The following is a 69,125-nucleotide window of genomic DNA, read 5'->3' as shown; positions in this document are numbered from 1 at the left end:
TTTGGGAGGAAGACCCCGAGTCTTCCTCACAGTGTACTTTTCACCTTTGGTCAGGAATCTGCTGAATTGGCATGTTTCTTAATTGCGAGAGCTGGTTGTTGCCAATTCTTCCGTTTATAATGAATTCCAATGTCCAGTTTTGAGATTTATAGTCCTTACGTTTGTTTCTCTGTCCGTCTGCCGCTTCCTTATCATGAGTTTCAGTGTCTTGTTTCGAGATATACAGTCCATGTCTGGGGATTCTCCTTGCCTCCCCAATGCCTCCCCAATACCTCCTTAATCAATCCCCCCTTTTCTTTTCCCATGCAAATTCTTTTGCATCAGATACTTTCATTATTTACAGTAACACAACAAAGCAGGCATCTAAACAACATGCACACAAATATTCCTAATACTACTAATGCGATTAGAGCAATGAACACTTGTTTCAACCATTGAAAATTGGGCAACCAGGAGGTTAACTTATTCCATATTTCACTAAAACTCCACAAAAGATCATCTTTACTGATATCATGTAGGACCCTTGTCTGCTTCCATATTTCTTCCAGGTCGGTAGAGATCCTTCCACTCTGATCTACATACACACAACAACTTGTGTTTATTACTGTACAGACTCCCCCTTGAGCGGCCAGTAACAAGTCTAGGGCCATCCGATTTTGTAATACTACCTGTGATAAACTAGATATCTCTTCTTGTTGAGCCTTTATAGCATCCAGAGTTTTGTTTTCTAACTTCTCTATAATTGCAGAAATATTAACTATTGCCTTTTCCAATTCACTCACTCCTAACCATGGGATAAACCATCAAACAAAACTATGAAAAGCGGTGTGTCTCTCTATCAATGGATTGTTAATTTTTTGTCTGATTCTCCACATATGATTTCTCAAGTAGGCTCGAGGCACTACATCGTGTACTGCCATATTGGGGACTACCGCTCCTAGAGTGCAAGTTCCCTTCCAATTCTCGGGCAAGACCTTACAGGCTGTATCATTGCATAGCCAATACCACCCTTTTCCTTCTGGTACTGGCCAGCTGGTTGAATTTGCCCAACTGCTAGTTGTACTAATATCAATTTTTCGATTACAAGATGTCTGATTCCCCACATAAGTAGTACCTGTATTTATACAATCCTGTTTTCCCATACCCTTAGGCGGGTTACACCTTTGTACACATACATAGTAAGATTCCAACGGCACGAAGCTACTAACTTCTAGTTCCAAAACTTCTTCATATTTTCGACCCCAAGATGTGTTTTCCCACAAATTAGTCCAAGATAAGTTTGCAGGCAACGGAATCCCGATTAACGATACACCCTTATTCCCATGCTGTGGCAGATGGGTGCATACCCAACAGTTTGTCTTATTAGTTACTTGAGAAATTGTTTGTATTAAGGTCAGGTGTAAGTTCTCATCCCAAGTTGCCCACCCCGAATCCGAGAACCGCACCCCTGCAATCATTAGGATCTGGAAAACCGTAATTTTGTTGGTCCAATTGGAGTGGTGGTCTATATCCTCGCCGGGACCTTCTTCACCCTTGAATTGTGGATCCAAGCTGCTTGCTTCTTAATCTTAATGGCGGTGTGTGTTGTCAGTAATACTTGGTATGGTCCCATCCACTTTCCTTCCATTTTTCCTGTAGGGGTTGTCCTGAAAAAGTCTTTATATATATATATAATTCCCGAGCTTAAAGGGGTGGATTGGTTGATCCAACCCTCTAGCCCTGGTCCCTAAAACAAATTTATGTACTTTATTTAATTGTTTCTGAAGTTCAGTTATATAAGCATATAAATATTCTGATCCTAACTGCGTTAGGTCCTCTCCACTAAATAGAAATTGCTATGGCCTTCCATATAAGATTTTGAAGGGACTCAAATTCCCTTTTATTCTAGGTTTAACTCTAATTCCAAGTAATGCTAAAGGGAGGGATTGAGGCCATGACAAATTAGCTTCTTATCCAATTTTAGCTATTTATTGTTTAATTAAATGGTTCATTTTTTCTACCTGTCCACTTGCCTGTGGTCTATAAGGAGTATGCAGTTGCCAATCTATCTTTAGAATCTTACTTATCTGTTCTACCACTTGTGCACAAAAATGTGAAACTCTATCAGAAGACATTGCTACTAGAACCCCAAAGCATGGTATTATTTCATTTAACAAGACTTTAACCACTTCTCTTGCTTTGTTTGTTCGACAGGGAAAGGCTTCAGGCCTTCCTGAAAACGTGTCAGTCAGAACCAGTAATAATGATACCCCCCTTTTCTAGGGAGTTCTGAAAAATCAATTTGCCACTGTTGCCCCGAATAATTTCCTTTACCGATTATTCCAAATTTTATTCTATTATTGGTATTGGGGTTATTGTGTAAGCAAATGCTACATTGTTGAGTTACTTGTTTTATCATATCGTCCCACTAATGTCTGACTCAGGCTCTTATGCAGTGTGCCAGCTCCCCAATGCGTTTTATTGTGTTCTGTAAGAACTATGGGCCATGTCAAACTAGAGGGTATTACTATGTGGTTATCTTTTAAATATACTCATCCATCTGGTTTCATTTTACCTTTCAAATCTTCAATTAATTTTAAGTCTTCTTTTGTATAATTTGGATATAGTTTGGATTTTACCGTCTGGTATCAAAGACAATGCCTTCACCTCAGTTATTTCAGCTGCCTGCTTAGCCTCTGCCAATCGATTTCCAATTTCAAAATCGGTGTTCCCCTTTTGGTGTCCCTGACAATGCATGATAGCTACCTTTTCTGGTTGTTTTACAGCCTCTAACAATTTTAAAATTTCTTCAGCATACTTTGTGTTTTCACTGAGCGGTCAGCAATCCATGTTCTTTCCAAATTGCTCCATGAGCATGTACCACGCCGAATGTATATTTAGAATCTGTCCAAATATTTACCCTTTTTCCCGCTGCCAGTTCCAATGCTCTCGTGAGAGCAACTATCTCTGCCTTTTGAGCTGATGTTCCAGGGGGTAAAGGCTTAGACTCGATTACCTGCTGAGTAGTTGTTATAGCATATCCAGCTTTACGTTGTCTTTGCATAACAAAACTGCTCCCATCCGTGAACCAAGTTTCTTCCGCATCTTCCATGGGCTCCTCCTTAAGGTCTGGTCAGCTGGAATACACAGTCTCTATAGTTTCTAAACAATCGTGAATCACAGGCTGTGCCGGAGCATCACTAAGAAAAGAGGCTAGATTCACAATATTAGTTATCACAATTTCCACGTTGTCCTGTTCTACCAATATTGCTTGATATTTCAAAATCATCAATTCTTGTTTAAGTTGTTTAAAGACTTTTTGTGCTTCTCCAGTCCAGACTAACTTTGACTGGTTAATCTTTATCAATTCACATAGAGGCTTTACCAATAGTCCATAATTATAAATCCAAAGGCGACACCAACCTGTCATTCATAAAAATGTTTGTAGCTCCTTTACCATTTGAGGTTCTGGAGTCTGGCAAATGACTTCCTTATGTTCAGTTCCTAGTTCTCGTTGTCCTTCCGAAATTTCAAATCCCAGATAGGTCACACTTTGTTGAGCCAGCTGGACTTTCTGTCAAGAGACTTGATATCCATTTAAACCCAGAAAATTAAGACGACTTATAGTCCATTGAATACAACTCCCTTTAGTCTCAGTAGCTATTAAGAGATCATCTACATATTGTAACAAAGCACCTTCAGTGTCCGGAGGCATCCATGTTTCGAGTTCCCTTGCTAATTGGTTTCCAAAAATAGTGGGGCTATTCTTGAATCCTTGAGGTAGTAATGTCCACGTAAGCTGCGTCCTTCTGCCTGAATCGGGACTTTCCCATTCAAAGGCAAATAGGTTTTGGCTTTCTGTGGCTAAGCCTAGGCAGAAGAAGGCGTCTTTTAAATCCAGTACGGTAAACCAGACTTGACTATTCTTTAATTTAGTCAGCAAAGTATAAGGGTTTGCCACTACTGGATGTATATCCTCAGTGATTTTATTTATGGCCCTCAAATCCTGAACTAGCCTATAGCTTTTTCATCTGCCTTTTTAATTGGCGATATGGGTGTATTGTATTCTGATTCGCATTCAATCAATAATCCATACTGTAAAAATTTATTAATTATCTCTTTAATTCCTTTCCTATCTTCTATCCTCAAAGGATATTACTTAACCTTAACGGGTTTCTGTCCTGGCTTTAATTTAATAATTATTAAGGTCACATTTTTAGCTCTTCCAGGGACTTCGGTAGCCCAAACTCCTGGACATACTTGATCTGTGATCTCTAAAGGTATTTCACTTTTAGGGTCAGTTTGTATTAGTGCCAAACTTAACACATTTGTTAGTTGTTCTTCTCCTATTCTTAATTCCATTTTCCCTTTTTCGAAGACAATTTCTGCTCCTGCTTGCTCTAATAAATCTCTACCTAAGAGTGCCCATGAGGAGCTAGGCATATATAAAAATCTGTGTATGCCCCATTGTTTCCCTAACTTGTACTTCAAAGGTTCACAAAAATAAGCCTTTTCGGTTACACCTTGTCCTGGTTTCAGTTAGAACAGAGTTAATTTTCTTCCTAGTAGCTGGTAGAATGCTATGTTTTGGCTTAGGATGAGAAGAGTGCTGATAACACCCTGATGTTTTAATTGTTGCAGAGCAGTGCTTATACCAAGCCAAGGACATCTCAGCTTCTTGTTCTGTCCTGCCAGTGGGCAGGCTGGGGGTGCAGTAAGAGCTGAGAGGGGACAGACCCAGGACAGGTGACCCAAACTAGCCAAAGGGGTATTCCATGCCATCTGACGTCATGCTAAACAATATATAGGGGTGGCTAGCCGGGGGCCGGACTGCTCGGGGTTAGGCTGGGCATCGGTCAGCGGGTGGTGAGCAATTGCATTGTGCATCACTTGTTTGTACACATTATTAGTAGTAGTACTATTATCATCATCATCATCATCATATTATTATTATTATTATTATTATTATTTTGTCTTATTAAACTGTCTTTATCTCAACTCACAGGCTTCACTTTCCATTTCTCTCCCCCGTCCCAGAGAGGGAGGGGGAGGGTGAGCGAACAGCTGCGTGGTGTTTAGCTGCCGGCCAGGTTAAACCACGACACATCTTTTACCCTAACATAATAATTCTGTGAAGGCATTAATGCTTGATTTAGAACTGAATACGTTGCCCCATATCAATAAGAAATTTCACTTCCATTCCTCCCCTAGCTTCATTATAACCAGCGGAGGTACTAGGGTAGATTCCCCAGGTCCCTGTTATTCCTGTTGAAATCAGGGGTCTATTATCCTAGGAAAAGGCTAGTCAATTTGTCCTCCGAAGCCAGGTCCAAACCGTTTTGTTTTATTTATTTATTTATTTATTTATTTATTTATTTATTTATTTATTTATTTTCATTACATTTCAGAGTTGGTCCAAAAATTCCATAGGGGTTTCTTTTAGACCTTGTTGGAAGCATATTCTCAATTCCCATTTCATCCAGATTTTAGTATTTACTTAACCGTTCATAATTTTCAGGATGATTCGGGTCTTAGTGGGGGTCGGTCAGGGGAATGCAATTGTCCACAGTTCCCTGAGCGGTCCCATCGGCAATCTGAGCTCGCACATGAACTCAGGTTGTTTTAAGAGTTAACTGGTTTTCTGTTTCTGTGACAACTCTCTCGGACCCATCATGGTCCCTTTGCCCTAAAGGGCTAACACCCATGATTTTAAGATCTCTGCCTCGGGCAGAGGCAGAACTATTATCATTCCTACATCCTCTTTCCCTGCTCATTCAACTTCAAACACCTTTAACACTTTCAACAACCCTTTTAACACTTCCTTTATCTTTCTCCAGCCTGTACTTCTCTAATGCCATCATCAAAGGCTCAGTCAGGGGCCAACTTAATTCTGTACCTTTTCCCACCAAGATGCTGAAACATCAGTATACAACATTTCATCCTGTTCTGCTTCTCAAAAAACAACATTAACTGTAGCAAAATATTATAGTTTAAAGTTCCATTTAGGGGCCACTTTTCTCCACATTCCAGCTTATAAAGCGGCCACCACTGATTACGATATTTTATCAATGTTTTCCTGTTCACACTTCCACCGGCAGATCCTCCAATATCCTTCCAGTGACTTAAAACACATCCTAACACACTTTTCTTTAAAATTTCACTGCTTGTTTGCCCCCCCATTTTCCAGTTTACACTTTCAGAATACACATGTTACTTACAAAAGCATATCACAAAACGTATCACTCACAAAAATACAGGCACGCAATATCTTTCAGTAGCAATGTCACAAAATTACTATTACCAGCAATATTGCCAAAATCACAATAACAATAGTCAGAGTCAAATTCCACATGCGATAAGTCAGAAAACCAAACTGTGTAACACCGTAACGATATCTCTCTTATAACAATGCCACGAACCTACTATTACCACCAGAAAAATAGCCAAAATCACAGTAACAATAACCAAAGTTAAATACCATACTCCATGAGTCAGAAAACCGAAATAGACAACACAATTCCAGATGGACCTTAAAGCGAGCTCTTTCCTTAAGGTCCCCAAATATACTTATGGTGCTTACCACAAAGTATATACCAAACACTGCCTCGCAGAAGATCACCTTCTGACTTACAGACAGTTCCAGATACAGATGGACCCCAAGGTCCCCAGATATACTTGTGGTACTAACCACAAAGTATATACCAAATACTGTCCTGCAGAAGTCACCTTCCGACTTACTGGACAGTCCCAGATGACCGGTCTACCAGAAAACCAAACCAGAATAAAGAATATACTCACTTACAATGATGGGGTCCTTGTCTGCCTCCGCAGTGATCCGGTGAGTCGAGGAGTCCCTCCGGGAAATCCCGGGGGTACCCTAGGGAGTCCTGTCCCCAGCGGGTCCTGCGGTCCGGCAGAGAGGTTGTCCCATCTGGGGTGCCAGATTGATTCAAAGATCGAAGCCGAAATTCCTTTAAGTGGTATATTCTTTATTGCAGCGCTGGATGCACGGGGGATCTCTCCACCTATCGTGCATACCTAAAGCGGAAAGCAGTCTTGAATTTATACAATCAATCTATCAATATTCTACAAGCACCTATACATATGCATTACCTATCCCCGCCTTCCCTCGCTTCTCATGCTAATTAGCCTTTTGGCACCTTGCGCCTGCGTAGAGCCTTCCAAGAATTGTGGGCAGGGGTCTTTGGGACGTGGGCAGGGGTCTTTGGGAGGAAGACCCCGAGTCTTCCTCACAGTGTACTTTTCACCTTTGGTCAGGAATCTGCTGAATTGGCATGTTTCTTAATTGCGAGAGCTGGTTGTTGCCAATTCTTCCGTTTATAATGAATTCCAATGTCCAGTTTTGAGATTTATAGTCCTTACGTTTGTTTCTCTGTCCGTCTGCCGCTTCCTTATCATGAGTTTCAGTGTCTTGTTTCGAGATATACAGTCCATGTCTGGGGATTCTCCTTGCCTCCCCAATGCCTCCCCAATACCTCCTTAATCATTTAGGGCCTGGCAAACCCAATCTTCAAAGGACCCAAACACGGGCCAGTAAAGGTGGTCTCCTCAAATCTGTTTACCACCCCAAACTTCAACACAATAATGTATCACTTTTACTTTATTCCTTTCCCGCCTAAAAGGGGAATCCTCCCAATTTTTAATCATTAATCCCGGGGTAACCTAACATCTGTCGTTACCCCGCCCATGGGACCAGAAGGCTTACTCTTCTTCTGTCCCATCTTCTGGAGCGCCTTCACACACACACACAAAAATCGCTTCCCCCTTTTCATGGCCCAGTCCCTCGCGGGATGTGGGAACCGCACTACCGAGGGGTCCACACTCGCTTTGTCCGCAATTGGACGTCTCACAACGACACGCTCCAGGATACCCAACCCCAACCGAACGGATCACCGGCCTATACTTACTCACTCCTGAGTCTTCGTTCGGTCTTCGTGCACAAAGATTACTAGGGGTTGCCGGCTTTATTTGCTTGCTGCCGAATTTAGGGTTCGTCGGTGAAGAGTTTGAATGAAAGTAATCCTAGCGAAGGCCGCTGAAATCAGTGGGGCGCCCCCTCCGAAGGTCTTTCAATCAGATTGCCTTCATCTGAGTCACGGCACCAAATTTGTTATAAGTTGCCCCCTTAATTAATTTTCAGAGAGCATTGCATTAATAATAGAAAGGAATTTATTGAGTAAGCAACAGCAAGCAAAACAGCGCTGGGCGGCCAGGGAGTCTCGGCTCCGCCAACGGCACGCACCTCACCCCCGCCAGGGTCCCTTTTTATATCTTGGTAATTCCGGGATTACGCAGCACATCCTGGTACATTCTGCGACTGCGCGCACTGTTGCTAGGGGGTCGTCTCTGTCCCTCTGGTGGTCGTGAAGATGAAGGTCGTAGTCTTCCTCAGCGTTGTGGTTCAACTTCTTTTTTTATTTGGTCATGTTGGCCCAGCGTGAGACAGGAAGGCAGGATGTTGATACACTAGGTTAGCAACTTACCAGGAGATGGTTCCATGAGCTTTGCAGCAGTGTCTTTGAACAAAAGAGGCAACTGAGATGCAGAAGGAGAGAAGGGGAGGGGCTTCTCTTTTTTGTTACATTAAGCAAAAGAATTTTCATAGTGTCTAGCCAAGTATTATACATCTTACTTGCAACAGCTTTTGCAACTCCTGCTCCTCAAACGGAACTCCTTGTTTTATAATACAAAAGGCAATGAACAAACATTTATTGTGTATTACATGTGTAGGCGTATTAGGAAACTTCATGCATGTGTAACCCTTTGCTGCATATAACGAAGGCAAGTTGCCGTGTTGGGGTGCGCATGCCTTTGGGAGCTATCCCAGCGCCGAAATAAACCATGTATGTATTTTATATCTCATTTGCTTTGAGCTGTAGAGTTCTTCCATGGATCACACAAGCAGAGAGCTAGGAGCAGGGCTGAGCATGATGGAGAGGCCGAGCCCTGCAGCTGCTGCTTGCAGACCGTCTCATGCTCAGGAGCACCGGGATCAGATGGGAGCACCTCACGAAGGTCCCACACCAGCACACACAGCCTGGTCAGAGAGGTGACAGATGCAGAAGGGGTTCTGAGAGCAAGCCCATTCCCCCGTATCCCAATCATGGGGAGAGGAGAGCCGCACGAAGGGAGACACAGCGCTGGGCTGGGGTATGAGCCCCCCGTCAAGCTCTTTCTCACCTGCACCTTGCCATAAGTCTTTGCAAAGATTTTGCAAGTATTTGAGTCTTTTCAAAATGAGGGGGGTGTAGCTGCTTCTCCCTCAGGCTGTGATGGCTTCTCCCATTCTCTTGCTTGTCAGAGGCATCCTGGGGTGACCTGCCCCACAGAGTACCCGTGGGATGAGCTGTAAGTGATGAGAACAGCCCCAAAGGCCTCCAGACGTGGCCCCTGTACTGTGTCTGGCTGGGATAGAGTTAATGTTCTTAATAGCAGCTTGTAAGGTGCTGTGTTTTAGAGCTGTGACCAAAACAATGCTGGTAGTGCCCTGAAGTTGTTAGCTTTTGCTGACCAGTGTTTGCACAGCGTGGAGGCCTTCTCTATTTCTGTTACACCTATTTTTACAGCTGTTTACACTCTATTTTTCTATTACACCCGCCCCTCAAGTGAATGGCCTTGGGGTGAGCCAGAGGTTGGGAGGAGACATAACCAGGCAGAGCAACCAAACTAACCAACAAGACGTTCCATGCCATAAAACATCAGGCTCAGCAATAAAAAGGTAAAAGAGGGGGTTCAGAGAGTTGTGACACATCCTTTCCAGGATTGGTCCCATCACTGGGATTGGCCATTTTAGAGTAGAATGGAATAGAATTGCTAGGTCGGAAGGGATCTTCAAAGATCATCCAGTCCAACAACTTAACCGCTCCAGAGTTAACTAAAAGTTAAAGCTTATTATTGAGGGCATCATCCAAATGCCTCTCGAACACTGACAGGCATGGGGAGCTGTCACCTCACCAGGAAGCCTGTACCAAGGTTTGCCACCCTCATGGTAAGGCAATTTTTCCTCATGTACAGTCTGAACCTCCCCTCGTGCATCTTTGTGCCATTCCCACACATCCTTTCATCATTTACCAGGGAGAAGAGATCGACACCCACCTCTGCGTTTCTCCTCCTCAGGAGGTTGTAGAAAGCAATGAGGTGGCCTCTTGGCCTTCTCTTCTCCAGCCTCGACAACCCAGGTGCCCTCAGCCTCTCCTCACAGGACAAAGCTTTCACCAGCTTTGTTGCCCTCCTCTGGATGCTTTCAAGGACGTTCACATCCCTTTTATATTGTGGAGCCCAGAAGTGCACACAACACTCAAGGTGAGGCTGCACACATAGTAAATACAGCAAGATAATTAGTTATTAACTAATTAATTAATTAAATGCAGCAAGATAATTAACAGCTGGCTTTACTGGGTTGAATGCACTCCAGAGCTACGTAAGGGGCAAGGAAGGGGGGTGCTGGGGACAGTGGCGTGGCCTGACAAGGGAGGTCCTGGGGTCTGGGGGCCCTCCCGTGCTGAGTTTTCGCCTCCTTCCCAGCCACACAGTTTGGGCAGGTCCTTGTGCACCTGGACCCTCTTCTCACACAGCAGGATTTAGCTGGTGTTCTCAAGGACAACACCGTGCTGCTGGCAGAGGCGAGTCTCAGCAGCATGTGCTGGGGTGGGAGGGGTCCCCATCCTGTCCCCCCTGCTCACTCCCTTCCCCACTGACCCCCCTGCAGGTCCAGAAGACGATGAAGGAAAACCTGGCCATTGCAGGGGACAACCTTGCTGACATAGAAGCCCGCATCAAGCGGCTGCAAAAGTGAGAGCACCCTGGAGCACCTCCCTGAGCATCTGCATCCCCCCCCAGCGTCATGGTCCCCTGGGAATCTCTCCCTCTGCCTGCAAGTAGCTGTCCCTGTTTGTGTGTACCTGGCCGTGCTCCCCTGCACAGAACGGGGCTGTGGAGGGGCCCTTCCCCGCCCTCCATTAGCACCCAGGGGTGGGTCACTGCCCACTGCCCCCCATACCTGTGGTCACGCTGAGGTCTGTTTGATGCCCTCTGCTAGCCCCACACACTGGTAAGCTGCCAAGCAGACATTCAGCAGGCGTATTTGGCTTTGCTCCATCACTGTTTTCAGCAACAAATATATTGCTGCTTCTCTCTTACAAGGGAAGTGCATGATTCCTTTTGCAACACAGGGAGAAGCACAGATTTCTGAGCTGGGATTCTTCTTCTTGTTTCATATTGCTCACTGTGGGGTGCATCAAACACCCAGCAGGCCACCAACTGCTCGGCAGCATCATGCAGTCAGCACCGGCCATGCAGAATGTCTGCCCTGCCCTTCCCCGCTAATAAAAGACTGCGGATTATTGGTAGGGTTATTGATAAAGGGCTGTGGTTTATTGGTAGGGTTAGAAGAGAAAGGGTCGTGGTGGATGGCTTCCAAGGGCAGATGCCAGCCCTGGAGGAAGGACCCAGTGGAGGATGTCCCTCTTCAGCAGGACCAGGATGAGGAAGGCGAGCTGCAGGCCGGCAAAGGACACCAGAAATCTCCTGCAGAACAGAAGAAGGTTCAGACAGAGCCAGCGATAAATTTGTCCCAGCTCTTCCCAGCCATCCTCTTTAAGCGCTGCCATGGGACCCTGTGCCGTGCTGGGAGCAACAGATACTGCTCAGGAGTGGGGTGAGGAACCTGCCTATCCCTCTTGGCTCTGTGGTACTTTGAGGGCCAGGGGAGGCTGAAATCCACACCCCGCCTGCTTCCCCAACCCAGGAAACAAAGAAATGCTGAAGCAGTTCATCCTGGAGAAGTCAAAAGCTGCCTAACGCCTTGGGAGCCACGACCTCCGAGAGCAACTCACCGCAGCCAAGTAGTGATTCTGTGCCTCCTTGATGCCAACTGTTCATCCTACAGGACAAGGCAAAGCAGGGCCACGTGTTGGGGCACGCAAAACAGGGAAGGCATTGGGGGCGCTCAGACCCCCTCCCTCGTTCCCACTGAGGTGAATGGCCCCATGTCCTCTGGGGCCGAGTCCAGACCGCCCCCCCCCAGCCCCACAGCAGGGGTATCTCTCCTACCAGCTGCGCAGCCACGATCTCCTGCGTCGAAGTCTTGGGCAGCTTGGCCGCCTGCATCCTCTTCCCCCTGTTACAGACACCACAGAGTTTCTGGGCTGCGAGAAGAGACCTCGGCCAGCATTAGGACTTCCCCCTTGACTGAGGTGGCCAGGAGGGGCTCAGGGTGCTGCCCAGCCTCTGCTGGAGCAGGGACGAGGCATCTCATCGTCCCAGCACCGCATAAACCTACACTCCCTCCCTGCATCCTCTGCCTCCTCCCTGCCCCAGGCCTTGGGGCTTGGGGGGTCTCTGACAAGAGGCTGGGAGCTGCTCACAGTCGTGCAGCATTGCTAAAAGGAGTCGAGAGTTGCTCAGAGATGCTTGGAGCTGCTTAGGAGAAGGCAAAAGGCTCCCCAGAGCAGCTGTGAGGAGCTGAAAGGAGCCCCCAAACTGTGACACAGGTGCCTGGATGCTGTGCAGATCCTCCCCGCTGTCTACCCCTGGTCGGGGTCAGGGCCCTGTCCCCACTCACGTGGCAATTTGTGTTTCAAGAACCTCCTTTCTCTCCCGGAGGTGCTTAATCTCCTCCCTCAGCGCCTGGAGAAACAAAGGACCAGGTTGTGAGTCCACCCTACACCTGCTTGGAGGGGGCTTCCTCCCCCACAAACACGTTGATCTCCCCTCCCTCCTGCCCTCAGGACCTTGTTGATCCCGGCGCTTTCAGCAACAGCCTTTTCCAGCTCTGCACGCCTCCGTTCGCACTGCAAAGCAACCGGGACACATGGCATGGAGTCACGGTGGGAAAGGGAATCCCCAGCCTATCCCCAGGGCTCTGCAAGGCCAGGCCAGAATCAGGGCGGCAAGCGCTAAGGCGTTCTGGGGATCGCAGCACTCCCCAGCAGCTCTGCCGTGCCCCTGTTGGATTTCTGCCGTTGGGTTACAGACCTTGAAGAACTCCTCCAGCGCCGCTTCCAAACCAGCCCTTGCCTGACGGAGCTGTGCCAACACCTCTGCCATGTTCTGGCCGCACTCCTGCGCACGCTCCAGGGACCCCTTCACACCCTCTGCCTCCATGGCTTCACCTGCACGTCACAAGCCAGCACAGCGTGAGGAGCATGGCCATGGGCTCAGACTGCAGCACCAGCAGCTCCCTATCCTTCGAGTCCTGCATCTCCGTCAGCTCTTAATTGCGGGCCTACATGTGCTCCAAGACCCCTTCATGACCCCCCCCCAGTGCCTGCACCTGCACAGCGTGCACAGGGCTGCTCGACCCGTGGGCCTCCGTGAGGCCACCTTCAGTGTCAGCATCCCACCCTGTGACGTTACCAGTGCCCACAGCCCCTGGGACCCCTTTCCTTTGCCCCCCTGCCAGCCTCAGCTGCCCCACACAGCTCTCCCTCGTGGCCCCAAGACAGCTGGGGGGGCTCCTGCCCGCCCCTCACTGCTTGCAGCCTCACACACAGCCCTGTTCACCCCCTCGCCTGCCTGCGGGCTGTACGGGCTCCGGGGAGGTCACTCTGCCCTCACCCTCTTCTCCCAGTTTGGTGGCCTCACCCTGCGTGGCAGCCCTGGTGTGGCTTGTCAGAAGCACCCCCAAAAGCCAGACACAGCAGATAACCTCAGCAAGCAGCCCTCCCTATACTCTCTGAGGCAGCCGTATCACAATGACACACCATGGTGACACAATGGTGACATAGCCACTGCTGCCCACTGGGACATGGCTGGCACTGAGACCATGGGGGACAATGGGACATGGCGGTCACAGAGATCACGGGGGACAGTGCAAGTGCTTTGCACAAGTCCATGAAGATGATGTCCGTTGCTCTTTCCCCACCCACCAAAGCTGTAACCCCATCATAGAAGGCCACCAGATTTGTCAGGCACGATCTGCCCCGAGTGAAGCCATGTTGTCTGTCACCAACCACCCCCTTATTTCCTATGGCCCTTAGCAACAGCTTCTCAGGTATGACGGCCAGCGGGTGGTGAAGGCTCTGCAGCCCCACAAAGGGAGGAAGGCCGTGGGGGGAGCTTTGTTCCCCTTTAACAGGGAGGAGGACAACTCCTCCGTTGACACTCGTGTGTGCCCCCACTCCTATATGACCTCATTTCCCCTCACCAGTTCCACTCCTATGTCCATTATGTAATACACAATAAATGTTTGTTCATTGCCTTTTGTATTATAAAATGAGGAGTTCCGTTTGAGGAGCAGGAGTTGCAAAAGCTTCCTGCTGAAGTAAGGAGATGTATAATACTTGGCTAGACACTATGAAAATTCTTTTGCTTAATGTAACAAAAAAGAGAAGCCCCTCCCCTTCTCTCCTTCTGCATCTCAGTTGCCTCTTTTGTTCAAAGACACTGCTGCAAAGCTCATGGAACCATCTCCTGGTAAGTTGCTAACCTAGTGTATCAACATCCTGCCTTCCTGTCTCACGCTGGGCCAACATGACCAAATAAAAAAAGAAGTTGAACCACAACGCTGAGGAAGACTACGGCCTTCATCTTCACGACCACCAGAGGGACAGAGACGACCCCCTAGCAACAGTGCGCGCAGTCGCAGAATATCCCAGGATGTGCTGCGTAATCCCGGAATTACCAAGATAGAAAAAGGGACCCTGGCGGGGGTGAGGTGCGCGCCGTTGGCGGAGCCGAGACTCCCTGGCCGCCCAGCGCTGTTTTGCTTGCTGTTGCTTACTCAATAAATTCCTTTCTATTATTAATGCAATGCTCTCTGAAAATTAATTAAGGGGGCAACTTATAACAAATTATACCCCCACTGTCACTCACATGTGCCCCCCAACATGCAGCCCCATGTCCTCCACCCTGAGCTGCTCCCCCCGCATCTCCCCCCACACTTTGCAGAATCACACAGTTGTAGGGGTTGGAAGGGACCTCGAGAGCTCATCGGGACCAACCCCCCTGCCAAAGCAGCTCCCTACAGCAGGCTGCCCACGTAGGCCTCCAGACGGGCCTTGAATATCTCCAGAGAAGGAGACCCCACAGCCTCCCTGGGCAGCCTGTCCCAGCGCTCCGGCACCCTCTCTGTGAAGAATTTCTTTCGCCTGTTGGTGCGGAACTGCCTGGGCTCCATTTTGTGGCCGTTGCCTCTTGTCCTGTCCCCACAGGCCTCTGAGAAGAGGTTGGCCAAATCCCTGTCTCCCACGCTTCACATATTTAAGCACATTGATGAGATCCCCCCTCAGTCTTCTCTTCCCAAGGCTGAACAGCCCCAGGTCTCTCAGCCTCTCCTCCTAGGGAAGATGCTCCAGGCCCCGTATCACCTTCGTGGGCTCCGCTGGACCCTTCCCAGGAGATCCCGGTCTCTTTTGTACCGGGGAGCCCAGAGCTGGACCCAGGACTCACGAACTGCATTCAGTCCTCAGCACGGGATACACTACAGTTCTCCCTGACTGTGTGCTCCAGGTGCCCCCAGCCCCATGTGTCCCCTTAGCTCTGTGTTGTTCCCCCCCAGCACCCCCCACATCATGCCCCCAGCACAGAACCTTCCAGAGCGGCCCTGCACACCCAGCACTGCCCTGCCTCAGCTCTTCCTTGCACCTCAGGGTGATGAAGGCTCTGCACCCCCACGAAGGGAGGAAGGCTTGTAGCTCCCGGGCCTTCCTCTTTCCCTTTTTCAAAACTGGGGCTAGATTTTCCCTCCTGCAGTCAGTGGGAACTCCTTAAACGCACTTCCACAACTTCTCAGGTATGAGGGACAGTGGCTTAGCAAGTCCACCGGTTCCCTCAGGACCCGTGGATGTACGTTGAAGACATCATCGTGTGGGGCAACCCAGGAGAGGATGCTTTTGAGATAGGTGTAGTGGGTTTACGTGGCAAGGTTTTGGTAGCAGGGGGCCATAGGGGTGGTTTCTGTCAGAAAGATCTAGAGGATGCCCCATGTTTGGGAAGGGCCCCATTGTTTTCCAGAGCTGAGCCAGTAAGTGATGTTGTTTTGCGCCTCTGTGAGAGCATATTTGTGCTCTCACAGAGCATAATTAAGCTCTCATTGCTTTCTACAACCTCCTCAGGAGGTTGTAGAAAGCAATGAGGTGGCCTCTTGGCCTTCTCTTCTCCAGCCTCGACAACCCAGGTGCCCTCAGCCTCTCCTCACAGGACAAAGCTTTCACCAGCTTTGTTGCCCTCCTCTGGATGCTTTCAAGGACGTTCACATCCCTTTTATATCGTGGAGCCCAGAAGTGCACACAACACTCAAGGTGAGGCTGCACACATAGTAAATACAGCAAGATAATTAGTTATTAATTAATTAATTAATTAAATGCAGCAAGATAATTAACAGCTGGCTTTACTGGGTTGAATGCACTCCAGAGCTACGTAAGGGGCAAGGAAGGGGGGTGCTGGGGACAGTGGCGTGGCCTGACAAGGGAGGTCCTGAGGTCTGGGGGCCCTCCTGTGCTGAGTTTTCACCCCCTTCCCAGCCACACAGTTTGGGCAGGTCCTTGTGCACCTGGACACCACACAGCAGGATTTAGCTGGTGTTCTCAAGGACAACACCGTGCTGCTGGCAGAGGCGAGTCTCAGCAGCATGTGCTGGGGTGGGAGGGGTCCCCATCCTGTCCCCCCTGCTCACTCCCTTCCCCACTGACCCCCCTGCAGGTCCAGAAGACGATGAAGGAAAACCTGGCCATTGCAGGGGACAACCTTGCTGACACAGAAGCCCGCATCAAGCGGCTGCAAAAGTGAGAGCACCCTGGAGCACCTTTTGAGAAAGGAGAGAAAATAATAAAAAATTGGATGGCTGCTTTTTTCACGTTAAACACAGTAAGGTGAAAGGATGTGCACTGGAAATGTATTTATTTAGGAATAAATTGGCAAGATGGAGGTCATCAGCTCCCTACGGATGTGGTCAGTAAAAGAGCAGCTATGCCCATGCCTGAGGCCTCGCCGACAGATTCTCGTTGTGCACCTGTGCGGGGGCTCCGTCTGCACTGGCTCCCAAGCCCTCACCTCCCTCCTCTGCACCCCTTGTGCTGAGGCTGTTGGGGCGTATTTGGGGCTAGCACATGCCATATAAGGGCACATGACATCATCCCTCCTTTATGACATCACACACCATATAAGGTCATGTGACGTCACCCCTCCTTTATAACGTCACAGCCAGACCCAGTATATAAGGCCCCGCTCGCGCCCACAGGGCCAGCAGTAGAGATTGCCTCTGCTGCTGTGCGGTGCTGGTGTTTGCCGAGGGCTCAGAGCCTGCTGTCCCTCTCAGGCCCAGGCCGTGCGATTGCTGGTAGCTTTTGCTGGCAGCGTTTGGTGACCGTTCACCAATTTGTAATTCTTTGTTCACCGATTTGCAATTCTTTCAACAATGAGCCAGGGTGGTGTTGGCCAGGGACCCATGGTGTCTGGTCACTCCTCATCCCGTCGGGGCCCAGCACGACGCCCCAGGAGCCCTGTGCAGCAGAAGGAGCACGGGCAGGAGCTGGACAAACTGCGGGCAATGCAGTGCCCTTCAGCAGGAGACCCGCTGCCTGATAAAGAAAAGATCTCTGGAAGTGACGGAAGAGGTGGGGTGGATCAAGAAAGAGAGTGGCCCAAAACAGAACACAGTACTCGAGGTGCGGCCTCACCAGAGCCGAGTACAGGGGGATGATCACGTCCCTAGCCCTGCTGGTCACAATGTTTCTTATGCAAGCCAGGATGCCGTTGGCCTTCTTGGCCACCTGAGCACACTGCTGGCTCATATTCAGCCGTCAATTTTCAGTCAGCACAACAGAGCTAGCCGGTCAAAAGAAGTGACATTCCCAATCCATATTGGCTCCCCAGTGCGAGAAGGAGATTAAAAATACCAGCATGGGCCCAAAGGAGGGCAGCTCCCTGTCCTTGTGCTGTGTTTCCCAGCTGTCCACGGTTGGATCCTGTGCCAGCTTTTGGCCAGCAGTGCCAGCCATGTCCCAGTGGGCAGCAGTGGCCATGTCACCATGGTGTCACCGTGGTGTGTCATTGTGATACAGCGGCCTCAAAGGGTAGAGGGAGGGCTGCTTGGTGAGGTTATCTGCTGGGAGGCGGGTGTCTGTCTGTGCACGGGGAATCTGATGGACCCTCATTCCTGCAGGCGGCAGAGATTCTCATGGCAATCCAGGGAGCCAAGAAATGCTGGACAGGCCCTGCGAACTCCAGGAGCACCTGACGGAGCTCAGCAGAGAGGTTGGTGTCCCCTCCTTTGTCCGTGTCCCTCAGCTGTGACAGCTAGGGCAGTGTCAGGGGCTAAGTGCCTCTCTGCCGCTCCTCTTTGCAGAAACGTTGCATGGCCCAGCTGCAGGAGTTGATGGCACCTGTGAAGGTGAGTTCACAGACCCTCAGACTCACAGAGTCACAGAAGGCTTGAGGTAGGAAGAGGTGGCTGGTGGCGATGATCTTATTAATCACAAATTCAAGGCGAATGGCAAGGATATCTTGCCAGGTGGAGAGCTCACAGGAGTGCCTCAGTGCCCTGATGGCTACTCCTCTTCCCCTTCCCTCTCACAGAAGCACATGCTGGAGCAGGGAAAAAAGACAGTCGCAAAGACCAAGATATAAGGAACAATGTGGCTCATCCTAACAGAGAAGGGGGGAGAGGGAAGGGGGGCAGTGCTGGGTCCATGCACCCCCTGTGGCATATGGCAGCTCTACTCTGCTCTCCTGAGACCCCATCTGGAGCACTGTGTTCAGCTTTGGGGCCCCCAGAAGCAGAAGGACATGGAAATATTAGAACGAGTCCGGCAGAGCACCACAAAGATGATCAAGGGGCTGGAGCACCTCTGCTACAAAGACAGGCTGAGAGAATTGGGACTCTTCAGCCTGGGGAGGAGAAAGCTCCACAGAGACCTTTAATAACCTTCCAATACCTAAAGCTGAAGAAAGCTGGGGAGCGCAGTGATACTTGACAAGGAGTAATGGCTTTAAACTAAAAGAGGGTAGATTTAGATGAGATACAAGGAAGAAATTCTTTACTCAGAGGGTGGTGAGGCACTGGAACAGGCTGCTCAGAGAAGCTGTGGATGCCCCATCCCTGGAAGTGTTTAAGGCCACGTTGGATGGGGCTTGGAGCAACCTGGTCTAGTGGAAGGTGTCCCTACTCATGGCAGGGGGCCTGGAATTTGATGATCTTTAAGGGCCCTTCCAACCCAAGCCCTTCTATGGTTCTGTGATCCTATGAGTGCCCTTCCTGTGGGTCTGGAGCTCCAGCAGCTGGAGGGATGGTCGCCAGGAGGGGACACTGGCAAGGATCTCCAGCTAGGCAGAGATCTCTCAGCAGTGCCCCAGTGCCCTGATGGCTGCTCCTCTGCTTTTCCTCTCCCACAGGAACTTGAGCTGAAAGTGAATGAAGAGACATCTGACGGCCTGAAGGTGGGGTGCAAGGCAGAGGGCAGAAGTTGGCCCTTCCTTCGAGGGTCAGAGAGGGGGGTGCCAGCGCTGCTTCTGTGCAGCCCAGCGGCCTCAGGCAGCGGTGTAGCTGGGCCAGACATTTGTGCCAGAATGCGGTGGAGAGGGAAGGGGGGGGGGCATCATTTCCCTGTGCCTGTCTGTGAGTCGACAGCTCTCCCTGTGCCTTGGGGCAGTGGGGGAGCTAGATGGCATGGCCCCAAAGCTGGAGAGCAGTGAGGGTCCCTGGGTCCCAGCACGATTGTCCAGAATACTGTGCCTGTTGTTTTGCAGCACATTGCCAAGCTGGAAGAGCAGCTGCAGGAGGAGGAGGAACAGAGAAAGGTAGCGTGCAGGGGCCAAGGGGAACCGTGGGGTGCCCGCTGGCACAGGGTGGGTGATGTGGGGGAGGGCTGGAGTAGGGACAGGGAGTCAACAGCTCTGTCTCCCAGGTGCTGCGTCAGGAATTAAGATGTCTACGGGAGGATGTAGAGGAGAAAGAAGTAGAACATGCCTGGTGAGTGGGGACTGCCCCTTCCCCTCCCTTGCCCCACACTTCACAGAATCACAGAATTGTCTAGGTTGGAAGAGACCTCCAAGATCACCCAGTCCAACCTCTGACCTAACACTAACCAGTCCTCCACTAAACCATATCACTAAGTTCAACATCTAAACGTCTTTTAAAGACCTCCAGGGATGGGGACTCCAACACTTCCCTGGGCAGCCCATACCAATGTCCAACAACCCTCTCAGTAAAGAAGTTCTTCCTAATATCCAACCTAAACATCCCCTGGTGCAACTTTAGCCCATTCCCCCTCATCCCAAGCTTCGCTGCCCTTCTCTGGACTCTCTCGAGCACCTCCATGTGCTTCCTGTAGTGAGGGGCCCAAAACTGAACACAGTACTCGAGGTGCGGCCTCACCAGAGCCGAGTACAGGGGGACTATCACTTCCCTAGACCTGCTGGCCACACTGCTTCTTATACAAGCCAGGATGCCGTTGGCCTTCTTGACCACCTGAGCACACTGCTGGCTCATATTCAGCCGACTATCCACCAATACTCCCAGGTCCTTCTCTGCCAGGCAGCTGGATTTGACTCCATTCACCACAACTCTTTGGGCCCGGCTACCCAGCCAGTTTTTAACCCAATGAAGTGTACGCCAGTCCAAGCCACTTGTACCCAGGGGGTTCTCCACAGCACCCAGTGGAGCAATGGGACCGCCAGGGCTGGAGACGGGCAACCAGGGATGGAGTGTGGGAGCCCGTTCTGATCAGCACCTGGTGTGACAGAGGAGCCCAATCCCGGTCCAGGGGTGTGCACATTCTGCTGGGGAGCCCCCGTGGTGCTGGAGTTCTGCACTCACCCAACCAAAAACCCTGTTACCTGCAGGCAGCAGCAGCAGATGGAAGTGCAGGCCGTGACACCAGGGAGTGTGATGATGGAGGTGCTGGAAGCAGAACAGGTAAGGGGGAGAGCCCATGTCAACCCCTGCCCCTGCCCCTGCCAGCATGGGGCTCCCTAGGGACAGGGGTCCATGGAGCGCTTGGTCCAGGCCCAGGCTGCGCTCCTGCAGGCAACTCCTGCACTTGGGCATCAGCCCGGACTGTGCAGTGGGGCCTGACAAGTGTCCCTACCTTGTGTTGCCCTACAGAAGGAGAAGCTGGCGAGAAGAGGTGCCATTTCCTGGCTGTGGTGAGTGTCCCCTCAGGTGCCCTCAGGCCGCAAGCCCACACCCAGGTTCCCCTGCAGGACGCCTGCTGCGGCGTGTCTGCCCAATGCCAAGGTGTCTCACGTCCAAGCGAGCAATGAGAAATGTCTGGAGGGGCAGCCTGTGGGGCTCCCAGAACAGTCCCCTCTGGCATGGGTGCGGGATGTGTCCAGCCTGCCCTTTTTCCAGCCCTTTTTCTGCCCCACAGGACATTCTGCCTTATCTTCGTGTGCTTGGAGCTGGCCGTCCTTTTCATGCTGGGAGTTGCGGTGCTCTACGCCTCCTATTATGACCAGGAGTTCTTCTACCACCTGCTGCTTCATGTGCTGCCAGAAGACACCTACACTGACCTGGTGTACTTCCTTGAAGACACCCTGCCTCTGGTCAGTGAGGGCGTGCTGCCCTACTGACATCTCTTCTAAATAAATCTGAGGCTTCTCTACCCAGTTCCCCTGTGCTTGTGCAAGAAAAGGAATTGACCAGAAAAAAACAAGTAGCTGAGTCCCTCTACAGATAGGTAGGAGAAACTTCATGTTTGCAGGGTCCAGTCCTCCCAGGGGACTTCAAGCCCCATCTGTCTGCTGGAGGGATCACACTGCAAGACATCAGCAATCCAGGAGGGTCCTGGGGTGTGCTGATGGCAGCTTCCTCACCCAAGGGTTAAGGAGAGCCCACAAGGAGAGGTGTTGGGCTGGACCTCATGCTCACCAGCACCAAGGGGCTTTCTGGGAATCACGGAATGGTTTGCCTGGAAGGCACCTTGAAAGATCATCTGGTTCCAAAGCCCCTGCAATGGGCTGGGACATCTTTCACGATGGATTTTCTGCTCACACTGTAGTTTGACCAGAAGGTCCTTACTCAGCCATGCTTTTTCTCCTGCATTCGCTGCCTGATTGCTATCACATGGGAATGGAGAACTCTTGCTCCCTAAGAAAAATGTCCGTAAGGAGCTGCTGTCTCTTCATGCACAGGTCAGAGGCAGCCTTGGCTGCAGTGACCGTGAAATGGTGGAGTTCAGGGTCCTGGGGGTGAAAAGCAAGATCACAACCCTGGACTTGAGGAGAGCAGACTTTGGCCTCTTCTAAGATCTGCTTGCAGATCCGGGATAAGGTCCCAGAGAGAAAAGGGACCAAGAAAACTCATTCATATTCAAGGATCACCTTCCCCATGCTCAGGAGCAATGCATTCCAACAAAGAGGATGTCAGACAAAATCAGCAGGAGTCCTGCAGGGATGAACAAGGAGCTCCTGGCCAAACTCGAACACAAAAAGCAAATATGCAGAGGGTAGAAGAGAGGATGATTAACGTGGGAAGCATGCAGAGGCATCATCTGAGCATCCAGGGATGATGCCAGGAAAGCTAAAGCTCAAATGGAATTGAGTCTGGCTTGGGATGTTAAAGACAACAAGAAGGGCTTCTCTAAGTGCATCGGCGGCAGAAGGAAGACAAGCGAAAATGTGAGCCCGCTGCTGAAGGACACAGGGGACCCAGTGACACAGCGCAGGGAGAAGGCTGAGGTGCTGAACACCTTCTTTGCCTTAATATTTGCCAGCAAGACCAGCCTTCAGGAATCCCACAGCCCAGAGACAAGGGGAAGAGCTGGAGCAAGGAAGATTTACCCTCAGTGGAAGAGGATCAGGTCAAGGAATATAAAGCAAACCAGGCATTTCTAAGTCCATGGGCCCCAATGGGATGCAGACGCAAGTGCTGAAGGAGTTCTCAGATGTCACTGTGAGGCCACTCTTGATAATCTGTGATTGAACATGGCGAGCGGGAGAAATGCCAGTGGACTGGAGGCAAGCAGATGTTGCTCGTGTTCTTATGAAGGTCAAGAAGAAGGACCCAGGGACTACAGGCTGCTCAGCCTCACCTCGCTCCTGAAGGGAGCCACCATAAAGGCAACCAGGTTATTAAGGGAAAAATACTGACAGAGCAAAGATGTCTGCTTGCTTGGGAGCTGCTAGCCTGGGAACCCTGGGCATCCTTGAAGGGCATCTTTGAGAAGAACAGCTGAGATCCTGAGATGTCCTGAGGTACCCTCAAGAAGCACAAAACAAGAAACTGTGACAACAAACAGCACCCTGGAAAGGTAGAGGCAGCCCTCTGCCACTGGGAGACAGTTTGGGGGCTCCTTTTTGCTCTTCACAGCTGCTCCGGAGAGCCCTTTGCCTTTGCTTAAGAAGCTCAAAGCAACTCTTAACTCCCTGAAAAAATGCTGCACGACTGTGAGCAGCTCCCAGCCTCTTGTCAGAGACCCCAAGTCCATCTGGGCAGCACCCTGAGCCCCGGGAAGTCTGCAGCAGGGGGAAGAAGCGCAGACAGCCGGGTTGTCCATGTCTTCACTGCAGGATATCATGGTTGTGAGGCTGATCAGAGACACCCCTGCTGTGGGACCTTGTGAGGGAAAGGTCTGCACTGGGCAGTAATAACTTTTGACTTCTCTGGCATGAAATGGTTCACTATTTCCCTGTTTCCTGGGCTGGGGGTGCAGATGGGGTGTGGATTGTGGGAACCTAGGGAAAGGCACAACAGAGCCAAGAGAGATGCTCAGGCCCCTCACCCCAATCCTAAGCAGGGGCTGCTGTTCCCAACATGGTATAGAGTCTATGGAAAGGTTTAAAGAAGACGGTAGGAACGAGTCAGGACTGAACTGGTCCTCACAGCTCCAGCTCAGTTTTTGAAGGGTGATGGAGTAGAGACACTAGGGAGGCCACCCTGATTCTAGGCTTTTGTAGTGGGTTTATGTGGCAAGGTTTTGGTAGCAGGGGGCCATAGGGGTGGTTTCTGTAAGAAAGATCTAGAAGCTGCCCCATGTTTGGGAAGGGCCCCATTGTTTTCCAGAGCTGAGCCAATAAGCGATGTTGTTTTGCGCCTCTGTGAGAGCATATTTAAGACAGGGAAAAAACGCTGCGACACACAGCAGCCGGGAGAGTCAAGGGACTGAGAGAACAGCCTTGCAGGTGCCAAGGTCAGTGTAGAGGGAGGGGGAGAGGTGCTCCAGACTCCGGAGCAGAAGTCCCCTGCGGCCTGTGGTGAGGACCATGGTGAAGCAGGATGTCCCCCTGCAGCCCATGGAGTACCACGGTGGAGCAGGGTTCCATGCTGCCGCCTGTGGAAGACCCCTGCCGGAGCAGATTCCGGGCTGGACCTGTAGCCCGTGGAGAGGAGACCATGCAGGAGCAGGTGACCTGGCAGGAGCTGCTGCCTGTAGGGGAGCCAGGTTGGAGCAGTTTTCTCCTGAGGGATGGACCCCGTGGTACGGACCCATATCTGGAGCAGTTCTGGAAGAGCTGCTGCCTGTGGGAAGCCCACGCCGGATCAGTTCATCAAGTGCATCCCGTGGGTGGGACCCCACAGCACAGGGGACGAGAGTGACCGAGAAGGAGCGGCAGAGAAGAAGCGCTGTAGACTGACCATAACCCTCATTCCCCCGTTCCCTTGCGCAGCTCGGGGGGAGGAGGTGGAAGAGGGTGGATGGGGGAGAAGGTGCTTTTGGTTTCTTTTCTTTGTTTCTCACTTCTCGAGCTTGTTAGTAATGAGCAATAAATCTTACTATCTTCTTATGCTGAGTCTGTTTTGCCTGTTACAATAATTATTGCATGATTTTCTCGTCCTTATCTCAACCCTTGAGCCCTTTTCACATATTTTCTCCCCATTCCTCTTTGAGGAGGGGGAGTGAGAAAGCGGCTGTGGTGGAGCTCGGCTGCCCACTCGAACGGTACCACCACATAAAGGGGAGAAAATAATAAAAAATTGGATGGCTCTTTCCCCACCCACCAAAGCTGTAACCCCATCATAGAAGGCCACCAGATTTGTCAGGCACGATCTGCCCCGAGTGAAGCCATGTTGTCTGTCACCAACCACCCCCTTATTTCCTATGGCCCTTAGCAACAGCTTCTCAGGTATGACGGCCAGCGGGTGGTGAAGGCTCTGCAGCCCCACAAAGGGAGGAAGGCCGTGGGGGGAGCTTTGTTCCCCTTTAACAGGGAGGAGGACAACTCCTCCGTTGACACTCGTGTGTGCCCCCACACCTATACGACCTCATTTCCCCTCACCAGTTCCACTCCTATGTCCATTATACCCCCACTGTCACTCACATGTGCCCCCCAACATGCAGCCCCATGTCCTCCACCCTGAGCTGCTCCCCCCGCATCTCCCCCCACACTTTGCAGAATCACACAGTTGTAGGGGTTGGAAGGGACCTCGAGAGCTCATCGGGACCAACCCCCCTGCCAAAGCAGCTCCCTACAGCAGGCTGCCCACGTAGGCCTCCAGACGGGCCTTGAATATCTCCAGAGAAGGAGACCCCACAGCCTCCCTGGGCAGCCTGTCCCAGCGCTCCGGCACCCTCTCTGTGAAGAATTTCTTTCGCCTGTTGGTGCGGAACTGCCTGGGCTCCATTTTGTGGCCGTTGCCTCTTGTCCTGTCCCCACAGGCCTCTGAGAAGAGGTTGGCCAAATCCCTGTCTCCCACGCTTCACATATTTAAGCACATTGATGAGATCCCCCCTCAGTCTTCTCTTCCCAAGGCTGAACAGCCCCAGGTCTCTCAGCCTCTCCTCCTAGGGAAGATGCTCCAGGCCCCGTATCACCTTCGTGGGCTCCGCTGGACCCTTCCCAGGAGATCCCGGTCTCTTTTGTACCGGGGAGCCCAGAGCTGGACCCAGGACTCACGAACTGCATTCAGTCCTCAGCACGGGATACACTACAGTTCTCCCTGACTGTGTGCTCCAGGTGCCCCCAGCCCCATGTGTCCCCTTAGCTCTGTGTTGTTCCCCCCCAGCACCCCCCACATCATGCCCCCAGCACAGAACCTTCCAGAGCGGCCCTGCACACCCAGCCCTGCCCTGCCTCAGCTCTTCCTTGCACCTCAGGGTGATGAAGGCTCTGCACCCCCACGAAGGGAGGAAGGCTTGTAGCTCCCGGGCCTTCCTCTTTCCCTTTTTCAAAATTGGGGCTAGATTTTCCCTCCTGCAGTCAGTGGGAACTCCTTAAACGCACTTCCACAACTTCTCAGGTATGAGGGACAGTGGCTTAGCAAGTCCACCGGTTCCCTCAGGACCAGTGGATGTACGTTGAAGACATCATCGTGTGGGGCAACCCAGGAGAGGATGCTTTTGAGAAAGGGGAGAAAATAATAAAAAATTGGATGGCTGCTTTTTTCACGTTAAACACAGTAAGGTGAAAGGATGTGCACTGGAAATGCATTTATTTAGGAATAAATTGGCAAGATGGAGGTCATCAGCTCCCTACGGATGTGGTCAGTAAAAGAGCAGCTATGCCCATGCCTGAGGCCTCGCCGACAGATTCTCGTTGTGCACCTGCGCGGGGGCTCCGTCTGCACTGGTTCCCAAGCCCTCACCTCCCCCCTCTGCACCCCTTGTGCTGAGGCTGTTGGGGCGTATTTGGGGCTAGCACATGCCATATAAGGGCATATGACGTCATCCCTCCTTTATGACGTCACAGCCAGACACAGTATATAAGGCGGCTGTGGTGGAGCTCGGCTGCCCACTCGAGTGGAACCACGACAGCTTTGAGAAGGCAGAGCTGGGAACTAACCCACAGGATCTCTCCTTTCTGGGCAGCCCCTCTGAGGTCATCAGGGACGCCACTTTACGATTAGAGCTGTTGCTTCTTGTGATGTCACAGCTGGCTGTCCTGTATTAAACCCTGCACTGACGAGGTGTGCAGCGGCGCCAACCAGAGAGGCTTCCAGAACCAGCCGGAGCCCAGAAAGGATCTTCTTGGGTCTTGGGAGGGGAGCAGACTTTTCCATATGCCTGGCCAGTGTGCTGGTGCTGCGGAGATGCCAGCCAGGCTGGGCAGGTAGGTGCAGGAGAGCCCAGAAAGCTGGGAGGGGAAAGTGAGAAGCCCTGCATGCTGCCTGGATTCCTTCAGCCAGGAAACCCAGCAACCCTCTCTCATAGGCACACCCTGCTCCTTCTCTGGGGAGAGATGAATGGGGCCAGGCTGCTTTCCCCCTGTCACGCCAGAGTTCTTAAGCCACCTTTGCATACCGTGGGTGGTGTGCCACTAGCCAGATCTTTCCAAAGGCCCGCGGGCCCTCGGGAGTTCAGCTGTATTGAGCAGAGGAATCTGGTGACAAGCTAGCTCCTCAACAGATGCCTGGAAAATGTGTGTCCCAAAAGTGGGCTGTGATAACCACAGTCTTCCCTCTCCTTTAGAAAAAGCGTCACTCAGAAGAAAGGCAGGAGGATTCTCAAGCTCCTTTTTCTTCTGCTTCCAGTCCTTTTTGGTGAGTATTCCTTGACCAAAAATCATCTTTGCAGAGCTAGGGAGAGAGACTGTCCTTGTACACCATTGACAAGCCCATTTCTGTGATGCAGTGAATGCCACCGATGTCCTTTACAGGCAGGCTCCTGCCTGCCTAAGGCTTTGTATGGCTGCTGGCAGTGACAGGCTTGCAGCCAGTAAAATTCTCTAAGTATAGCTTTATAGCTTTGCTTTTTGACCCTGTGAGTAGAATCAACCGTGGTCTCTGTGCATGTTCTCCAGGCACTAGACCACACCACTGGTCTTGTTGGAGCAGGGCTCCTCCATTTTCTAAATGTCTGGGCCTGGTGTATGACCAGGAGGTTGGGGTGGAAGCCTCTGTCTGCAGTTGCAGCTGTCCCAGCCAAACCCCTCCGTGGGTGTGAAAGAAGAAAATGGGGCTACAGGGATCATTAGCAGTCTAAGAAAATAACTCTCTCTTGATGATGTGACCCACAGCTGGTGACTACTGCTGGACACGGTGGGGAAAAGAAGCGTTGCAAGTAAGTCTTGGTGTGGGAAAACCAATGCCTGCAAAGGCCACAGCTCTGCCCTGCTGTGTCCATGTGGAAAATGAGGAGTTTGGTCAAAGGCTCATCACTGCTGAGACAGAGAGTGGGTGGTGGGCAATTGTGTTGGTCAGTCCATCTCGGCACCTGGATGGGCTTCAATGTGCAGACGGATCTTCCCAAGTGACCTGTGCAGGGACAGGATGAAGAGAGGAGCACTTTGGCAGAAGAGGCGTTTGCTCCCTCTGTACTGCTGGGAGAGGCTGGGTGGGATAGGAAAGCAAATGGAAATGCAGACGGTGCTCTGCTGAGCATGGCTAGTTAAAGAGCCCGACTATTGGGTTGGGATGTCTCCAAACTGCCTCGAAGCAGGGGAAAATTTTGCCAGCTGTTACTGGGGCATTCTCCTTTGGGAAGCCCTGGCAGTGCTCCTCGTGCTTTCTCCAGTGGAGTGTCTTTATCTTCCAGGCAACGTTAGCGGTGCCCGAAGCAGAGCACAAGTCTACCGGGTAAGAGCGCTTTCTTGACATCGAAGTTTTCCCGGGGATTTGGCTCAGCCAGCTGTGTGCTATTTTTGCACTCCCTTGCCTTGTTTTCAGGGCTCCCGACCTTTACCTAGGGTAGTGGAAAGGAGCCTTTTGTAAACCAGAGTAAGGGAAAAGGGGCTGAGGGGGTTGGGGAAGGGGGGAGGTAGAAGGCCCATGGGAACCCTTTCCTCCGATGGGCTGCTGCTGCACAAGATCTGCTTTCACTTTGCTTCCAGGACCTCACTGGTTTGGCGTGACCAGAAGAGGCAGGAGCTCCAGGAGAAGGAAGCCCATGTGTCTGCTACAATGGAACAGTTTGTGCAGGCAGTGAGCAAGGTTCTGGAAGATAATCGCATCCAAGGGGAGAAGAGAGAGGTAAAGGTGCTGGGGGCGAGCCAGAGAGCTCAGTGCCCTCGGAGGGGTTCCTCCTGCTGGTTCCTCTTGGCCCTTTTCGGTGGTAGCTCTGTCCTTGTGCTGCCTGCCCCACACCTGACTGCCAGGGCTCAGTTTTGCTTGCACTCTGAGCAGCACTGTGAACTTCTCCCTGGGCTGGGTGTCCAGCCAGGCACCTGCTGGGCTTGGCTCAGCTTTGGAGGCCCTTCCTAGAAACTTGCAGGTCAGTCCCATCCTCCGGCCCAGCTGGAAGGGGGCCTCTGCATGCAGCAGCTGGCTCAGGGCATGACTCCATCTCCAGGCTGCTCTGGAGAGTACACAGGGTGGGGAACATGGCTCTCAGGCAGAACCTGAAGGCGGTCTGTGCTTTGGCTCTGGACACTGGTGGCCTTTTCCAGGCTTCACGTGGTTCATCTGGGAATGCTCACAGTCTGGCACCTTTTCTGACAGGTCTTGCCTTGGGTTTTCTGACACGGAGCCCTTCCTTAGCTCTCTGCTAGGAGTCTGCTCATGCAGAACTGCTGTGTGTTTGTGCTCACTGCTGTATCTCCATTCCTTTTTTTTTTATTATTATTTTTCCCCAGAACATTCTGCACTTCACAACGAACGCATTTGAAAAGGCGCTTAAAATCTACACCTGGATGCCTGACTGGGCCCTGAAATCCTTAGGTATGTAGACAGAGTTCAGCTGGTGTCTGACTCTCCCCAAAGCAACAAGCTCTGCATTCAGCGTGAGAAACACATCATAATTCACTGCTTCTGCTAATCTCCTGCCTGTCCTGGTGAACTTCTTCCCATATTCATTTCAGGTGCCACAATTGATGTGCAGAGGACTTCCAAGAGTTATGGCGGGAAAGACGCAAAGAAGTGGTGGATTTTTCCACTCTTTTCTTTTGCAAAACATCCAGAGACCATATTGCAGGTATTGTAAGAGAAATTGTGACAGCTGGTTTACTTTCTTGCTTTCTGGTTGGGAGACCATGCGTTTCTAGTGTGGGTGGGAGTTCTGTGAGTGTGCTGAGCCATGGAAGCTGCAAGAGATGTTTTCTGGGCCCCCAGCACTGATCTGGTCAACCAAATCAGCCCGAAGAATGCCTGAAATGGTCCTCACAGGTCCAGCTCAGTTTTTGAAGGTTGATGGAGTGACATACATGTACATTAGGAACACCGCCCTGCCTCTGCCTTTCAGAAAGCCTCTCAGGCCTCTGCCTTTGAGAAAGCAGAACTGGATTGCGAAAGGCAATTGAGCCTAGGCACTCTCAAAACTTGTGCATCTTCACCTTCTGTTCATAGCCTAGCGTTTACCTGTGAGCTGAATTGCGACCTATAGAGAAGGCAAGGTCTGTGGCTCCTTGCTGAACAGCCAGATCTGTTGGCCCTCTGACTGCCTTGCCACTGACGGTCACTGGCTTTCTCGTTGCAGCCCAGTATCTCCCCAGGCGACTGCTGGGCCTTCCAAGGATCTCAGGGACACGTCGTCATTCGGTTGCCGGTGAAAATCTGGCCAGCAGCTTTTACCATCTGGCATATCTCCAGGACAGTCTCTCCTTCCGGAGAAGTCAGCAGCGCCCCCAGAGAGTTTGCTGTCTCTGTAAGTCTCTGCCTGGCACTTCTTTTTGGGAGGCCCTGGCCGCAAGGAAAAGCAGCGCCAGAAAGCGTGGTGTGTTCCCTCAGGTATCTGAGGATTGGTTGCTGCAGAGCACCGCATCCTATCGAGGGGCACTGGAGACACTTGAGCATTGTTAGACACGCCTGGAACCTTCTTCTGTGGTTCACAGACAAGGATCTGGGAGCAATTGCTCCAAGTGCCCTGACTTGGGTTCACTCTCACTTGCACTAGAATACTGCTAGAGCCAAGGAAGGTGGGAAAGGGTTCCCAGCTTTGGCCTCAGCATATTCTTTTTCTGATGGCCTGCTTGAGACTGACCTGCCCCCATCATCTCTTGTCTTTGAGGGAGTGGATGAGGACAAAACGGAAACGTTCCTTGGGCTATTCGCCTACAGCGTGGATGGAATGATTGCTCAGACCTTCCATGTGCAGGTATGGCAAGTGCGTGTGGGCAGGATGGCAGGGAGGAAGGACGGGTTGTCTGCTAGTCTCTGGAAGAGAGGGTTCAGATGATCACCCAAGCCACCCTCTGCTCTCCCATGTGGCTGCCTCCTGCTGGCAGGATGAGGTGCTTAGCCCACCTTTGGAAGTGCTTTCCTTTTCTTTCTGGTAAAGCAGAAAAAGCAGCAGTGGGAAGGGGCTCTGGAAGGGAATTAGTCCCCTTTAGGGCGAGGAGGAAGAACTGGGGGTGGGAGGGGAGATTGCAGACATCTGTCTCCATCAGCAAGACTGTCCCAGTGTCCCAAGGCAGCATAGGCAGCAGAGCAACTTGGGTTTCCATAGCTCCCCTCAGCAAGCCTCTGAGGCCAGGGCTTTGCTGTCTAGGCACAGAGGGTGCCTCTATGGCCCTGGTGAGAAAGGGCCTTCTGATTTCCCTTGCTTCCTCCTCTGTCGGGGCTGCCATTTGGTCTGCAGCAAGGGGAGTGCTGGCAAAGAGAGCTACATGGTTGTGCTGCAGTTCTTCCCACATGAGTAATGATGCTTCCCCTTGTTTTCTTTACAGAAGGAGCCTCCCAAAACGTTCCGCCATATCAGATTGGAGGTGCGAAGCAACTGGGGAAACCCAGAATACACCTGCATCTATCGAGTGCAGGTTCATGGGCAGATAGAAAAGCCACAAGAATTTCTTAAACACGAATAATAACGTTAGAAAGATGTGGCAGCTCAGTTTCATGTGTTTCAGCCAACCCTGAGGGTGGTCCCTGAAGCAGTGCACCGGGTTTACGTGACAAGGCGTTGGTAGCCGGAGGGGGCTGCAGGGGTGTTCTGAGTTTTAAATTCGGTGTCGCTGCCATTCTGCAGCCACCCCCTGACAGTATAAAAGCAGTCCCTAGGGAGGGCCATGACCCAGGAATGCTGCAAACAGGACGCCCAAATGGGATAGGCTTGGCAGTTAGCACAGGCAGTTTGCGTGGGGCTGAGAGGAGCATGGGGAGTATCCTCTCCTCCCTTTCCCACCTCCCTTTCTCTTCCTCCCCTCTCCTCTGGGAACTCTGCCTCTTACAACTTAGAATTTTAGCAAGGAAGCTACCACAGGGAGTTCTAACGAGCCTGCTAGTTTGCCATGGTTGGACCCCAGCAGAAGGCTGTTGTCAAGAAAAATGAATGGAGACCCAGACAGAGGTCCCACGCAAACATGTGAGTGCCCAGGGCTCGGGCTGCAGCGAGTGCCAGAGCCTGGCCCCTGCAGTGCAGGGCAGCAGATGCGACCAGATGAATGATTTACTCAGCCTTGTGGCTGACCTGAAGGAAGAGGTGGGGAGGCTGAGGAGCGTTAGGGAGAGTGAGACGGAGATAGATTGGTGGAGCCCGTCCCTAGCAGCCCTGAGGCTTAGGCAGCCAGCAGAGGCTCCGTGAGAAGCACATCACCCCCTACTGCCTTGTGAGCAGCTAATAGGAGGGGACCAGCTGGCAGACATTGCTCCTGCCACAGAGAACCCCCTCTCTTTCCTTCCCTTCTCCTCATCTCCCCCGTAACACCATCATAGAAGACAGCCTCTTCTCAGAGGCCTGTGGGGACAGGACAAGAGGCAACGGCCACAAAATGGAGCCCAGGCAGTTCCGCACCAACGGGCGGAAGAAATTCTTCCCAGAGAGGTCTCTTGCGTCAGCCGCGTCCAATGGGCGCCCGCGGCGGCCGGAGGGGCGGGAAGAGCGAGCCAATGGGAGAGGGAGAAGGGGGCGCGCGGCCCACCCGCCCGGCGGTCACGCGCCCCGCGGTGGGTCACGTGGGGGGGGGATGCAACGGCTGGAAACAGGGCGCGCTCTGCCCCGCCCCGCCTTAAAGGGCCTCAGCGAGGCCGTGCGCATGCGCAGAGGCGCTGCTCCGCCTCTGATGGGGCCGGGGTTTTGCTTAATCGCGTTAATGATTTATAAATAAAGCTATCGTTTTTAGGGAAGCCAGGAAGGGGAGGACTCTTAATCTCGTTTAAATGGATGTTGCTGAGTGTCTTTGCTTAGTACCGTGCAAATGAGGAGCCTCGGGGCCCCTCGCAGAGGGTGTTTCCTGGCAAGAATGGGGAATCTGCCTCAAAAGCAAAAAAAAACCCAAAGCTGTCTGAAAAGACCGACTGAGTGGGTCGGACAAGAGCCAAGGAGCAGCTGAGTCTGTACAAAGGCAGGGGGTGATGACGAGGAGTCATCAGCCTTCATCCCCACGGCCCCCAGCAGCAGGCACTGCGCAGGCAATTGGGAGTTTATGCAAATGACTCCTTGGAGCTCATTTTAATACAAAGGGGGGACTGGTTATGCAAATGTGTGTTATAAATTGCCCCCTTAATTAATTTTCAGAGAGCATTGCATTAATAATAGAAAGGAATTTATTGAGTAAGCAACAGCAAGCAAAACAGCGCTGGGCGGCCGGGGAGTCTCGGCTCCGCCAACGGCGCGCACCTCACCCCCGCCAGGGTCCCTTCTTATAGCTTGGTAATTCCGGGATTACGCAGCACATCCTGGGATATTCTGCGACTGCGCGCACTGTTGCTAGGGGGTCGTCTCTGTCCCTCTGGTGGTCGTGAAGATGAAGGTCGTAGTCTTCCTCAGCGTTGTGGTTCAACTTCTTTTTTTATTTGGTCATGTTGGCCCAGCGTGAGACAGGAAGGCAGGATGTTGATACACTAGGTTAGCAACTTACCAGGAGATGGTTCCATGAGCTTTGCAGCAGTGTCTTTGAACAAAAGAGGCAACTGAGATGCAGAAGGAGAGAAGGGGAGGGGGTTCTCTTTTTGTTACATTAAGCAAAAGAATTTTCATAGTGTCTAGCCAAGTATTATACATCTTACTTGCAACAGCTTTTGCAACTCCTGCTCCTCAAACGGAACTCCTTGTTTTATAATACAAAAGGCAATGAACAAACATTTATTGTGTATTACAATCCCTCCTTTTTCTTTAAGTTACTCATTTTGTTCATTGAATCTCTGCAATGCCTGGCTACTAAGAACTAATGTTTCCTTGATTCCTTTGTTGGTACTTATTGGCTCGTATTTGGCATGTATGAGCATTAGACGTGCCGCTTCTAAACATCCCTTTACAATCGCAATCAATTTATTAAAAATACATGGTCCAAAAGTTTGTGCTATTATTAAAAACAACAAAGGTCCTGCTATGGTTGATAATAAAGTAGTAAGCCAAGGTGAATAATTAAACCAAGATTCGTAAAAGCTCTGTCGGGCTTCATTCTCCCGTTTCCTTTTTTCCAACCCTTCCCTTTGTATTGCCATTGTCTTGCCATTGTCTTCCCTTGTCTTGCCATTGTATCTCTTACCACTCCAGTGTGATCAGCATATACAGCATTCCTCTTTCAGGGCTGCACACAGCCTGTCCTGTTGTAAAAAAAAATACCAAATCTAATCCCCTACGATTTTGTAACACTACCTCTGAAAGTGACCTGATAGATTTTCCAGGGCCGAGATGGATTATTCAATTTGGGTCAGGTCCTCGTCCACAGCAATGCGTAAGGAAGTAAATTCTTGATTTTGTTTAACCAATGAGGCTACCCTGGTCCCCACTCCAGCTCCTCCCAGGATTATTAGGGTGGCCAAAGTTAGAGCCGTGAATGGTTCCCGTCTTTCCAGATGATAACTTGCCACTGTGTGCTGGGTATACATACAATCCTCAAGGTGGTATAGAATCCTTGGTATAATTATCACCTGTATACAAAAATCAGGAGACGCATTGAAGAGTTTTAGTGATAGACAAGGAGTTACGCCCACTGACAAACAAACCCACCTAGCGTTGTTGGCTGGGATTAGCCACTCGGTTGATTGTTTTCCATTCTCCATGATATTACATAGGTGACACTTCCCACTAGGAACTGTGCCCACACACCTACCACCTCCAGTGACTTGTGTTAGTGTTACCCTTATGTCTTTTCCCCTACTGCATTGTAGAGGGTTGTTTTCGTTTGTGCGGGTGGGCTCTCCAGGATCCCCAATAGCATCATAATATGAAGGTCTTATAGTAAAGCATAATCAACAGTGTTTTGTTACATTTGGGTTTGTTTTGTTTAATAATTGGTAGCTGGCATTCATGACCCCCCCATATGTTATTCTCAGCTATGTTATCATTCTCGGCTTTACCTGAGCTCATAGGGCTGCTGAGGGTTGGCACTGTAGTATTTTCCGCAGGCTGGATTCCCTGGACGCTTTCTGACAATACCTCATTTGGTCCTACTGCCTATCAGCATCCTCCTTTTTATTAGTATGAGTCCTCCCCTATCTGTTCCGTGTTCGTAAAATCTGACATTTTTCCTAGTACCCAGCTAGTATCGTCCAAGTTTGTTATATTTATATATATAGAACCTTGCAAATTTCTTTATTTCCGTGGAAGGTTCCTGTATACCCTATACCATGCCCTTGCCACCTGTAACGGGGATCCACTTGTCAGTTACAACCTTGCGGCCCATATCCCACTTGTAAGAATTTATTCCGACCAGCCCCGAGTGTCCAGTCCGTAGCAATGGTTTCACACCCCCAGTATGCACAATAATATGCGTTCGGGCATTTACAGTACCCCTTTCCCGGGTTAGAACTTGGGCAGAAATAAAATCCTGATTGGTTAAAGCACGGTTGCACTGACACCAGGTCACATAATGTGATGCGGAACTGGGAGCACCCGCTGTCGTTGTTTGCTGGATGACGAATTGATCCTCCCATCTGATCAAGCTCCATTTAAAAGGCTGGTGGGGATGCGCAGACCCATAGCTGACCAAAACGATGATACTGACTCCCATGTATCGTAGGAGGTGGTCGGAGCCCATCTAAATTGTCGGCCCCTCAGTCCCCCACCGTTTTCACTTCTCTGCCTCGCTTGTCAGTTCGGTTGCAGCAAACTACAAGGTATCGGTTCTTCTTGGCAGCAGCAGTGTTTTTCAGGGGAACCTACTAGGGAGCCTTCGAAACAGGGCCTCCTCCCCTTCCCACGATACACAGATAATATACAACACTTACTGAGTCCGTCTTAGTGTCAGCTTCAAGTCGTCAGGGCCTGGAGCTGCCTCCCATTTACTTTCCCGGACTGGTCCTTTCACACGGCTGGCATGCGTCCATCCTTTCTCCGCAGTTCGAATAGCCGTTTCTGTGGTAAGCAAAACAACATAGGGGCCTTCCCCATAGTGGTGTTTAAAAAGTCTCTTTCCAAGTCTTAATTAGAACTGAGAGTGATCAAGTGGCAATTCCGAGTCATAGGGCATACCATATAGCATCTCAAAAGGAGAAATTCCTATATCAGTTCTGGGCTGTGTCCATATGTTTAACAGTGCAAGAGGTAAGCATTTTACCCAAGAAGCCTTAGTTTCCAGCACAAGTTTTGTTAGTTGTTTCTTAATTTCACCATTCATTCGCTCTACCTTTCCAGAAGAGGAGGGGTGCCAAGGGCTGTGAAAATCCCACTCAATCTCTAAGGCCTGCTTTAATCCTTGCAGTAAAGCTTTACACCCATTCAGTCAGGTGGTCAATTAGGACAAACAAGTAACTCAGTAAAGTCTACCTGTGTACTTTGGAAAGGTCAAAGCCCTGGCTCCTGTCCCCCTCTAGATAGGTTACAGAAGACCATTTTATTTACCCTTTGACATATAGTACATCCTCTGCATGTGTGCTTCCCTAAAGTATATATTCCTATACAGACATGCTTTCTTAGAACAACATCACACATTGCTTGCACCTCCCAATGACTCTTCTGATGTAAAACAGTTAATATTTGCCTCATTATCACTTTATTCAGCATTTCTCTCCCATCAGGGAGTATCGATTTTCCTTAAAATGATCCACATATTTGTAACATTAATACCTCCTTGGGAGGTTGTAATTGCTCCAAAATCTTTTTTAGAATTTACCCAAATAGATAGGTGGCCCTGTAAACCCCTGAGGTAGAATTGTCCACCTATATTGTTGCTTCCGCCCCCATTTCAGGGTCTTTCCAGTCAGAGGTGAATATACATGTACGTTTGCTCTCAGGGCCAGAGAGCACTCCATTAATAACACTGTTATTCCAGTCTAACAATTTACTAGTTGAATGCCCAATTTAATCATCAAATCCCTTCCCAACAAGTTAGTCTCCGCCTTGGATACATACAATGTATCCAAGTGATCATTTTGTCCCCCAGTGATCATTTTATCCCCTAGTCTCAGCTTGGTATCCCCCAAAAGTGGCACTGTTATCCCAGTCCCTTCTACCCCCATCACATTTAGGGTTTCATTAGTTAATTTAATCGCTGATACTTTACAAGTCAGTAATGATTTAGCTGCTCCAGTGTATTGGGTTTGATGGCAAGGTTTGGGGGGTGTGAGGGGTGTGGGGGTGGGAAACTGCAGTGGCAGCCCCCGTGAAAAACAACAACAACAACAACAACAAACAGAAACCTCCCCGTGGTAGATAAGGGACAACTTCATCTGGCCCTAAAGGGGCCCACTGCTGCCCAGAGCCAAGCCATAGCAACACAGTCCGTGCCTCTGTGAGAGCACATCCATGAAAACAAACAAACAAAGAAAGAAACAAAAACCTGCTGCTCAACAGCAGTTGGGAGAGCGAGAAACCCCCCCGCAGACACCAAAGTCAGTGCAGAAGGAGGGGGAGGAGGCGCTCCAGGCGCTGGAGCCGAAGCCCCCCTGCGGCCGCTGGGGAGGCCCCTGGTGGAGCAGGCTGTTCCCCCCTCCCCGATGCTTGGGAAACTGAACAAACACCACAACAACTATGCAAATATACCAAAACTTCTAGACTGTTACTTAGATAACGCCTACATCACCTTTCCCTGCTCATTCAACTTCGAATACCTTTAACACTTTCAACAAACCTTTTAACACTTCCTTTATCTTTCTCTAGCCTTTGCTTTTCTAATGCCGACATCAAAGGCTCAGTCAGGGGCCAACTTAATTCCGTACCTTTTCCCTCCAAGATGCTGAAACAACATCAATATATAACATTTCATCCTGTTTTCCTTCTTTCCACAAAACAACATTGACTGTAATATGGTGTTATAATTAGTAGTTCCATTTAGGGGCCACTCCGCTCCATCCTCTAGTTTATAAAGTGGCCACCACTGATTACAATATTTGATAAGGGCTCTTTTACTCTCTGTACCCTCTCAGCCCACTATATCCCTCCAATGTGTTAGTATACATCCTAGGAGGCTTTTCCTCGGGATTTCTTTGCTTTGAACTTTTCCTATTGTAATCTACAGTGGTTAATATTCCACCGTTTTCCTAGAAGCTCTTTACTCGTCAATCCCAATCCCTCCAAAATCCACAATATACAGATACACAAGTAAAATCAAACCACTGTAAATTAACTGCCTGTAGACAATTACACTGGGGACATTTAAACCTGATGAGCCGATAATATGCCTGGGCAAATTTTGTTCCCTTAGACATACACCTCAATGGCAGTTCTTATATTTACATATTAACATATTAACATATGTATAAAAGAACACTTTAACAAAAATGCCCGGGCTTTTATATATACAATATACAATGTGCAGTTATTATTCCAGTTAGAATTATTCCTCAGCAGCTGCAAACATTATGCCAGTTGCCATTAAAGCTCGCTTACCCTCCTCCTGTCTCTTTCTTAAAATCTCAGACGTCCCCGGAGTTAATGGGGACTGCCACATATTCCTAGTCACTGGTCCCTGAGCGCTAGAGTCAGAGTTGTTATTGGCATCTCCCTGGGGTTGCAGATAAAGCCCGGGAGTCAGAGGGGCTGCAGGTGGGGGTGGTGGAATATAGGGAGGCAGTGGGGCTGGGATCTCTAATTCTCGGTTTTTCTTGTGCCTCCCATCCCCTCCTTTTTCTTTTAGAGGATATAAATTGGCTCGAGTTTCCGAGCTGATCCACAAATGTGCATATTCACTTTCTTCCAAACTAAAAGGTTCTTTTGAGTTTACATAAATATTTAGGGCCTGGCAAACGCAATCTTCAAAGGACCCAAACACGGGCCAGTAAAGGTGGTCTCCTCAAATCTGTTTACCACCCCAAACTTCAACACAATAATGTATCACTTTTACTTTATTCCTTTCCCGCCTAAAAGGGGAATCCTCCCAATTTTTAATCATTAATCCCGGGGTAACCTAACATCTGTCGTTACCCCGCCCATGGGACCAGAAGGCTTACTCTTCTTCTGTCCCATCTTCTGGAGCGCCTTCACACACACACACAAAAATCGCTTCCCCCTTTTCATGGCCCAGTCCCTCGCGGGATGTGGGAACCGCACTACCGAGGGGTCCACACTCGCTTTGTCCGCAATTGGACGTCTCACAACGACACGCTCCAGGATACCCAACCCCAACCGAACGGATCACCGGCCTATACTTACTCACTCCTGAGTCTTCGTTCGGTCTTCGTGCACAAAGATTACTAGGGGTTGCCGGCTTTATTTGCTTGCTGCCGAATTTAGGGTTCGTCGGTGAAGAGTTTGAATGAAAGTAATCCTAGCGAAGGCCGCTGAAATCAGCGGGGCGCCCCCTCCGAAGGTCTTTCAATCAGATTGCCTTCATCTGAGTCACGGCACCAAATTTGTTATAAGTTGCCCCCTTAATTAATTTTCAGAGAGCATTGCATTAATAATAGAAAGGAATTTATTGAGTAAGCAACAGCAAGCAAAACAGCGCTGGGCGGCCGGGGAGTCTCGGCTCCACCAACGGCGCGCACCTCACCCCCGCCAGGGTCCCTTTTTCTATCTTGGTAATTCCGGGATTACGCAGCACATCCTGGGATATTCTGCGACTGCGCGCACTGTTGCTAGGGGGTCGTCTCTGTCCCTCTGGTGGTCGTGAAGATGAAGGCCGTAGTCTTCCTCAGCGTTGTGGTTCAACTTCTTTTTTTATTTGGTCATGTTGGCCCAGCGTGAGACAGGAAGGCAGGATGTTGATACACTAGGTTAGCAACTTACCAGGAGATGGTTCCATGAGCTTTGCAGCAGTGTCTTTGAACAAAAGAGGCAACTGAGATGCAGAAGGAGAGAAGGGGAGGGGGTTCTCTTTTTGTTACATTAAGCAAAAGAATTTTCATAGTGTCTAGCCAAGCATTATACATCTCCTTGCTTCAGCAGGAAGCTTTTGCAACTCCTGCTCCTCAAACGGAACTCCTTGTTTTATAATACAAAAGGCAATGAACAAACATTTATTGTGTATTACATGTGTAGGCGTACTGGGAAACTTCATGCATATGTAACCCTTTGCTGCATATAACGAAGGCAAGTTGCCGTGTTGGGGTGCGCATGCCTTTGGGAGCTATCCCAGCGCCGAAATAAACCACGTATCTATTTTATATCTCATTTGCTTTGAGCTGTAGAGTTCTTCCATGGATCACACAAGCAGAGAGCTAGGAGCAGGGCTGAGCATGATGGAGAGGCCGAGCCCTGCAGCTGCTGCTTGCAGACCGTCTCATGCTCAGGAGCACCGGGATCAGATGGGAGCACCTCACGAAGGTCCCACACCAGCACACACAGCCTGGTCAGAGAGGTGACAGATGCAGAAGGGGTTCTGAGAGCAAGCCCATTCCCCCGTATCCCAATCATGGGGAGAGGAGAGCCGCACGAAGGGAGACACAGCGCTGGGCTGGGGTATGAGCCCCCCGTCAAGCTCTTTCCCACCTGCACCTTGCCATAAGTCTTTGCAAAGATTTTGCAAGTATTTGAGTCTTTTCAAAATGAGGGGGGTGTAGCTGCTTCTCCCTCAGGCTGTGATGGCTTCTCCCATTCTCTTGCTTGTCAGAGGCATCCTGGGGTGACCTGCCCCACAGAGTACCCGTGGGATGAGCTGTAAGTGATGAGAACAGCCCCAAAGGCCTCCAGACGTGGCCCCTGTACTGTGTCTGGCTGGGATAGAGTTAATGTTCTTAATAGCAGCTTGTAAGGTGCTGTGTTTTAGAGCTGTGGCCAAAACAATGCTGGTAGTGCCCTGAAGTTGTTAGCTTTTGCTGACCAGTGTTTGCACAGCGTGGAGGCCTTCTCTATTTCTGTTACACCTATTTTTACAGCTGTTTACACTCTATTTTTCTATTACACCCGCCCCTCAAGTGAATGGCCTTGGGGTGAGCCAGAGGTTGGGAGGAGACATAACCAGGCAGAGCAACCAAACTAACCAACAAGACGTTCCATGCCATAAAACATCAGGCTCAGCAATAAAAAGGTAAAAGAGGGGGTTCAGAGAGTTGTGACACATCCTTTCCAGGATTGGTCCCATCACTGGGATTGGCCATTTTAGAGTAGAATGGAATAGAATTGCTAGGTCGGAAGGGATCTTCAAAGATCATCCAGTCCAACAACTTAACCGCTCCAGAGTTAACTAAAAGTTAAAGCTTATTATTGAGGGCATCATCCAAATGCCTCTCGAACACTGACAGGCATGGGGAGCTGTCACCTCACCAGGAAGCCTGTACCAAGGTTTGCCACCCTCATGGTAAGGCAATTTTTCCTCATGTACAGTCTGAACCTCCCCTCGTGCATCTTTGTGCCATTCCCACACATCCTTTCATCATTTACCAGGGAGAAGAGATCGACACCCACCTCTGCGTTTCTCCTCCTCAGGAGGTTGTAGAAAGCAATGAGGTGGCCTCTTGGCCTTCTCTTCTCCAGCCTCGACAACCCAGGTGCCCTCAGCCTCTCCTCACAGGACAAAGCTTTCACCAGCTTTGTTGCCCTCCTCTGGATGCTTTCAAGGACGTTCACATCCCTTTTATATCGTGGAGCCCAGAAGTGCACACAACACTCAAGGTGAGGCTGCACACATAGTAAATACAGCAAGATAATTAGTCATTAATTAATTAATTAATCAAATGCAGCAAGATAATTAACAGATGGCTTTACTGGGTTGAATGCACTCCAGAGCTACGTAAGGGGCAAGGAAGGGGGGTGCTGGGGACACTGGCGTGGCCTGACAAGGGAGGTCCTGGGGTTTGGGGGCCCTCCCGTGCTGAGTTTTCACCCCCTTCCCAGCCACACAGTTTGGGCAGGTCCTTGTGCACCTGGACACCACACAGCAGGATTTAGCTGGTGTTCTCAAGGACAACACTGTGCTGCTGGCAGAGGCGAGTCTCAGCAGCATGTGCTGGGGTGGGAGGGGTCCCCATCCTGTCCCCCCTGCTCACTCCCTTCCCCACTGACCCCCCTGCAGGTCCAGAAGACGATGAAGGAAAACCTGGCCATTGCAGAGGACAACCTTGCTGACATAGAAGCCCGCATCAAGCGGCTGCAAAAGTGAGAGCACCCTGGAGCACCTCCCTGAGCATCTGCATCCCCCCCCAGTGTCATGGTCCCCTGGGAATCTCTCCCTCTGCCTGCAAGTAGCTGTCCCTGTTTGTGTGTACCTGGCCGTGCTCCCCTGCACAGAACGGGGCTGTGGAGGGGCCCTTCCCAGCCCTCCATTAGCACCCAGGGGTGGGTCACTTCCCCCCATACCTGTGGTCACGCTGAGGTCTGTTTGATGCCCTCTGCTAGCCCCACACACTGGTAAGCTGCCAAGCAGACATTCAGCAGGCGTATTTGGCTTTGCTCCATCACTGTTTTCAGCAATAAATATATTGCTGCTTCTCTCTTACAAGGGAAGTGCGTGATTCCTTTTGCAACAAAGGCAGAAGCACAGATTTCTGAGCTGGGATTCTTCTTGTTGTTTCATATTGCTCACTGTGGGGTGCATCAAACACCCAGCAGGCCACCAACTGCTCGGCAGCATCATGCAGTCAGCACCGGCCATGCAGAATGTCTGCCCTGCCCTTCCCCGCTAATAAAAGACTGCGGATTATTGGTAGGGTTATTGATAAAGGGCTGTGGTTTATTGGTAGGGTTAGAAGAGAAAGGGTCGTGGTGGATGGCTTCCAAGGGCAGATGCCAGCCCTGGAGGAAGGACCCAGTGGAGGATGTCCCTCTTCAGCAGGACCAGGATGAGGAAGGCGAGCTGCAGGCCGGCAAAGGACACCAGAAATCTCCTGCAGAACAGAAGAAGGTTCAGACAGAGCCAGCGATAAATTTGTCCCAGCTCTTCCCAGCCATCCTCTTTAAGCGCTGCCATGGGACCCTGTGCCGTGCTGGGAGCAACAGATACTGCTCAGGAGTGGGGTGAGGAACCTGCCTATCCCTCTTGGCTCTGTGGTACTTTGAGGGCCAGGGGAGGCTGAAATCCACACCCCGCCTGCTTCCCCAACCCAGGAAACAAAGCAATGCTGAAGCAGTGAGGCATTGGAACAGGCTGCCCAGGGAAGTGGTGGAGTCACCATCCTTGGAAGTCTTCAAAAGACGTTTAGATGTAGAGCTTAGGGATATGGTTTAGTGGAGGGCTGTTAGCGTTAGGTTGGAGGTTGGACTCGATGACCTTGAGGTCTCTTCCAACCTAGAAAATTCTGTGATTCTGTGATTCTGTGATTCAGTTCATCCTGGAGAAGTCAAAAGCTGCCTAACGCCTTGGGAGCCACGACCTCCGAGAGCAACTCACCGCAGCCAAGTAGTGATTCTGTGCCTCCTTGATGCCAACTGTTCATCCTACAGGACAAGGCAAAGCAGGGCCACGTGTTGGGGCACGCAAAACAGGGAAGGCATTGGGGGCGCTCAGACCCCCTCCCTTGTTCCCACTGAGGTGAATGGCCCCATGTCCTCTGGGGCCGAGTCCAGACCGTCCCCCCCCAGCCCCACAGCAGGGGTATCTCTCCTACCTGCTGCGCAGCCACGATCTCCTGTGTCGAAGTCTTGGGCAGCTTGGCCGCCTGCATCCTCTTCCCCCTGTTACAGACACCACAGAGTTTCTGGGCTGCGAGAAGAGACCTCGGCCAGCATTAGGACTTCCCCCTTGACTGAGGTGGCCAGGAGGGGCTCAGGGTGCTGCCCAGCCTCTGCTGGAGCAGGGACGAGGCATCTCATCGTCCCAGCACCGCATAAACCTACACTCCCTCCCTGCATCCTCTGCCTCCTCCCTGCCCCAGGCCTTGGGGCTTGGGGGGTCTCTGACAAGAGGCTGGGAGCTGCTCACAGTCGTGCAGCATTGCTAAAAGGAGTCGAGAGTTGCTCAGAGATGCTTGGAGCTGCTTAGGAGAAGGCAAAAGGCTCCCCAGAGCAGCTGTGAGGAGCTGAAAGGAGCCCCCAAACTGTGACACAGGTGCCTGGATGCTGTGCAGATCCTCCCCGCTGTCTACCCCTGGTCGGGGTCAGGGCCCTGTCCCCACTCACGTGGCAATTTGTGTTTCAAGAACCTCCTTTCTCTCCCGGAGGTGCTTAATCTCCTCCCTCAGCGCCTGGAGAAACAAAGGACCAGGTTGTGAGTCCACCCTACACCTGCTTGGAGGGGGCTTCCCCCCCACAAACACGTTGATCTCCCCTCCCTCCTGCCCTCATGACCTTGTTGATCCCGGCTCTTTCAGCAACAGCCTTTTCCAGCTCTGCACGCCTCCGTTTGCACTGCAAAGCAACCGGGACACATGGCATGGAGTCACGGTGGGAAAGGGAATCCCCAGCCTATCCCCAGGGCTCTGCAAGGCCAGGCCAGAACCAGGGCGGCAAGCGCTAAGGCGTTCTGGGGATCGCAGCACTCCCCAGCAGCTCTGCCGTGCCCCTGTTGGATTTCTGCCGTTGGGTTACAGACCTTGAAGAACTCCTCCAGCGCCGCTTCCAAACCAGCCCTTGCCTGACGGAGCTGTGCCAACACCTCTGCCATGTTCTGGCCGCACTCCTGCGCACGCTCCAGGGACCCCTTCACACCCTCTGCCTCCATGGCTTCACCTGCACGTCACAAGCCAGCACAGCGTGAGGAGCATGGCCATGGGCTCAGACTGCAGCACCAGCAGCTCCCTATCCTTCGAGTCCTGCATCTCCGTCAGCTCTTAATTGCGGGCCTACATGTGCTCCAAGACCCCTTCATGACCCCCCCCCAGTGCCTGCACCTGCACAGCGTGCACAGGGCTGCTCGACCCGTGGGCCTCCGTGAGGCCACCTCCAGTGTCAGCATCCCACCCTGTGACGTTACCAGTGCCCACAGCCCCTGGGACCCCTTTCCTTTGCCCCCCTGCCAGCCTCAGCTGCCCCACACAGCTCTCCCTCGTGGCCCCAAGACAGCTGGGGGGGCTCCTGCCCGCCCCTCACTGCTTGCAGCCTCACACACAGCCCTGTTCACCCCCTCGCCTGCCTGCGGGCTGTACGGGCTCCGGGGAGGTCACTCTGCCCTCACCCTCTTCTCCCAGTTTGGTGGCCTCACCCTGCGTGGCAGCCCTGGTGTGGCTTGTCAGAAGCACCCCCAAAAGCCAGACACAGCAGATAACCTCAGCAAGCAGCCCTCCCTATACTCTCTGAGGCAGCCGTATCACAATGACACACCATGGTGACACAATGGTGACATAGCCACTGCTGCCCACTGGGACATGGCTGGCACTGAGACCATGGGGGACAATGGGACATGGCGGTCACAGAGATCACGGGGGACAGTGCAAGTGCTTTGCACAAGTCCATGAAGATGATGTCCGTTGCTCTTTCCCCACCCACCAAAGCTGTAACCCCATCATAGACGGCCACCAGATTTGTCAGGCACGATCTGCCCCGAGTGAAGCCATGTTGTCTGTCACCAACCACCCCCTTATTTCCTATGGCCCTTAGCAACAGCTTCTCAGGTATGACGGCCAGCGGGTGGTGAAGGCTCTGCAGCCCCACAAAGGGAGGAAGGCCGTGGAGGGAGCTTTGCTCCCCTTTAACAGGGAGGAGGACAACTCCTCCGTTGACACTCGTGTGTGCCCCCACTCCTATATGACCTCATTTCCCCTCACCAGTTCCACTCCTATGTCCATTATGTAATACACAATAAATGTTTGTTCATTGCCTTTTGTATTATAAAATGAGGAGTTCCGTTTGAGGAGCAGGAGTTGCAAAAGCTTCCTGCTGAAGTAAGGAGATGTATAATACTTGGCTAGACACTATGAAAATTCTTTTGCTTAATGTAACAAAAAAGAGAAGCCCCTCCCCTTCTCTCCTTCTGCATCTCAGTTGCCTCTTTTGTTCAAAGACACTGCTGCAAAGCTCATGGAACCATCTCCTGGTAAGTTGCTAACCTAGTGTATCAACATCCTGCCTTCCTGTCTCACGCTGGGCCAACATGACCAAATAAAAAAAGAAGTTGAACCACAACGCTGAGGAAGACTACGGCCTTCATCTTCACGACCACCAGAGGGACAGAGACGACCCCCTAGCAACAGTGCGCGCAGTCGCAGAATATCCCAGGATGTGCTGCGTAATCCCGGAATTACCAAGCTATAAGAAGGGACCCTGGCGGGGGTGAGGTGCGCGCCGTTGGCGGAGCCGAGACTCCCCGGCCGCCCAGCGCTGTTTTGCTTGCTGTTGCTTACTCAATAAATTCCTTTCTATTATTAATGCAATGCTCTCTGAAAATTAATTAAGGGGGCAACTTATAACAAATTATACCCCCACTGTCACTCACATGTGCCCCCCAACATGCAGCCCCATGTCCTCCACCCTGAGCTGCTCCCCCCGCATCTCCCCCCACACTTTGCAGAATCACACAGTTGTAGGGGTTGGAAGGGACCTCGAGAGCTCATCGGGACCAACCCCCCTGCCAAAGCAGCTCCCTACAGCAGGCTGCCCACGTAGGCCTCCAGACGGGCCTTGAATATCTCCAGAGAAGGAGACCCCACAGCCTCCCTGGGCAGCCTGTCCCAGCGCTCCGGCACCCTCTCTGTGAAGAATTTCTTTCGCCTGTTGGTGCGGAACTGCCTGGGCTCCATTTTGTGGCCGTTGCCTCTTGTCCTGTCCCCACAGGCCTCTGAGAAGAGGTTGGCCAAATCCCTGTCTCCCACGCTTCACATATTTAAGCACATTGATGAGATCCCCCCTCAGTCTTCTCTTCCCAAGGCTGAACAGCCCCAGGTCTCTCAGCCTCTCCTCCTAGGGAAGATGCTCCAGGCCCCGTATCACCTTCGTGGGCTCCGCTGGACCCTTCCCAGGAGATCCCGGTCTCTTTTGTACCGGGGAGCCCAGAGCTGGACCCAGGACTCACGAACTGCATTCAGTCCTCAGCACGGGATACACTACAGTTCTCCCTGACTGTGTGCTCCAGGTGCCCCCAGCCCCATGTGTCCCCTTAGCTCTGTGTTGTTCCCCCCCAGCACCCCCCACATCATGCCCCCAGCACAGAACCTTCCAGAGCGGCCCTGCACACCCAGCCCTGCCCTGCCTCAGCTCTTCCTTGCACCTCAGGGTGATGAAGGCTCTGCACCCCCACGAAGGGAGGAAGGCTTGTAGCTCCCGGGCCTTCCTCTTTCCCTTTTTCAAAATTGGGGCTAGATTTTCCCTCCTGCAGTCAGTGGGAACTCCTTAAACGCACTTCCACAACTTCTCAGGTATGAGGGACAGTGGCTTAGCAAGTCCACCGGTTCCCTCAGGACCAGTGGATGTACGTTGAAGACATCATCGTGTGGGGCAACCCAGGAGAGGATGCTTTTGAGAAAGGGGAGAAAATAATAAAAAATTGGATGGCTGCTTTTTTCACGTTAAACACAGTAAGGTGAAAGGATGTGCACTGGAAATGCATTTATTTAGGAATAAATTGGCAAGATGGAGGTCATCAGCTCCCTACGGATGTGGTCAGTAAAAGAGCAGCTATGCCCATGCCTGAGGCCTCGCCGACAGATTCTCGTTGTGCACCTGCGCGGGGGCTCCGTCTGCACTGGTTCCCAAGCCCTCACCTCCCCCCTCTGCACCCCTTGTGCTGAGGCTGTTGGGGCGTATTTGGGGCTAGCACATGCCATATAAGGGCATATGACGTCATCCCTCCTTTATGACGTCACAGCCAGACACAGTATATAAGGCGGCTGTGGTGGAGCTCGGCTGCCCACTCGAGTGGAACCACGACAGCTTTGAGAAGGCAGAGCTGGGAACTAACCCACAGGATCTCTCCTTTCTGGGCAGCCCCTCTGAGGTCATCAGGGACGCCACTTTACGATTAGAGCTGTTGCTTCTTGTGATGTCACAGCTGGCTGTCCTGTATTAAACCCTGCACTGACGAGGTGTGCAGCGGCGCCAACCAGAGAGGCTTCCAGAACCAGCCGGAGCCCAGAAAGGATCTTCTTGGGTCTTGGGAGGGGAGCAGACTTTTCCATATGCCTGGCCAGTGTGCTGGTGCTGCGGAGATGCCAGCCAGGCTGGGCAGGTAGGTGCAGGAGAGCCCAGAAAGCTGGGAGGGGAAAGTGAGAAGCCCTGCATGCTGCCTGGATTCCTTCAGCCAGGAAACCCAGCAACCCTCTCTCATAGGCACACCCTGCTCCTTCTCTGGGGAGAGATGAATGGGGCCAGGCTGCTTTCCCCCTGTCACGCCAGAGTTCTTAAGCCACCTTTGCATACCGTGGGTGGTGTGCCACTAGCCAGATCTTTCCAAAGGCCCGCGGGCCCTCGGGAGTTCAGCTGTATTGAGCAGAGGAATCTGGTGACAAGCTAGCTCCTCAACAGATGCCTGGAAAATGTGTGTCCCAAAAGTGGGCTGTGATAACCACAGTCTTCCCTCTCCTTTAGAAAAAGCGTCACTCAGAAGAAAGGCAGGAGGATTCTCAAGCTCCTTTTTCTTCTGCTTCCAGTCCTTTTTGGTGAGTATTCCTTGACCAAAAATCATCTTTGCAGAGCTAGGGAGAGAGACTGTCCTTGTACACCATTGACAAGCCCATTTCTGTGATGCAGTGAATGCCACCGATGTCCTTTACAGGCAGGCTCCTGCCTGCCTAAGGCTTTGTATGGCTGCTGGCAGTGACAGGCTTGCAGCCAGTAAAATTCTCTAAGTATAGCTTTATAGCTTTGCTTTTTGACCCTGTGAGTAGAATCAACCGTGGTCTCTGTGCATGTTCTCCAGGCACTAGACCACACCACTGGTCTTGTTGGAGCAGGGCTCCTCCATTTTCTAAATGTCTGGGCCTGGTGTATGACCAGGAGGTTGGGGTGGAAGCCTCTGTCTGCAGTTGCAGCTGTCCCAGCCAAACCCCTCCGTGGGTGTGAAAGAAGAAAATGGGGCTACAGGGATCATTAGCAGTCTAAGAAAATAACTCTCTCTTGATGATGTGACCCACAGCTGGTGACTACTGCTGGACACGGTGGGGAAAAGAAGCGTTGCAAGTAAGTCTTGGTGTGGGAAAACCAATGCCTGCAAAGGCCACAGCTCTGCCCTGCTGTGTCCATGTGGAAAATGAGGAGTTTGGTCAAAGGCTCATCACTGCTGAGACAGAGAGTGGGTGGTGGGCAATTGTGTTGGTCAGTCCATCTCGGCACCTGGATGGGCTTCAATGTGCAGACGGATCTTCCCAAGTGACCTGTGCAGGGACAGGATGAAGAGAGGAGCACTTTGGCAGAAGAGGCGTTTGCTCCCTCTGTACTGCTGGGAGAGGCTGGGTGGGATAGGAAAGCAAATGGAAATGCAGACGGTGCTCTGCTGAGCATGGCTAGTTAAAGAGCCCGACTATTGGGTTGGGATGTCTCCAAACTGCCTCGAAGCAGGGGAAAATTTTGCCAGCTGTTACTGGGGCATTCTCCTTTGGGAAGCCCTGGCAGTGCTCCTCGTGCTTTCTCCAGTGGAGTGTCTTTATCTTCCAGGCAACGTTAGCGGTGCCCGAAGCAGAGCACAAGTCTACCGGGTAAGAGCGCTTTCTTGACATCGAAGTTTTCCCGGGGATTTGGCTCAGCCAGCTGTGTGCTATTTTTGCACTCCCTTGCCTTGTTTTCAGGGCTCCCGACCTTTACCTAGGGTAGTGGAAAGGAGCCTTTTGTAAACCAGAGTAAGGGAAAAGGGGCTGAGGGGGTTGGGGAAGGGGGGAGGTAGAAGGCCCATGGGAACCCTTTCCTCCGATGGGCTGCTGCTGCACAAGATCTGCTTTCACTTTGCTTCCAGGACCTCACTGGTTTGGCGTGACCAGAAGAGGCAGGAGCTCCAGGAGAAGGAAGCCCATGTGTCTGCTACAATGGAACAGTTTGTGCAGGCAGTGAGCAAGGTTCTGGAAGATAATCGCATCCAAGGGGAGAAGAGAGAGGTAAAGGTGCTGGGGGCGAGCCAGAGAGCTCAGTGCCCTCGGAGGGGTTCCTCCTGCTGGTTCCTCTTGGCCCTTTTCGGTGGTAGCTCTGTCCTTGTGCTGCCTGCCCCACACCTGACTGCCAGGGCTCAGTTTTGCTTGCACTCTGAGCAGCACTGTGAACTTCTCCCTGGGCTGGGTGTCCAGCCAGGCACCTGCTGGGCTTGGCTCAGCTTTGGAGGCCCTTCCTAGAAACTTGCAGGTCAGTCCCATCCTCCGGCCCAGCTGGAAGGGGGCCTCTGCATGCAGCAGCTGGCTCAGGGCATGACTCCATCTCCAGGCTGCTCTGGAGAGTACACAGGGTGGGGAACATGGCTCTCAGGCAGAACCTGAAGGCGGTCTGTGCTTTGGCTCTGGACACTGGTGGCCTTTTCCAGGCTTCACGTGGTTCATCTGGGAATGCTCACAGTCTGGCACCTTTTCTGACAGGTCTTGCCTTGGGTTTTCTGACACGGAGCCCTTCCTTAGCTCTCTGCTAGGAGTCTGCTCATGCAGAACTGCTGTGTGTTTGTGCTCACTGCTGTATCTCCATTCCTTTTTTTTTTATTATTATTTTTCCCCAGAACATTCTGCACTTCACAACGAACGCATTTGAAAAGGCGCTTAAAATCTACACCTGGATGCCTGACTGGGCCCTGAAATCCTTAGGTATGTAGACAGAGTTCAGCTGGTGTCTGACTCTCCCCAAAGCAACAAGCTCTGCATTCAGCGTGAGAAACACATCATAATTCACTGCTTCTGCTAATCTCCTGCCTGTCCTGGTGAACTTCTTCCCATATTCATTTCAGGTGCCACAATTGATGTGCAGAGGACTTCCAAGAGTTATGGCGGGAAAGACGCAAAGAAGTGGTGGATTTTTCCACTCTTTTCTTTTGCAAAACATCCAGAGACCATATTGCAGGTATTGTAAGAGAAATTGTGACAGCTGGTTTACTTTCTTGCTTTCTGGTTGGGAGACCATGCGTTTCTAGTGTGGGTGGGAGTTCTGTGAGTGTGCTGAGCCATGGAAGCTGCAAGAGATGTTTTCTGGGCCCCCAGCACTGATCTGGTCAACCAAATCAGCCCGAAGAATGCCTGAAATGGTCCTCACAGGTCCAGCTCAGTTTTTGAAGGTTGATGGAGTGACATACATGTACATTAGGAACACCACCCTGCCTCTGCCTTTCAGAAAGCCTCTCAGGCCTCTGCCTTTGAGAAAGCAGAACTGGATTGCGAAAGGCAATTGAGCCTAGGCACTCTCAAAACTTGTGCATCTTCACCTTCTGTTCATAGCCTAGCGTTTACCTGTGAGCTGAATTGCGACCTATAGAGAAGGCAAGGTCTGTGGCTCCTTGCTGAACAGCCAGATCTGTTGGCCCTCTGACTGCCTTGCCACTGACGGTCACTGGCTTTCTCGTTGCAGCCCAGTATCTCCCCAGGCGACTGCTGGGCCTTCCAAGGATCTCAGGGACACGTCGTCATTCGGTTGCCGGTGAAAATCTGGCCAGCAGCTTTTACCATCTGGCATATCTCCAGGACAGTCTCTCCTTCCGGAGAAGTCAGCAGCGCCCCCAGAGAGTTTGCTGTCTCTGTAAGTCTCTGCCTGGCACTTCTTTTTGGGAGGCCCTGGCCGCAAGGAAAAGCAGCGCCAGAAAGCGTGGTGTGTTCCCTCAGGTATCTGAGGATTGGTTGCTGCAGAGCACCGCATCCTATCGAGGGGCACTGGAGACACTTGAGCATTGTTAGACACGCCTGGAACCTTCTTCTGTGGTTCACAGACAAGGATCTGGGAGCAATTGCTCCAAGTGCCCTGACTTGGGTTCACTCTCACTTGCACTAGAATACTGCTAGAGCCAAGGAAGGTGGGAAAGGGTTCCCAGCTTTGGCCTCAGCATATTCTTTTTCTGATGGCCTGCTTGAGACTGACCTGCCCCCATCATCTCTTGTCTTTGAGGGAGTGGATGAGGACAAAACGGAAACGTTCCTTGGGCTATTCGCCTACAGCGTGGATGGAATGATTGCTCAGACCTTCCATGTGCAGGTATGGCAAGTGCGTGTGGGCAGGATGGCAGGGAGGAAGGACGGGTTGTCTGCTAGTCTCTGGAAGAGAGGGTTCAGATGATCACCCAAGCCACCCTCTGCTCTCCCATGTGGCTGCCTCCTGCTGGCAGGATGAGGTGCTTAGCCCACCTTTGGAAGTGCTTTCCTTTTCTTTCTGGTAAAGCAGAAAAAGCAGCAGTGGGAAGGGGCTCTGGAAGGGAATTAGTCCCCTTTAGGGCGAGGAGGAAGAACTGGGGGTGGGAGGGGAGATTGCAGACATCTGTCTCCATCAGCAAGACTGTCCCAGTGTCCCAAGGCAGCATAGGCAGCAGAGCAACTTGGGTTTCCATAGCTCCCCTCAGCAAGCCTCTGAGGCCAGGGCTTTGCTGTCTAGGCACAGAGGGTGCCTCTATGGCCCTGGTGAGAAAGGGCCTTCTGATTTCCCTTGCTTCCTCCTCTGTCGGGGCTGCCATTTGGTCTGCAGCAAGGGGAGTGCTGGCAAAGAGAGCTACATGGTTGTGCTGCAGTTCTTCCCACATGAGTAATGATGCTTCCCCTTGTTTTCTTTACAGAAGGAGCCTCCCAAAACGTTCCGCCATATCAGATTGGAGGTGCGAAGCAACTGGGGAAACCCAGAATACACCTGCATCTATCGAGTGCAGGTTCATGGGCAGATAGAAAAGCCACAAGAATTTCTTAAACATGAATAATAACGTTAGAAAGACGTGGCAGCTCAGTTTCATGTGTTTCAGCCAACCCTGAGGGTGGTCCCTGAAGCAGTGCACTGGGTTTACGTGACAAGGCGTTGGTAGCCGGAGGGGGCTGCAGGGGTGTTCTGAGTTTTAAATTCGGTGTCGCTGCCATTCTGCAGCCACCCCCTGACAGTATAAAAGCAGTCCCTAGGGAGGGCCATGACCCAGGAATGCTGCAAACAGGACGCCCAAATGGGATAGGCTTGGCAGTTAGCACAGGCAGTTTGCGTGGGGCTGAGAGGAGCATGGGGAGTATCCTCTCCTCCCTTTCCCACCTCCCTTTCTCTTCCTCCTCTCTCCTCTGGGAACTCTGCCTCTTACAACTTAGAATTTTAGCAAGGAAGCTACCACAGGGAGTTCTAACGAGCCTGCTAGTTTGCCATGGTTGGACCCCAGCAGAAGGCTGGGAAAAATGAATGTAGACCCAGACAGAGGCCCCACGCAAACAAGTGAGTGCACAGGGCTCGGGCTGCAGCGAGTGCCAGAGCCTGGCCCCTGCAGTGCAGGGCAGCAGAGACAACTCCTGCATCAGATGCAACCAGGTGAATGATTTACTCAGCCTTGTGGCTGACCTGAAGGAAGAGGTGGGGAGGCTGAGGAGCGTTAGGGAGAGTGAGATGGAGATAGATTGGTGGAGCCCATCCCTAGCAGCCCTGAGGCTTAGGCAGCCAGCAGAGGCTCCGTGAGAAGCACATCACCCCCTACTGCCTTGTGAGCAGGTAATAGGAGGGGACCAGCAGGCAGACAGAGCTCCTGCCACAGGGAACCCCCTCTCCTCTCTTCTCCTCTTCTCTTCTCCCCCTAACAATGATGGTGATGAACTGGGGGACAGGGGGCAATGGGAAAACACTGAGGTCAGTATTACAAACGTAACAGGTACACCAGCCCGGTGGTTCCCCTACGTCCCCAGCTGCCCCTGCAGAACAGGTACGCTGCTCTGCGAGGACAACTGGACAATGGTGAAGGTGATGGCTCTTCCTACGTGGAGGTGTCACCAAAGTCTAATCAGACTACCCCTTGCATTAAAACCTCCTCCGTAAAAAGGAGGTTTTTGTTGTTTCAGGTAGGCAGTGATGAAATAGGAAGGCCTTCTCTAAGGACTATGAAGAAGGACTTCAGAGCCTTGGGGAGACTGGCCAAGGGTTCGGGAGCGCAAGTTGTGTTCTCCTCTACCCCTCCAGTTAGAGGAAGAAATGAGGGACTGGACGTAATGAGCTATCAGATTAAGACTTGGCTTCGAGTCTGGTATCACTGGCAGGGGTTTGGGTTTTTTGACCTTGGCTCAATTTACATGAGACCAGGCCTGCTGAGAACAGACAGGAATAGCTTATTCCACCATCAGAAAAGGGTTTTAGGATGAGAGTTGGCTTTTTTCAGTTGGTATGAAGGGGGGTGGGGGTGGAACTGGGGTCACTAGAATGGAGCCTGAATGTAACATGCCAGTTGTTGTGGGTGAGGAATGTGCTAGCAAGACATTGCAGTCTTCTGTTGAGATGGGGAAGATGCTAAAACTTATCTGAATTAATATTTAGCTACATATATGGTAAAATATCCTAATTATCGGGGATGTAAATTGAAACCTAAAAATATCCTAATTATTTGGGATGTAGATGAGAACCTTATGAGAAGCAGATGTAAAAAGATATCGCTCAAGGCCAATGGATGAGGGAAGGACGAACAACTTGTTGGCAGGAAACAAGGCAAAGATAAACAAAAAACTTCTAAATACTGTCCAACAGAAGGTCAAAGTCCAGAAAGGTAGAACATTTAACTTCCTCTTCTTCGTTGCCTTCATCCTGAAAGCCCCCTGCCCATGACCACCAGGCTACATTGCACAGGCACAACCAGAAGGAGTTAAGGGCAGGGAGTATGGAAATGAATACTTGGAAGAGGTCTGCCTTTTTGGGGAAAATAATGAATATGTATTAGAGCTCATGTAACATGTAACAGTATTCATGTATAATGTTGTGAGAAACGACCGGGCAGGTGTGCACCTTTTTGAGGGAAGCTATTCCCAGTGCGCCCAGTGCACTGCAATAAAGTATGCCTACTTTACAACACCATGGTTGTGGAGTCTTTTCTGCGTGTCAGTGTCTTGGTGAAGGAGGAGGATGGCATAACATTCTGCAGGAAGGACACAAGGGTTGGTTAACTATGGAAACACCCAAGTATGGTCAAGAGGGTATTAGGGCTTTTCCGTCCCAAAAGGTGCATTTACAGCAATGCACGCAGTATGGGTAACAACCAGGAGGAGCTGGAGGCCACTGTGCTAGAGGAAACTTTGATGTAGTTGCCATCACAGAAACCTGGCGGAATGATTAACATGACTGGAGTGTGGCTGTTGATGGCTGCAAACTGTTCAGAAGGGCTTGCTGTGAAACTTCACACATATGTAACTCTTGCACATAACCGTGGCAAGTTGCCACGTTGTGAGAGCACAACTCACGACTTTGGTGAAACAACCCCCCGTGCTGCCCGGCACCGAATAAACATCCAGAGAAGGGCAACGAAGCTGGTGAGGGGCCTGGAGAACAAGGCTTATGAGGAGCGGCTGAGGGAGCTGGGCTTGTTCAGCCTGGAGAAGAGGAGGCTCAGGGGCGACCTTATCGCTCTCTATGGGTACCGCAAGGGAGGCTGTAGCGAGGTGGGGGTTGGCCTGTTCTCCCACGTGCCTGGTGACAGGACGAGGGGGAATGGGCTTAAGTTGAGCCAGGGGACTTTTAGGTTGGATGTTAGGAAGAACTTCTTCACTGAAAGGGTTGTGAGGCACTGGAACAGGCTGCCCAGGGAAGTGGTGGAGTCACCATCCCTGGAAGTGTTCAAAAGACGCTTAGATGTAGAGCTTAGGGAAATGGTTTAGTGGGGACTGTTAGCGTTAGGTCAGAGGTTGGACTCTATGATCTTGAGGTCTCTTCAAACCTAGAAATTCTGAAATTCTGTAATTCTGTAATTTTGTGATTTTGTGATTCTGTGGGACCGGGACCGGGACCCCCGACCCCTCCCGCGCCCGCCGCTCTCCCCCCATCCGCAGGGGGGCGCTGTGCCGCCACCTCCTCTCTATGGTCCGTCACTCCCTGCCGGGACAGCTGATAGGGGGCGGTGCTTGAGCGGCGCTGACCAATCCCGACCGCGCCGCCTGCGTCGCGAAGCCTCCTATTGGCCCGCCCCGCCCCGCGCGGGGACCAATCCCCGCCGCCGTTAGTTTGTAAACCGGCGGCGCGCGGAGCGGGGCCCGCAGAGGGGGTCCCGGCAGGGCCGGGCGCAGGGCGCGGAGCCCCCATGGCGTCTCGCGGCCTCGCCGGCGGCGGAGGGAGCCCGGCCGCGGAGCCCCGCGGGACTCCCCCGTTCCAGGCGGACCCGGCGGCGCTGGCCGCGATCCTCAGAGGACCGGGAGTGGTACCGGGAGCGCGGCCCAAGGCTGGGCCCGGCGGCGCCGGCAGGGCCTCTCTGGCCGGACGCGTCCCGCTGCGCCTCGGCTCCCTCCGCACCCAAGGGAGCGCCCCCGGGGCCGCCGCCCGGAGCCGCCGCCGCTCCGCGTCCCGCTCCCCGCAGGCCTCGCGGCCCCTCCAGCGCCTCCTCGACCGCGCCTCCGGTTTCTCCCTTCGGGTTCCCGGGGCCCCCCCGCTCCCCCGCGCCCTCCCTGCCGCCGCCCCGGGTCTCGGGCCCCGCGGTGAAGCCCCGAAGGAGGCGGCCGGGGCCCGGTCCCGCAGGTGAGGGGAGGGAGGGGGGAGCCCCCCGGGGTGGGGAGGAGGAGGAGGAGGGGGAGGAGGAGGAGGAGGAGGAGGAAGGGGAGAGGCCGGTGCCGGGACGCCCCTCCCGGGACCGGGTCCGGCTTTGGGGCTGTCCCGGGGGTGCTCGGTTCCTGCCACGATCGAGCCATGCACAGGACAATGCCCCCCAGCCACCCCCTCCCCCGCTGTTTTTTTGTTGTTTTTTTTTTGGGGGGGGGGGGTTCCTAACCCTACCCCTAAATCCCCTCCCGCCTCTGCAGCCTCAAAAAACACACAGACCAGCAGCCCCCTGCAGCGGCAAAGGCAGGTGGGTGCCCCCCACCCCACCCCCTGCAGGCCCCAGCTGTTTGGGTGCTGCCCCCCCACCCCATAACTCTGCCTCTCCCTCCCCACAGAGACCCCCCCGGCTGTGCTGGCCCCTGTCCTGCCCAGCGAGCAGCTGAGTGAGGTGGGGGGAGCCGCTGGGGGCAAACCCTGCCTGGCTCGCAGAGTGCCTGCCCGTGTCCCCTTGGCCAGGGGCACTGCAGGAGCTGCTCGGGGGGCACAGGGGCCCACACAAACTATGGGGGGGACCCAGGCTGCACCGCCAGCTTCCCTCCTTACCCAGGAGAGCACATCCCTATTCCCAGACCTCCTCTCGAGTGAAAGCAGCACCCCAGGTATGCCCCCTGTTCCCCCCCCCGCCCCCACGCTGCTTGGGGGGGCTGTGCCGAGGCTCAGGACCCCCCTGCCTGCAGATGCTGAGCCCCTCAGAGCATCTGGACCATCCAATGTTGGCTTGGCTCGCCGTGTGCCCCTCACCAAGGCCATGGTTTGTACTGGGGGGGGGTTGTTAAGGGGCAGGCACCAGTGCTGAGCCCCACGCCCCAAAATCCCCCCCCCACCGTCTCGCCCTGCAGCACCTCGAGGTGTCCAAAGAGCGCTTCTTCCGCACGCCGCGCCTCACCCCCCGCAGCTGCGTGTCGGGCACCCACCAGGTGGGCGACAAGCCAGGGGGTTGGGGGTCTAAGCCTGCCCCCCTCCCTCCCTCCCCTGCTGATGGCAGCGTCACCCCGCAGCGCCCCCTGAAGTGGAGACTGGCCCTGACTCCCCAGCGTGGCCCCAGCACCGATGCTGCTGACAGCAAGGAGGAGGCCCCACCCTGGGTGAGTGCTGAGCCCTTTGGGGTCCCCCTCTTTTGAGGCTGGGACTTGTGGCAGTGCCCCCACCCCCACCCCCCCAACGTCTGCCTTGATTTTTGGCATCCTCCCCTGCAGGAGAACATCGTGGTGCAGCTCTTCAGGGAGGACGAGGGCCAGCAGGACCCCGAGGGGCCAGTGCAGGCTCTGCCCAGCACCTCGCCAGGCTCCAGCACAGCTCAGGTGGGGAAGTCCCGGGGGGGGGTGGTCCCTGGGGAGGTGTGGGGAGGTGTGGAGGATGGAGCTTAACTGGGGGGGATCCTCCTCCCAGGACAAGGCTGTGGTGCAGCTCTTCGGGGGGGACAAGGGCCAGCAGGACCCCAAGGTGATCGCGAATGCGGTGCTGGCTCTGCCCAAGGCTCAGGTGGGATGGCTTTTTGGGGGGAGGGAGGTGAGGGAGACCTGGGGTCAGAGGGGGAGCGGGGCAGGGGGACATTCCCTGGGGAGGTGGAGGGGACTGCGTGGGGCAGGGAGGTGGGGGGCATCCTGGGATCGTCCCCTCGTTTCGGGGGGTGCCCCCCCCATGCCGGGGGTGTCCCACGCAGAGCTGTTCACTCAGGCTTTCCCCCCGCAGCGTGTGCTCCTGCTGCTGCAGCTGCTGTGGCAGGACTTGCAGGACCTTCCTGGCGTGACAGAGGTGCTCAGGAACCTTTGGGGCTGCGTGGCCCAGCACGGCCTGGTCCCCCTGTCCCCCCACCAGGGCCCCTGCAAGCACCCGGGGCAGCTGTGACCACGTCCACCCCCCTGGGGCTGGGGGCTGCCCCCATGGGCACCGCCGCGCTGCTAATAAACTCTTCTGTGCTGCACGTTGCTGTGGGGTCTCTGTGGGTGCTGGGAGTCCCTGCTCTCCAGGACAGCCCCCGTGGGGGCCCTTGGGTGCTGCCCCCCTGGCAGGCAGGGCTGCGTTGTCCCCCCCTGTGATGGTCACGCAGTGCCTGTGCTGGGGAGGGGGTCCTGGGGGGGGGCTGTGGTGTGTGGGGGACATCTTGGGGCATCCTCCTGTCACCCTGCAGCCTCACCAGAGCTGAGTACAGGGGGACGATCACCTCCCTAGCCCTGCTGGTCACACTGTTTCTGATACAAGCCAGGATGCCGTTGGCCTTCTTGGCCACCTGAGCACACTGCTGGCTCATATTCAGCCGACTATCCACCATCACTCCCAGGTCCTTCTCTGCCTGGCAGCTCTCCAACCATTCCTCTCCCAGCCTGTAGCTCTGCTTGGGGTTATTGTGCCCCAGGTACAGGACCTGACCTTGTTGAACTTCATGCAGTTGACCTCAGCCCATCGGTGCAGCCTATCCAGATCCTCCTGCAGAGCTTTCCTACCCTCAAGCAGATCGACACACGCACCTAACTTGGTGTCATCTGCAAACTTACTGAGGGTGCACTCAATGCCCTCGTCCAGATCATCGATAAAGATACTAAAGAGGACCGGCCCCAGGACTGAGTCCTGGGGGACTCCTCTATTGACTGGCTTCCAGCTGGATTTGACTCCATTTACCACAACTTTGATTCCATTCACCAAACTCTTTGGGCCCGGCTACCCAGCCAGTTTCTAACCCAACGAAGCGTGCGCCAGTCCAAGCCAAGAGCAGCCAGTTTCTTGAGGAGAATGTTGTAGGAAAGTGTCAAAAGCCTTACTGAAGTCAAGGTAGACCACATCCACAGCCTCACGACCATGCTGGGAGAGGGGATGGGGAGGGATGGGGTCAGGGTTGGGGCTGGGGACAGGAACAGGGCTGGGAACAGCAGTGGGAGTGGGGATGGGAACGGGGCAGGGTGATGGAGCTGGGAGCCAGGACTGGAGCCAGGAGCAGAGCTGCAGGTGGAGCCGGGACTTCAGCCGGTGAGGGGGATGAGAATGGAGCTCTCCATATACACGTATAACCCTCCAGTCCTACCAGTACAAAAGCCGGATGGTTTGTACCTAGTGCAAGACCCGAGAAAGGTTAATGAGATAACACAAAAACGCCACCCTGTGGTTCCTAACTCTTACACTCTGATGAGTAAAGTTCTTTATGAGCACGAGTGGTTCAGTGTTATGGATTTAAACGATGCCTTTTGGGCATGCCCACTGGATCCTGAAAGTTGGGATATTTTTGCATTTGAATGGGAAAGCCCAGAAACAGGGTGGTACATACATATGGGGTGGTACATACATTTGGAAAAATTTGGGAAGGAAGGGGTTTAATAAATAGCAAGGGAAAGGAATTGGTCCATGAAGAATTAATTAGAAAAATTTTGGAAAATCTAGTACTACCAGAAGAGATTGCTGTGGTGCATGTGAGAAGACATCAAAAAATAAACTCCCTAGTTGAATGGGGAAACAGAATTGCAGATGAAAATGCTAAAGAATCAGCCTTGCAATTAGAAGTAGAAATGAAGCTGCTTCTTTTACCTGAAATAAAACCTCCACCTGAAAACCAAATATTCAGTGAAAAAGAAATCAAAGCCTTCAAGGAGCTAGGAACAAAGGAAGCAGAAGGACGGTGAGCTCTCCCTGATGGCAGAGAAATGGTAAATAAACAAATAACGAGGGACATTTTAGCTGTTCTACATCAAGGAAGCCACTGGGGAGTCCAGGCGATGTGTGACTGTATTAAGAAAATATGTATGTGTAGGAATGTATACGCAGCTAAGCAGGTCTGTAATAGTTGTATAACATGCCAACGAGTGAATAAGAAGGTTCTGTGGAAACAACCTCTGTGTGGACGGGAGCCAGGACTTTGACCTTTTCAGAGCATCCAAGTAGATTTTACTGAATTACCTCAAGTGGGTAGACTTAAGTACTTGCTAGCGTTAATTGACCGTTTGTCAGGATGGGTGGAAGCTTTTCCTTCAGTATCAGCAACAGCTAGTGTGGTGATAAAGATAGTCCGGAAAAAATAATCCCTAGATATGGGATTGTTGAAAATATAGATTCAAATCAAGGAAGTCGTTTTACTTCATCTATTCTACAAGGATTAATGAGAACTGTGGGCATAAAATGGGAGTTTCATAATCCATGGCATCCTTCCTCCTCTGGGAAAGTGGAACGAATTAATCAGACGTTAAAGAAACAGCTGTCAAAACTGGTTTTAGAGACTAAACTTCCCTGGACAAAATGTTTACCTTTAGCTCTTCTCAGAATTCAGCCTGCTGCTAGGAAAGTTATAGGAGTTTGCTGCTGCTTCGTGGGAATGCACAATGTAAAGACAAGCTGCTTCCTGGATTTGCATGATGTGGGGGAGGAGGGGGGTGAGAGGAGCCAATTTATAGATTGATATTCAACGGAAAAGCATTGATTAGGATATATGTGACCAGATGTAAGAAAGAGTGGTTTTGTGGGTTTTGCGAAGAGATATTACATTGTATAGGAGGAAGCAATGTGGCGTTGAGATATGCTTGCAGTGGTAAGAAAGCTTCCCAGACAACCTTGTAAAACGCAGACAATAACCACGCTCCTTAGTGCAATTAAGCAAAAATCACGGTGTCAAGTCAGATAAGGGAAGAAATATGGCCACTATACAAAGCAAAAAAAAAAAAAAAAAAAAAAAAAAAAAAAAAGTCATGAAAAACTTGAAAAATAATAGGTAGCAACTGAAAGCCATGTATTATTTGTGACGCACCGGATAGGTTGTGAACCTGGACTACGCAGTCAATGGGGACCTAGGGAAGGGTCCCAGTTGTTGAGAGAGAAAATACATAAACCGTGCTATGGAACTAGCGGGTGTGCTCCTGCCTGTGGGATGCCTGGCATTGCAATCGCAAATAAAAGTGCTGCTTTGCTGAGATCCTTGCCTGAGCCTGTTATTGGATACGGAGCATTTCCCACAGGGGGTGCCACGTCCCTTTGCTTCGCAGAGGCCGCTCGGATGCTGTGCGTGGGATTTTTGCTGGAAGCAGCAGCGATAACGCAGGGCTGGCGCTGTGCTCACGGCCTCAAGGACTCTGCTGCTGCTCACATGGCTCCAGACACCCCGGGCAGCTGAGCTCCACCAGGCTTTTCTCACTCCTCCTCAAAGGGCAGGGGAGGAAAATACAATGTAAAAAAAAAAATAAAAAGAGAAACTCAGAGCTTGGATCAAGGAGCAGTTTAATGAAAGGAGAAGCAAGCAGAGGCCCCGCAGAAGCAAAAGGAGAAAATTCTTCTGTGCTTCCCCTCAGGGAGTGATTTTCAGCCATGGCTTGGGAAGCAAGGCCCCAGCAGCAGTGCTTGGGGGGGGTACACATATTTCTGTGAGTAGTCCCCCTTCTCCTTGCCCACCTTGTATTGCTGTGGGACGCACAGTGGGGAGCAGCTCTTTGGGGGGGGGTTGGGTCAGGGCCTTGCCACTGCACCAATTTGGGGGATTTGGGGGACCGTGGGGGCTGCACCAATGCTGTTCTCACTCCAAGAGCACAGCACCATTGGGGGGGGTGAGCTCTGTCCCAGTCAGACCCAGTAAAAGGGGACAGAGCTGGGTTCTGACCCCACAGCCCAGGGGGATATCCCATCCCACGCTACCTCCTGCTCAGCCACAAAAGCAGGGGGAATGAGGGGGAGGAAGGGGATGCTTGGGGCTGTGTTCATCCTCCCAAGCCAGGCACGTTGAGCTCTGCCTGCCTGGAAGTGGCCACCCACTGCCAGGAAGCACTGAATGAGCTCCTTGTTCTGCTCCGCTCACCCCCACAGCTCCTGCTTTACACCGTGATTACACTGTGACCTGGCTTTGTCTCCAGCCCGGAGCTCGGGCACTTCTCCCTTCCCCATCTCATGGTGGGGAGAGGTCGGTGAGCAGCAGGGGACGCTGAGCTGCCTCCTGGGGCTGAGCCCCAAAAGGGGGGAGCTGGGGCTGGCTGCAGGGTGCTGGGCTCAGCCTGCCTCCAGGAGCATCCCCAGGGGCAGGGGGCTTGGGGTAGCCCCTGGCACAGGGGGAAATGGCTCCGCACAGATCAGGGCACCGCGGCACGGAGGAAAGACACCAGACACAGACCCAAGGACAGGGAATGCTTTTTATTCAGACCCACGGGAGAGGACGGGTGGGTCCATAACAGACTTTTCCATTTCACAGACCATTTAACAGCACAGACAGCAGTGCACCCACTGCTACAGACCCACTGGGGGGGTCTTCAATTACGTTTGTTCCCTGTACGAGCAGCACCGTTGTGAAGGTTTAATACTCCTCCCCTTCCTCCTCTCCCTCCCCTTCCACCGAGTCCACCCCCACCTCCTCGTAATCCTTCTCCAGGGCGGCCATGTCCTCCCTGGCCTCCGAGAACTCCCCCTCCTCCATGCCCTCCCCCACGTACCAGTGCACGAAGGCACGCTTGGCATACATCAGGTCGAACTTGTGGTCCAGGCGGGCCCAGGCCTCGGCGATGGCCGTGGTGTTGCTCAGCATGCAGACAGCACGCTGCACCTTGGCCAGGTCCCCCCCGGGCACCACCGTGGGAGGCTGGTAGTTGATGCCCACCTTGAAACCCGTCGGGCACCAGTCCACGAACTGGATGGTGCGCTTGGTCTTGATGGTGGCGATGGCGGCGTTGACGTCCTTGGGCACCACGTCCCCGCGGTACAGCAGGCAGCACGCCATGTACTTGCCGTGCCGCGGGTCGCACTTCACCATCTGGTTGGCCGGCTCGAAGCAGGCGTTGGTGATCTCGGCCACCGAGAGCTGCTCGTGGTAAGCCTTCTCGGCCGAGATGACGGGGGCGTAGGTGGCCAGGGGGAAGTGGATGCGCGGGTACGGCACCAGGTTGGTCTGGAACTCGGTCAGGTCAACATTCAGGGCCCCGTCGAAGCGCAGGGAGGCCGTGATGGACGACACGATCTGGCCTATCAACCGGTTGAGGTTGGTGTAGGTGGGGCGCTCGATGTCCAGGTTCCTGCGGCAGATGTCGTAGATGGCCTCGTTGTCCACCATGAAGGCGCAGTCGGAGTGCTCCAGCGTGGTGTGGGTGGTGAGGATGGAGTTGTAGGGCTCCACCACGGCCGTGGAGACCTGCGGGGCCGGGTAGATGGAGAACTCCAGCTTGGACTTCTTGCCGTAGTCGACCGAGAGGCGCTCCATGAGCAGGGAGGTGAAGCCGGAGCCGGTGCCACCCCCGAAGCTGTGGAAGACCAGGAAGCCCTGCAGCCCCGTGCACTGGTCAGCCTGGAGGGAGAAACGGGGGGGGGGGGGGCATGATTAAGTTGGGCAGCAGCAGAGCTTGCTCCTTCCTCTCTTATGTTCTCTCACAATGACATTTGGGGGATTTCCAGAAGCAGAACACAAGCCACCAGGCCAGGGTGAGCCTGACTCCTGCTGTTGGAAACCTTTGGAGCAAAAATCCCCTGGGGAAGCCCCTCTGCCCCCAGAGGGTTTTTGGGGGGTGGGGGGGCACTCAGCCCATGGCTCTGCTGCCACCCCCACGCAGCCTCTGGGGCTCCCAACGCCGCTGAGTGCAGCTGGATGCGGCCGCAGCCAGAGCCGAGGAGGAACAAAGAAGGAATTGCAGAGCTCAGCACCGCCGGGCGCCTGGGGACGCGGCGCTGTGGAGCAGCTCCAACACCCCAGCTGCGCCGCATCCCGCCACCAGCCAATGGCAGCCGCTGCAGAGCAGGATTACCATTAATTAATATATTAAGTCTAAACACAGCCTGGCTAGTCCTGCAGGAAGGGTGAGACCCAGAACCGGAGCCTTTGTCCTCATCTCACCACCCACCGGCGCCCCCCGTGCAGCCCCCCCCGGCCATACCAGCTTGCGGATGCGGTCGAGCACCAGGTCGATGATCTCCTTGCCGATGGTGTAGTGCCCCCGCGCGTAGTTGTTGGCCGCATCCTCCTTGCCCGTGATCAGCTGCTCGGGGTGGAAGAGCTGCCGGTACGTCCCCGTGCGCACCTCGTCTGGGAGACATCACCACGCACCCCGTTAGCACCGGGCACCCCCTCGGCACCCACCGCCCCCCACCCCGGCTCCCTTTGCTCACCGATCACCGTGGGCTCCAGGTCCACGAAGACGGCCCGGGGCACGTGCTTGCCGGCCCCCGTCTCGCTGAAGAAGGTGTTGAAGGAGTCGTCCCCCCCGCCGATGGTCTTGTCGCTGGGCATCTGCCCGTCAGGCTGGATGCCGTGCTCCAGGCAGTACAGCTCCCAGCACGCATTGCCGATCTGCACGCCCGCTTGGCCCACGTGGATGGAGATGCACTCGCGCTGCGGGGACATTCGTGGTGCTGCGTCACCCCCCGTGGCCAGGCCGAGCCCCCCTCCTACACCCCACTCATGTCCCATTCCCCCCCTCCAGCTGCAGCCCCAGCCCATGCCCCCCTGGGATGCTGCCCCCCGGAGGGGCTGGTGCTGAGCTGCCCATGCCAGGATGGGGCCGGATCCTGCCCAGCCCCATCCTATTGTTCTGGGGGCTGCAGGGGGCTCAGCACCAGGGCCACACCCAGTGTGGGGGGGGGGGGGGACTCAGCACCGTCCTGCCCTGTGGGGCCGTGACCACACCCAGCGGGAGATGGGAGCCCCCAGGGTCACATCCTGCACTCCCCACCCCATGGGGACACTGCAACAGCCCATGTGGGCTGAGGGCTCAGCACCAGGGGCTCATCCTGCCCCGGGGGGTCCTCATTGAGCCAGGGACACGCCCAGGGCTGGACTGGGGACCCCATCCTGCCCCCAGTGCCACATCCAGTGTGGGACACGGCGCTCAGCACCCGGGGGGGCTCATCCTACCCCTGCAACCAGGACCACACCCAGCACAGGCTGAGGGCTCCGCACCAAGGGCCCGATCCTGCCTAATTTAAGAGGGGCCACACCCAGAGGGGGCTCAGCACCGAGGGCCCGATCCTGCCCTGTTGGACCGGGGGGGGGCTCAGCCCCAGCCAGGGGGGCTCCTATTGAGACCCATCTGCCAGCAGCCACACCCGGGGGGGGGGCTCAGCACCGGGAGCCCCCTTCTGCTCCCTTTAACGGGCCCCGGGGGTCCCATCCTGCCTCATTTAACCGCAGCCACGCCCAGTGCGAGCTCAGCACCGGGGGGGGGGGGGCTCATCCTGTCCTATTTAACGGGATCCGGGGGGGTCCCATCCTGCCCCGTTCACCGGGAGCCGCACCCAGAGCGGGCTCAGCACCGGACAAAGGGCCCCGATCCTGCCCCGTTTAACGGGGACCGCGCCCCGAGCGGGCTCAGCACCAGCGGGGGGGGCCTCATCCTGCCGGGGGGGCCTCATCCTGCCGGGGGGGGGGCCTCATTACGGGCTCGGCAGCTCCGCCGGCTTCGGAAGGGGGGGAACGGGAACAAAGGCGGCGGCTCGGGGGTCCCCGGCGGGGGCGCGCACGGCCCGGGCCGATCCCGATCCTGGCTCCGGTGTCCCCCCCCCCACCTCGGTCCGGTGCCCCCCCCCCCCCCCGCGCTCACCATGGCGGCTGCTCGGCTCCGGGGCTTTCTCACAGCACGACGCTGAGGCGGTCGATGTAAGAGGCGCGGCGGAGCCGGTGGCTGGGAGCGGGGCTTTATAGGGCCGGGACGGGACGAGGGGGGGGGACCGGGGAGGGGCGGGGGGGGGAGGTGGCGGTGGCGGCCATTGGAGGCGCGGGGATGAGGCAATGCCCCCCCCCCGGAGCCGCAGACAAAGCCGGGCGGGGCGGGGCGGGGGGGGGGGGGCCGGGGGCTGCGGCGGGTACGGGGATGGAGGGGGGGGGACAAGGGGGGGGCAGCACGGCTCGTCGCGACGCTGCCCCCCCCCCCCTCCTGGTCCCGGTCCTGTCCTGTCCTGCCGTGCCCCGGCCCTGCCCCGGGGGGGGGCATTTTCCGCCGTGCCCTGGTCCTGGTCATGTCCCCGGTGCGGTGCCACCAGCCGGGTGTCCCCGGGCCCTGGTGCCCAGCTATGGGGGTGGCCCCAGCCCCGGCCACGGCTTTGTCCCCAGCTCTGGGGTGTCCCTGTCCCCATCCATGTCCCTGTCCCCATCCCCGGCCGTGTCCCTGTCCCCAACCCTGGTTGCGTCCCTGTCCCCATCCCCAGTCACATCCCTGTCCCCAACCCTGGCCGTGTCCCTACCCCCAGCCCTGGGGTGTCCCTGTCCCTGTCCCCATCCCGTCCCTGTCCCTGTCCCCATCCCGTCCCTGTCCCCGTCCCCATTCCCGGCCGTGTCCCAGTGCCCCGGTTCCCAGCCACGTCCCGGCCCCCGGTGCCGCCGTGGCCCCGTGCCCGTCCCCGCTCCCTCCCAGCCGCCTCTTTGTGTGCCACCCCCGGGGGGGGCCCACCGAGGGGGGGGGTCCTGGGACCGTTCCCAGACTCTGCCCCGGGAATGGCCCCGGCACCAAGTGGCAGCTGCTCTGCGGCAGCTGGTGGGGGGGGGGGGCACAGCTGGGACATCGGCCGCTCGCCCCCCCGAGCCCCCCCCGCCGTGCCACTGTCCCCCCCACCCAACCCCAGCGGTCCCTATGGGGTGGGGTACGGGGGGGGTGCCGGGGGTCGTCCCCCAGGGCTGCCCCCAGCTGCTGCAGGTGGAGCTGCCAGCATCGCCCCCCCCCGCGCTGAGAAATCACATTTTTTCTCTGCATTTCCCGCATTACGCGGATTTTTGGGCAGCTCCAGGTCCATGTTCCCACGTCCCCGCCACCCTCCTGCCCCATGCTCTGCCCCCCCTCTCCCCCCCAAATTTTTTGGGGTGCTGCTAAACCAGGGCAGGGAGCAGGGAGGGGCTGGGGCTCCCCCCCCTGCCCCCTCCCCGATAATATGGGGCTGCAGACAAAGAGGAGCCGCGATTTGGGCATCGCCCACTGGAACAAAGGCAGCCAGGCTGTGCCCCCCCCTTCCAAAGATTGGGCTCCCCCCGGGCTGTGCATGGGTGTTTGGTGCTCCATGGGGGTGGTCCTGTCCCCCCCCCCATGGGAAACGTGGTCCTGAGCCCCCCAACAGCTCCAGGCTGTTTTTTTTTTTTTGGGGGTGGCTCCCCTTCAATGCCTCCAAGCCGTGGGCAGGGGGGGGCTCAGCGGGGCGCTGGGTGGCTCGACCCCCCCCCAGGCGATGCAAGGTGAAGGGCGAAGGGTGCCGGGGGGGGGGGGGGGGATGTCCCCCTCCCAGACCCTTCCCATCATTAGGTATGGGAGGCCACTCGTCTCCGCGCCGACTGCTGCCAGGCAACTGGCCCTGGTGGCGGGGTTGCTAGGAGAGCGGGGGTGCTAGGACACGGGCTGGGACCCCCCGCTTGGGACCCCCCCCCCCCACATCCCCCTCCCCACATCCATCACCTTGCAGGGCTGGGGGTGCCTGGCGGGGTCGGGACCCCAAATCCCCCAGTGTTTTGCTGCAGGGGAGGGGGTGACCCCATCCCTGACCCCCCCACACACACTGCCTGCCCCCCCCTTTGCTGCAGTGAGGGGGGGGTGATACCATTCCTTTACCCCCCCCCCCCATGGCATGGGGGGGCCACCAGCCCTGGGCCCGACGCCCAGCCCTATGTGCACTGATTGAGGGGTAAGGGGGGGGCTGGCCCCTCTCACTGCTGTCCCCCAGCTCCCAGCCCCCCTCCCCAGTTCTCAGGGCCCCCCCCCAGGTCCCAGCCGCCCCCCCCCGGCTGCTTCCCATCCGCCTGTGCTCTGTTGACTGTTGGTAGCAACGTGGCAGCTCCTGGTGACGGTTGCTGGGCCCCCGCCGTGTTTGCAGCCCAGGAATGACCGAGCACAGAGGCCATGAGACCCCCCCGGACCCCCCCTCCACATCTGGGTGTCTCCATGGGGACCCCATGAGCCAGCCCCCCCTCAGCACCCAGCCCCGCTCCCCCCCCCCAGTACAGCCCGGAGCTGAGAAGCCAGCGCTGGCTCGGGGCCAGCTGAGGTTTCCAGCTCTGTGTGCCCCCCCCCCCCGTGCTGCCAGCCGCCCCCCCCCGGCTCTGTCTGTCCGTCTGTCTGTCCCCTGAGCATCGATGTGACGGGTTCGCTCAGACGGACGGACGGGGCTGCTCCTCGCCTGGGTGCAGGATGGGGCCCTGGGGTGGTGGGGGCATGGCGGGGGTGGGAGCACCCAGCCTGCCCCCCCCCCCTTCAAAGAGCTGGGTGTGGGCCCCCCCCCCGGAGCTGCTGGGAACCCCATCCCCATGGGGGGGGGCACAGTGTGTCCCCACAACCAAGGTGCTCCGTGCCCCCCCCCCAGCACTGCTGGCACTACAAAGCCCCCAAGGGAGCCACAACAGAAAGGACACTGGGGGGGTGGGGGGGGTGAAAGGGGCAGGGGGGGCAGAGCTCGGGGGGGGGGGTCAGGAGACGAGGGGGGGGCTGCAGGGCTGCAGCGGTGGCGGCGGGGGCTGCGTCTGCTGGGCGTGGGGAGGGGGCTGCAGCCGCGGCACCGCATTGCGGCAAAGGCTGGGATAAAGGCACGGGGAGGTGGCTGCGGGGGGGGGAGCCGGGGGGGGTCGGAGGGAACCGGGGGGGGGAGCCAGGGTGGTGATGCCGCAGCTGGCACATCCCCATGGAGGGGGGGTTCCCATCTCAGGGGGCTCCGGTGGCGCTGGTTTCGAGGGGTGGGCAGCATGGGGGGCACTGGGTGCTCCGGCCCCATGCGTGA

General features: G+C 53.7%; 4 protein-coding genes across 4 annotated transcripts; 3 read left to right on the top strand and 1 right to left on the bottom strand.

Moving 5' to 3' along the window:
* Positions 1 to 28,582: 28,582 nt before the first annotated feature.
* Positions 28,583 to 31,551, top strand: LOC309891400 (sperm-associated antigen 4 protein-like; the record flags this gene model as incomplete). The annotated part of the gene is made up of 6 exons (XM_082785767.1): positions 28,583 to 28,783; positions 29,386 to 29,470; positions 29,611 to 29,723; positions 30,225 to 30,392; positions 30,756 to 30,842; positions 31,414 to 31,551. The coding sequence occupies 6 exons, from the start codon at positions 28,583 to 28,585 to the stop codon at positions 31,549 to 31,551; spliced, it is 792 nt and encodes a 263-aa protein (XP_082641893.1).
* An 18,145-nt stretch (positions 31,552 to 49,696) lies between these two features.
* LOC309891399 (sperm-associated antigen 4 protein-like) lies at positions 49,697 to 52,665 on the top strand (the record flags this gene model as incomplete). Its single annotated transcript, XM_082785766.1, has 6 exons — positions 49,697 to 49,897; positions 50,500 to 50,584; positions 50,725 to 50,837; positions 51,339 to 51,506; positions 51,870 to 51,956; positions 52,528 to 52,665. The coding sequence occupies 6 exons, from the start codon at positions 49,697 to 49,699 to the stop codon at positions 52,663 to 52,665; spliced, it is 792 nt and encodes a 263-aa protein (XP_082641892.1).
* Positions 52,666 to 55,947: 3,282 nt separating this feature from the next.
* On the top strand, positions 55,948 to 58,415 carry LOC309891393 (uncharacterized protein). The gene is made up of 9 exons (XM_082785764.1): positions 55,948 to 56,417; positions 56,699 to 56,745; positions 56,834 to 57,097; positions 57,176 to 57,249; positions 57,338 to 57,415; positions 57,497 to 57,583; positions 57,695 to 57,799; positions 57,888 to 57,980; positions 58,191 to 58,415. The coding sequence occupies exons 1-9, from the start codon at positions 55,987 to 55,989 to the stop codon at positions 58,344 to 58,346; spliced, it is 1,335 nt and encodes a 444-aa protein (XP_082641890.1). The 5' UTR covers positions 55,948 to 55,986; the 3' UTR covers positions 58,347 to 58,415.
* A 4,178-nt stretch (positions 58,416 to 62,593) lies between these two features.
* On the bottom strand, positions 62,594 to 66,129 carry LOC309891411 (tubulin alpha-1A chain). Its single transcript, XM_082785783.1, has 4 exons — positions 65,978 to 66,129; positions 64,548 to 64,770; positions 64,316 to 64,464; positions 62,594 to 63,732 (listed from the first exon to the last, which is right to left on the bottom strand). The coding sequence occupies exons 1-4, from the start codon at positions 65,978 to 65,980 to the stop codon at positions 62,752 to 62,754; spliced, it is 1,356 nt and encodes a 451-aa protein (XP_082641909.1). The 5' UTR covers positions 65,981 to 66,129; the 3' UTR covers positions 62,594 to 62,751.
* Positions 66,130 to 69,125: the final 2,996 nt, after the last annotated feature.

This window comes from Aythya marila, assembly GCF_965140915.1.
Source record: "Aythya marila genome assembly, contig: HAP1_HAP1_SCAFFOLD_174, whole genome shotgun sequence".
NCBI classification, from domain to species: domain Eukaryota; kingdom Metazoa; phylum Chordata; class Aves; order Anseriformes; family Anatidae; genus Aythya; species Aythya marila.
This window is presented reverse-complemented; position numbering and strand designations above follow the sequence as displayed.

What these genes read in the sequence shown, in the direction of transcription:
- LOC309891393 (XM_082785764.1), top strand. Translation starts at nt 55,987, where the DNA reads ATGGCGTCTCGCGGCCTCGCCGGCGGCGGAGGGAGCCCGGCCGCGGAG. An exon ending in CCCTGCAGCGGCAAAGGCAG is followed by an intron (nt 56,746 to 56,833) that starts GTGGGTGCCCCC and finishes CCCTCCCCACAG; the next exon opens with AGACCCCCCCGGCTGTGCTG. An exon ending in GCGTGTCGGGCACCCACCAG is followed by an intron (nt 57,416 to 57,496) that starts GTGGGCGACAAG and finishes GTCACCCCGCAG; the next exon opens with CGCCCCCTGAAGTGGAGACT.
- LOC309891411 (XM_082785783.1), bottom strand. An exon ending in CCTGGAGCCCACGGTGATCG is followed by an intron (nt 64,465 to 64,547) that starts GTGAGCAAAGGG and finishes GATGTCTCCCAG; the next exon opens with ACGAGGTGCGCACGGGGACG. An exon ending in TCGACCGCATCCGCAAGCTG is followed by an intron (nt 63,733 to 64,315) that starts GTATGGCCGGGG and finishes TTCTCCCTCCAG; the next exon opens with GCTGACCAGTGCACGGGGCT.